This window comes from Euleptes europaea, chromosome 2, assembly GCF_029931775.1.
Source record: "Euleptes europaea isolate rEulEur1 chromosome 2, rEulEur1.hap1, whole genome shotgun sequence".
In the NCBI taxonomy this organism is placed as follows: Eukaryota; Metazoa; Chordata; class Lepidosauria; order Squamata; family Sphaerodactylidae; genus Euleptes; species Euleptes europaea.
Genome location: NC_079313.1, coordinates 115,232,040 through 115,304,128, shown reverse-complemented (window position 1 = coordinate 115,304,128; position 72,089 = coordinate 115,232,040). Strand labels below are relative to the sequence as shown.

The following is a 72,089-nucleotide window of genomic DNA, read 5'->3' as shown; positions in this document are numbered from 1 at the left end:
TGAGAGATGACTGTGCTGGCATGATTCCCCTAGGACTTTAGTTGTTAGTCTTGTAACCCAGGGCAGTGCCTGAGTAGGGTGCACCTCACGGCCTGCCTTGATAAGTGAAAGACTTGGATGGCTTCAGATGGCATTTTCAATTATGGGCACAGCAGCCCTACGTATTTACTACTGGAGCTGCAACATTGCTTATGTTCATCTCCACAAATGTAAGATAAAATCCAAATGATTTGAAAAATGCAAGCAGGCCTTATTCACACAAGATGTCCTTTTTGGCCAGGGGTAATCTTAGCTTTCCCTCTGCTCCTCTCAAGCAGGGTCCACACCAAAGAAAGGGGTCAGCTGGGGATCATTATTGACTGCTGTCTGCATGACAGACCTCCCATTATTAAAGTTAGAGACATGTTTTTTTTTTTTTTTTGTACTCGCTCTTTACAAGAGGCTAATCCGGTCTCAGTGGAAGCAGTATGAGAATAGGAGGAAATTTAAAAACAGTTTCACTTTTGTGGCTGGTAACCTGTACGAGAGCCAGCGTGGTGTAGTGGTTAAGGTGTCGGACTAGGATGTGGGAAGTCCTGGTTTGAAACCTCACTCTGCCATGGAAACTTGCTGTGTGACTAAGGTTGCTGAAGGTAATTTACCATAGGAGAAGCTCTGAAGGAGAGAACAGCTGCAGAGGCGCCCTAAGATCTTTATAAAATTATTCTTTGAAAAGCCAAGCTTGAAGTATTGGAAAAACTAAGCTTGAAGTATTGGCTGAAGAAGCCACTTTTTGTGGTGAAAGCGTGATAGTTAATCCGGACAACGTTTCCATGTCATGGAGTCCCATTGGACAGAATTTGGTGTTCCAATATGATTCAGTTGAACATATGAAGATACCTGCAAAAAAGCAAAAACAAGAAAGAATTACAGAAAGAATACACTGAATTTTTGCAGTGATTTTGTACTTTAGACTCACCTCTATACAAGGACTTCTGTGTTCTGTCTTGCTTGTCATTTTGTAATGTTGAGAATATGTTTGTGATTTGCACCATACACTTTCTGTGTTGGTTGTTGTTATGCAATATGTAAAAAGTAAACCACTGTGTTATATACTTTCACTTATAATTTTTGTATTGTGTCTCATACTATATCAGAGCCTAGTACTGTTACTTTTGCTAACCTCCAGGTACTAGCTAGAGATCTCCTGCTATTACAACTGATCTCCAGCCGATAGAGATCAGTTCCCCTGGAGAAAATGGCCACTTTGGCAATTGGACTCTATGGCATTGAAGTCCCTCCCCTCTCCAAACCTTACTCTCCTGCTGTGTCATGTGTAGCTGCAGAGTGCCGAGAAAAGTAGAAAGCCATGTACAGTGCAGTCCTACGTAGAGATAAACCCTTCTAAGTTTGACTTCAATGTACTTATAATGGTGTGTCTCCACTCAGGATAGTACTGCTATTCACTAGGAGCTGGATGGCAAACTCCAGCAGTGGTACATCTGAGTCGTCACTGCTAGAGATGAAAGGCTTATGATCCCTTGACAATTTCCAGGTATTTAATCCTTCTGTTCCCCTTAAGAAACTCCCCATCCTGCGACCCCTTGTGCATACACCTCTTTCGTTTGCTATTTTTAGCATCCTTAATCCTTCCGGAGCTGGGTCCTTCAGACCTTGCAGCCGGGGGAAAGAAAGCCTTATTCCTGCCTTATTTAGTTAGGCTTGTTTTGCTGAACTGAGCAAAACGTGCTGGATGTTTACGATATTGCACTAGACACTATGGCAAATCCTGCTCATATTTAACTTGGTGTCTGTACGCATTTATCTAATCAATGGGATCACTTTATCCAAGCCTGGATTGGGGCTGAAAACCCTTGAATTGGGTTGTTAAGGCTCTTTCTCTACCTCCCTGACCCTCTCACACTCCATTGTTTCTTTCTATCTAGCAAATGAATTATTGGCTCAGCAGGCTCCAGGCTGAAGGGAAGTACCATGGAAGAATCGTTCTATCTTTAATGGTCACACTTAGGGTTGCCAACCTCTAGGCAGGGGGCTGGAGTTCTCCTGAAATTACAATTCACGTCCACACTACATAGATCAGTTCCCCTGCAAAAAGTGGCCGCTTCAGATGACAAACTCTATGGTATACCATAGATTCTAGGTGAAATCCCACCCCAAATTCCCCCCTCCACAGCCAGCACCTACAAATCTCCAGGAATTTCCAAGGCCAGAAGCCTGTGCCATCTGCACATGGGAGCCATAGAAAGGTGCAAACCATGAATTTTCCAACCGTGGGAGTCCTTTTTCAAGCTACCTGCGATGTGGAGGGATCCCAGCTGGATGTGCTGGTTCATATAACAGGTAGGGTTGCCAACCTCCAGGTAGTAGCTGGAGATCTTCTGCTGTTATCCAGCCGATAAAGATCAGTTCACCTGGAGAAAATGGCCACTTTGGCAATTGGACTCTATGGCATTGAAGCCCCACCCCTCCACAAACCCCACCTTCCTCAGGCTCCACCCCAAAAACCTCCAGGTATTTCCCAACCCAGAGCTGGCAACCCTAATAATAGGGCATACACATAGTCTCTGCCTTCTAATGAGCATAAAGGTAGTCCTTCATATTCCCAGAGTATTAGTATAGGTGGGAAATAGTAAAAACCCACTTGTCCTAGATGGTGTAATGTTGGCTTTTCCAGAGTAAGTTAAGAGCTTGGGGATGCTCATGGACCCTGCCTTCCTGTTTGAAAAGCAGGTTGGCATGGTGGCCAGGAACTAGGTTTGCTAGGTCCCTCTTCGCCACCAGCGGGAGATTTTTGGGGCAGAGCCAGCATCTCAGGGGATTCACCTTGCATTTGGCTATGCAGGTCTGAGAGATGATGACGGGCATATTTGTTGCCTTCTCCTGCACCATAGTCCCCAGTGGTGCTGCCAGTGCCTTGGTTGCTTCAGTGCCGAGCAATATTGTCTGGTGCTAGGGTTGTCAACCTCCAGGTGGTGTCTGGAGATCTCCTGCTATTACAGCTGATCTCCAGCCGATAGAGATCAGTTCCCCTGGAGAAAATGGCCGTTTGGCAATTGGACTCTATGGCATTGAAGTCCCTCCCCTCCCCAAACCCCACCCTCCTCAGGCTCCACCCTCAAAATCTCCAGGTATTTCCCAACCTGGAGCTGGCAACCCTATCTGGTGCACCACTGTCGGCATGCATGCTGGGGGTTGCTTACCCCTATTCTAGTATCATGGGAGAGAGAGAAAAGGTGCTTTCTCTTTGTTTTCTGCACACCATGGATAGTTTTATAAACCTCTAGTAAAACTTCCTTTAGTCATCTTTTCATAAAGGGTAGTGCCACTGCAAACCCCATTACTTTACTCCTCCTCCCAAACTATCATCAGTACAAGCCCTCAGTCCCATATATACGATACTCTGCTATAGCAAAAGCAATAGATACAACAATTTTATTCTCATTGATGAAATGAGCAGGAACAGACAGGGATGGAGTTAAATATTTCCCCTTCAGCCTTCACTGGGTTTACAGTCATGATGGAATGTCCTGTCAGCTTGGGATGAAAGCCATTTTCCTTACTTATCTCTGCTCCCAATTTCAAAGCTTTCAGTGCCAGCCCATGGAATATGTCATGTCACGTAGTGTTTCCAAAAGCAGGCTTGCCAACTCTGGACTGGAAAATTCCCAGAGATTTTGGTGGTGGAACTTGGGGAGGGTGGGGTTTGGGGAAGGGAGGGACCTCAGCAGAGTGTAATGCCGTACTGTCCACTCTCCAGGGGAACTGATCTCTGTAATCTGGAGATCAGTTGTAATTCCAGGAGATCTCCAGGCCCTATCTGGAGGTTGGCAACCGTAGAGGCCACTAGTGAGCAGCCTTGCCCTTCTATTCGGTCCTGTTCAGATACTACATGCAAAGAAAAAGAAAAAAAACTCTACTTAGTTTGTGAAACTAGGATTCTGCTTGCAGATGTTCGGCAAGGAAAGTAACTGACATTTCTTACTGGTAGTGTCTCTTGGGTGGGGGGTTCAAAGCACAAGATGGACTCATTTATTTATTTACAAAATGTGTATCCCGCCTTTCTGCCCTTGAAAGGGCCGCCAGGGCTCATGGAAGCTACCACCTCTGCCATGGTCTTATCAGTTCTTTGTACTGGCCTGTTAGTTTCACCCTTGATAATCAGTGAAATCTGGCTGTGTCTTGTCAAATGCTAGTTTCATCGCCTTTGTTCTGGCCAGGCATTTCTGTCACCAGGGGGTATATGAGGGCATTGCCAGGGGAAAAGCCAGGATGTCTGCATCTATATCTCACATCAAATCATGGTTAGCACTAAGTCTGGTTAATAAACCAGCTTCAACCCCTGGTTTCAGATCCTGGCCCGTGAACGCACTAGCAACTTACCTCACAATTTAAACATTTCCAGTACTCAAGCATCCAACACGACTTAAAATTTCTGTTCCCACCACGACGCCTTCCTCCACTGTATTAGATAAAATCCATATGTTTTCCCTTTGCGGCAGCATTCACGCTCCAGCTCGAAGGAGCATTGTGATTGGCTGAGGTGCTAGCCTGCCGCGCATGCCCACTTGGTGCTTGAAACAAGGACGGCGATTGGTCCAGCGTGGGCAGTGAGGCGGGGGGAGTGGGGGGAACAAGGACAGTGATTGGTCCAGCGTGGGCAGTTAGGTGAGGGGAGTGGATGGTGGGCTGGCCGCAGGAAGTGGATTGAAGACAGATTTTATGTTCGCATTTCAGGCTACGGGTGAGGAAAACGTTTAATTTCTATTAATTCGCCGTATAAGCGAATGCTCTTAACACGGAGAAATTGTGCTCTGGAGATGTCTCTGGAATCCTTCGGAAGAGATGAAGTGCGAACATGCAAGGAAACCCCGTAGAAATCAGAGCTGCAAACGCAAAGTGCGGACATGGTCCTGGTTTGACACACCCAGACCTGCATGGTTTTGGATTATGACTGCATTGCTGTCTTTCAGGATAATTGCCCTGTAGAGTGGTTAATGCCCGAGCAGGGTTGTCAATTTGCTATCTGCAGATTAAACCACCTAGGTTGCAAAAAAAAAAAAAAAATGAAACTGGGATGTCTCCGTTATATAAGCAGCAGGTCATAATAATTAATTATTACTAGATTTTCAGTGTAATTCAGCTGATGCTGTTAAATGATAAATTGATTGACGTTTATTGAGCTTGGGTAATTGTACAATAAGTGGATCATAAAACCCACTGCTCAGTTTAAGTGGCTGTGAGCACTTTTCTACATAAATTGGTGTCTCCCAAACTAGAGATTAAAGCAGTGTCAGAAGAACTGTATGCTTGCTATTCAGGAATGTGATTCCAAAGCTAGATAATTGTATGCTCCCAATGACTTCAGCTGGATGAAAAGGCCCCCATTGATGTGTAGCTGCTTGAACTATATAGGATACTTCGATTGCTATACTTTGTCAGTGTCATGTACAGATGTAGTAATTGATAATGTGGTTAGGGTTGCCAACCTCCAGGCGGGGCCTGAAGCGCTGCTAGAATTACAGCCAATCTAGAATTACAACCAATCTCCATAAGAACATAAGAACGGCCCTGCTGGATTAGACTAGTGATCTATTTAGTGGCACAGAGTGGTAAGCTGCAGTACTGCTCATGACCTGAGTTTGATCGCAACAGAAGTTGGTTTCAGGTAGCCAGCTCAAGGTTGACTCAGCCTTCCATCCTTCTGAGGTCGGTAAAATGAGTACCCGGTTTACTGGAAGTAAAGTGTAGACGACTGGGAAAGGCAATGTCAAACCACCCCATAAACATAGTCTGCCTAGTAAACATCACCCCATGGGTCAGTAATGACTTGGTGCTTGCACAGTGGACTAGCTTTACCTTTTACCCTATTCAGTCCAGCATCCTGACTCACACAGTGGCCAACCTGTTACTCTTGAAGGCCAACAGCTGATGCTGCCTCCTAGCATCAGCATTCAGAGGTTTACTGCCTTTGAATGTGAAGGCTGTCTTGAGTAGGGCTGTCGATTCAGTTTGTCCCGAACCGAACAACAGCCGAATTTCCCCCGATTCGGCGGTATTCAGTTCGGATGGGACCGAATTTTTTAAAAAGCAGGAAAACGACAAGCCGAATTCAGCAAGTTCAGGGCGCGCCGAATAAATTTGGCAAATTCGGGGGCTCAGAATCAGCAGCATAACCGTCAGTTAGTAAGCAGCATTCTCCCGCGGCCAATGGTGGCCAAGCTGGGTCTTCTCCTGGCCAATCAGAACAGGGATTCTCACTTTTGAAATGGTCAGGAGAAGAGTCTAAAAACTCCCGTCTCTCCCCTCCTGTCCCGACTGTATTGATTGGCTTCCAATTTGGTGGCGGTGCTGCTGAGAGATCCGATTCCTGACTGGGCCGAGCTGCTGGTGCTTACTGGAATAGGATTGGATTTACATCTCCTCCGTGCTCCTGCTGGAAGACATCCACACAGTTTGATTTTTGGGTTTTTTCTCTATACCTTTTCTCCTGTGTATGTGTGTGTGGGGGGGAAGCAGAGTCTGTGTGTGGGGGGGGGAGCAGTTTCTGGGGGGGGAGCCAAAGGGGGCTTTCGCCCGTTCTGCCAAGGGGTGTGTGCCCGCTTGCCTCTGCGGGAGTGTATGTTCTGCTTTTAAAGTTTTAAAGTTCAAAGTTGAGTCTGAGCGGCAGCTAGCGAGTCTCTCTCCACTGGGCACCCGGGCCACGCCTCCTCCTCCTTGGTTTTTTTCCTTTTTGGGGTTGAGCCGAGCCGTACTGGTTTGAGGGGGGGCTTTTGCCCGTTCTGCCTGGGGGGGTGCCCGCTTGCCTCTGCGGGAGTGTTTGCTGTTCTCTGCTTTTGTTTTTGCCCCTAGCCTGGGGTTGAGTGGGACAGTGCGGCTTGCGTGAGTTTCTCCCCGGCGCCGCTCGGCACCCGTGCTTCCTCCTCCTTGGTTTTTTTCCCAATTGGGGCCGAGCAGTACTGGTTTGAGGGGGGGAACCTTTATGGCTTTATTCCAATGAGGGAATGGAATAAAGATGCACATTAAGGATGGGGGGACCCCTTCCGAGCCCCATAATTTTGGACCCCGTGACCCAATCTTCACAAAACGTGGGGGTTCTTGCAAGAAGGGTCCCCTCAAGCTACACTGAAATTTTTGGACCTCTACCTCCAAAAATGCCCCCCCAGAGCCACGGAAAGGCGCGAATGTGTTTTTAATGGCTTTAAACGGCCGAATTTTTTCCTGAACTCCGAAGCTCGTGCCGAATTCCACGGATCCGAATCAGGGGAGTTCGGACTTCGGCATTTCCCGAATCAAAACAGGCCAAATTTTGCCAAATCTGAATTTTACCGATTTTTTTTTTCAACAGCCCTAATCTTGAGTCACAGCGGCTGTCTGACCCCCTTTTAAAGCTATTTATGTTTGTGATCACTACTACATCCTCTGGCAGCGAAGTCCACATTTTAATCACTCATAGTTTAAAGAAGTATTTCTTTTTGTTCATCCTGAATCTACTGTCCATTAACATAATTGGATGCCCTTGGAGTTCTAGTATTTTGGGAGAAGGAGAAAAAGTTATCTTTCTCAACTCTCTCCATCCCCTGCATAATTTTATAAACTTCTGTCGTGTCCTCTTTTCTGCAGGGACACTTCCCGCAGTCACCCACGCTGACTGCTTTGGGGCTTCCTTTAAATTATGCATACTTTTTCCTCCCATCAGAGGCCTCTTCGCTCTCTTTTTGTATTTTGTCTGCATTTTCTAGGTTTTGGCTAAAACAGCATCTGGAAAATGTGGGCAAAACGCATGGGGAGAGCGAGGCAACCTCTGACGAGCGGAAAAGGTGTGCATAATCAAAAGGAAGCCCCAAAGCAGTCAGTGGGGGTGATCGCAGGGAAACATCCCTGCATAAAAGACTTCTGTCGTCTCTTTTCTAAACTGAAGAGTACCAGACTCTTCGCCCTTTCCTCATAGGAAAGGTGGTTGAACCCCTTAATCATCTTGGTTGCTGCCTTCTGTTCTTTTTCCACTTTTTGAAGGAAGGGGCGTGGTTCTTTTGTCTTATGTTAAATGTCATGTGATGATGGTCAAGCCAGATGGCCAAGGGTCTTGTTTATTTTCTTATCACATTTGTACCACTCAGGGTGGTAGCCATGGGATTATTAACCCATTCTATCCTCCCAACAAGCCCTATTGGTCAATTAACGTACCAGTCAAGAATGTGTGTCTGGCTAGGCTGTAGGCCAATTAAAGCCTCTTCCAATATGATGGAAATGGCATATGATTACGGTTGCTAGGTCCCTCTTCGCCATCGGTGGGAGGTTTTTGGGGTGGAGCCTGAGGAGGGCAGGGTTTGGGGAGGGGAGGGACTTCAATGCCATAGACACCAATTGCCAAAGCAGCCATTTTCTCCAGGTGAACTGATCTCTAACAGCTGGAGATCAGTTGTAATAGCAGGAGATTTCCAGCTAGTACCTGGAGGTTGGCAACCCTATGTATGATTAAATAAACGAGCTTATCTGTCTGGTTGTGAATTAGTCATCAGTCACACATAGAAATTCCATATCACTTTATACATCACCTCAAACTCACACTGTGCTTTTAAGCCAGTTCACACATTTAATCATATGATGCATTAACTGTCCCTTAGGATCAAAATGGGTAAGACCCTAGAACAGGGGTCCCCAATGTGGTACCCGTGGGCACCATGGCATCCACCAACACCTTTTCTGGTGCCCACCAAGTGTTTTTAGGGTGGGGACCAGGTAGGGTTTTTGCCCAGCAAGGCTTTTGACTGACTGTTGGAGATTTTATTTGCTTTGTGGCACAAGGATTTGCACTGGGTTACTGAATTTGTGCTGTGGCAATCATTTTGTGGCTGGCTCCATCTCCTGTGGCAGCCATTTTGGGGCAGCCATTTTGTTGCTGCTCTCATCATGCTGTGTCAAAATTCCAAATGTGCCCACAGAATCAAAAAGGTTGGGGACCCCTGCCCTAGAATATCCATGAAAGATTTCCAGTGCATTTTTATTGCTACATAGCAACTGTGGGAAGCCCCAAGTTAGATTGGGGCTGACACGCAGGGTAAGATTAATTCTCCCTGCCATGTTATTTTCCCAAACTCAAACAGCCCCTTGGAGTTTCTGGTTTTCGGACTAACAGAAATAGTCAAGCAGTATACAGGCAATGTGTGTATTTCCCCAAATGAGGGGGACTATTTAGCAATAAAAAAAATGCCCTGAAGATGCATTAATTGATCCTTTTGCATCTGATCTAGTATGATCTGGAGTCTCAGGATCAATCCTAGTCAATGAACAAGGGGTTTTTTGCATTCTAATTAAATTAATTCACCTTTTTAACTTGGGAAATGTAGAGAATCGTAATAAAAAAAGGTTGGTGACTTGTCTAAGAACATTTTGGTGATGGGATTCCTTCCCTTGTTGCTTTAGCCAACAGATTCCGGAGGCGTTCTGTCCTCTTGCCTCAGTGTGCTATTCACAAATGTACAGGAGATGGTTTAATTTCGAAATTTCACTGTTCAAAAATGTCTATGGTCGGCACACTTTGGATGGCTACTAAATCAAATGATGAAGTTTAGATTATGGTCTCACAAATATCATTATCTGGAAGTGATCTTTACATGTTCCTTACAGATACTAATTTTCTGCCCCTAAGAATTTCTCCCCTGCTCTAATCAAGCTGATTACATTCTGCACTGTACCTCTGCATCTTGACTCCTCTCTTTGTAACATCCCTCCCCCCTCCAGACTGGGATATAAGGACTCAGGGGTCTCAATTCCTACTCGTCTCTGATGAAGGGAGCTTTGGCTCTCCAAAGCTTATACCCAAAAATCTACACTGTGTCTGCCAATTGGCTCCCTATTTGTCTTGTTTGGACCTTGCCACTGTGATTAGAGTTGCCCATCTCCAGGTACTAGCTGGAGATCTCCTGCTATTACAACTCTATTGATCTCAAGCCAATAGAGATCAGTTCACCTGGAGAAAATGGCTGCTTTGGCAATTGAAGTCCTTTGCCTCCCCAAACCCCACCCTCCTCAGGCTCAGCCCCAAAAACCTCCCACCAGTGGCAAAGAGGGACCTGGCAACCCTAACTGTGATCCATATGACGGTCATCTCCATCTTAGACTACTGTAATACAGTCTACATAGGGCTACCTTTGGAGATGCTTTGAAAACGGCAGTTGGTCTAGAACGCAGCAACTAGACTTCTAACTCGGTCTTCCTGGTCGGCTCATATAACTCCAGTCTTGTGACAGCTGCACTCGCTACCAATTAGTTTCTGGTGCTAATTCAAGGTGTTGGTTTTGACCTGTAAAGCCCTAAATGGTCTGGGACCTCATACCTTTGGGACTGCCTTTCCCAATATGACCCCCCTCACCCGCTTCAGTCTTCATCATGGGGCCTACTGCAGGTACCTGGTCTACAAATAGCCAGTTTGTCATCCACTAGGGTAAGGGCCGCCTTGGTGGCTGCCCCTGCCCTCTGGAAAGAAGTTCTCCAAGGAGGTTCAGCTTCCATAGGGCATGCTAGGCTGCCTCGTTCAGCACAGGATTTAACTAAGAGAATGGGTGAGCTGGCTGGCTGTCCAGATTTGTTCCAGAGCTGATGACTGGTTGAATTTTAATTAGAATCTGTTCTATTGTTAGGGTTGCCAGGTCCCCCCTCCTGATTGGCGGGAGGTTTTAGGGGTGGGGTTGGGGCAGCCATGTGCACGCAGGGACATCACTTCCTCCGGAAGTGCCACATCACTACGGCCGATTTAACAGTGCTAAAGCAGCCGCAGCAATATGGCGCTTCCAGAAGTAAAGCCGGAAGTGACGTCATCACGGGCACGCAACTGCGCATGCACACAATCACCGTTCCGGTGCGCTTGGGTGGATTGCCCACCAAAACCACCCACCTGGCAACCCTATCGTATTTATTTGTATTTACAGGTTTTATTATCTACTTTAGTTTATGTTGTGTATCTTGTGGACCGCTTTGAGTCCTCTGTTGAGGAGAAGGTGGGGGTTATAAATTGAACAAACAAACAAACAGTTGATCTCTAAGGGGCTCCAGGACTTGAATCTATCTCTTCTACTGCATACCATCAAGGCTCCCCTCTGAAACTATCTTACACATTCATGTGTAAGAAGCATAATGTATTCCCCTGTTCACATGAAATGGCAACCACACATTTAGAGGAGATAGCACAATCTCGCTTGTTCTGTAAATGACTTGCAAAAATCGCAGTGATGTAAAAGGCTAGATCTAGTCTGGTTTTTCATGCCTGTCAAATGCTATATAGTGCCAGTGTGAGGAAATTCATAACAATCTGAGTCCCATCCAGTGGCCCACAAAAGGTGTCAATATGGGAATACACCAAGTGTACAGTTTGCCTGTTTTGCATTTGCGTGCCTGGCCCCGAGAGATCTGCTGTAAGGTAACTGGTATGGAGTGGGAGCTGTTTATAGTGAAGTTAGAGCCTATAAAAACATGGTTTTATAGGGAAGTAAAACGAAAGTTCCACATTGTTCCAGTGCACGGTGGTGTGTAAATTACACCTCCAGTTACACTGACCTTCAGCAACTACAGAGGCAACAGGGTGTGGGAGAAGAGAGAGGATCCGACAGAGTAGATTTTATGAAATGGAGACAAAGTGAGGGGGGGGGAACGGGCCGTCTGTGGTCCAGATCCAGTGGTCTGATTCTTTGCTATTGTGGCATCTGGGCGTTAGTTTCAGCAAGTCCTGAAGAGGCCCTCTGCTTGCTGGGAGAGGTTCAACCTGCTTGCCCAGTTGCAAACCTTACGCATGCACCTGTCCCAGAGCCGCAGTCGGCAATGGGCTGCCGATTCGTCCCATGATGAACAGTTAACAAAATTGCTACTGCTCTCCCAAAAGAGGAGGGGGAAGGAAGGGAGAAGAAGCCGAGCTGAGCAGCGTGCGCTAGTGGGTGAGATGATTAAAGATTAACCCCCATGGCCTCCTGCCTCCACCCCTCTAGGTAGTATAGGCCTTGAAGCTCCACAGATCTTTTCAGAGGAATATTTGAAATAAAAGCCAACAGATAGGGGGACGCCAGCAAAATCCGTTTGGAGAGGTTGCGGGGCCAATAACCTCTGGCTGCAGAATCGCTGCAATCCGGCCCCGTGTTTGCGGATGATAATGCGCCTTTCCAAAGCCCTGATAGACATGGAGATGGCAGATTACAGCGCAGCTTTAGACCCAGCTTACACTACTCTGGAGTTTGAGAACATGCAAGTCCTGGCAATAGGCAATGGTAAGTCGCAAAGCGGAGTTTTATTCTTCTCTGTTGATGTTAGAAGGGCAAAGCAGCCAGAATTCAGAGATGCGTTTGTTCAGGGGAACTGGACGGTGTGGCGGATTCATCCTTTCTCGTACTGTTTCTTTGTGACACAAGGCAAACCTGAAAGGGGCCATGTCAGAGGAGGTTCTCCAGACTAATACCTTTTACCCATTTACAGCAAGTTTTTTTGTTTGTTTGACTAGTGCTCTACTTGGCATGCACTGGCTAACATTTCCAGGGATGGGTGCGGTACAGAAATATTATAGGTCTTCTTCTCTCACGCTGCATATCTGGGCTGTGAACGCAGAGAAATAAACCTGGAACGTGGAATGGATGGTGAGTTCTAAAGGCAAAGGGAAAATATTTAGACTATGACTGCTATTGGGTCAATGGTGGGAAATGTAGAAACATCTGCAGTTCTAAGAGCTATTAGGGACTGAAATTACACATTGACAGTCTAGCAGAAATCTCTGTCATTCCTGGTGCTGCACACCATGGGAGATTGCAATTTAAATTAATCTGGTTCCGGATCGTAAGACCAACATTTTAAAGGGTGCCACTATATGGTAATTTCAGACAGACATATATATGTGCTTTTTGAAAGCACATTAGGTTAGTAACTCCTCCAACAACTCTGTAGGGAAGTCCTGTGTTATTATCCTCATATGGCTGGTAGACGGCAGAAGCTAAGAGACCATGGCTTGCCTAAGCCTACCTGGTGAATTAGAGGCTAAGGTGAAATTTGGACCAGGAACTTCTTCCCTCGCTGTTCACAGATGCAACATCATGTGCGGTTCTCCCATGGTCTTGCCACATTTGTGAGCAGCATGGTGAGGAAATTTTGGTGGTCACTTTTATAGCTTGCCTTTAGTCTGATGTGACTCAAAGCAGGAGTGGGGAATTAGCCCAAAAGGAAGCCCCCCTTCTCAATACCTTCATCTTGTTATATAGACCGGAGTGGAGAAACACAGTAGACAAGTAATTCTGGCCTCCTAACAGATCATCCTATCTGGAGCAGTATAGCGCTGTTTGATTTGAACCTTTTGGGGAATTACTTTTTCTCACAAGGTCAAAGAACATTCTTTGGCGTGTTTATTTCAGGTTCTCTAAACAGCAGATGGACACCTAATTTTAATTCTTAACCGTGCCCTTTGGTCTATTGCTTATGAACATCTTCTGGTCTTCCCTATGGGCCTTTACATCTAGAAAGCTTATCACTGATTATTTGTATACTTCAGCTGTAACTATTTAGTAAATTCTGTACCTGTTTCCCAAAGATGGTTTCCAGTGTGTCTGTATACCATATATGGAATTTTGTACCTGGTGATGATGTCTGCTTGTTACTTGTATTTGTTTCGGCTGGCACACTGTATTCTGCTTAACTTAGTTTGGGATTACTTATTTTTATCTATTTAATTATTTACTTCATTTACACCCGGCATTTCCCTCCAGTGGGGACTCAAAGTAGCTTACATTGTTGTCTTCTCCTCCATTTTATCCTTACAACAACCCTGTGAGGTAGGTTAAGCTAAGATGTCTGACTGGGCCAAGGTCTCCCAGCAAATTTCCATATCAGAGTGCATATTCGAACCAAGATCCTAGTCTACTACTCTTTTCATTATATCACACTTGCTCTTATCTGACTGCTAGCTGGTACTGAATGTTGTGAATATTTTAGTATTTGGGGAATCAGGTGTTTTGGGACAAGAAAAGCTCATGTGTTTATGACGAATGTGTATTGTAGAGAAACGTTTCAAAATATCTCATGATTGGTCATGCCACCAGACCGTATGGAAATATTAGCCGGTTTGCCCACTATCTCACCCTGGCGGTGGACACATCTACATTTGAAATGTAAAACTATTTTAAGCCTGACGTAGCTGCTAAACACAGGAGCCTGGGAATTGTAGTTTTATGGCAAAAGACATCTCAGCACTTTGAAAAAGTGTAATTCATAGAGTTCTTTGGAGAGCAGTTTGTATAGGCTTAGCAGCACGGGAAGGGCCGTGGCTCAGTGGTTGAGCCTCTGCTTGGCATGCAGAAGGTCCCAGGTTCAGTCCCCGGCATCTCCATTTAAAGGGACTAGGAGAGTAGGTGATGTGAAAGACCTCTGCCTGAGACCCTGGAGAGCCACTGCCGGTCTGAGTAGACAATACTGACTTTGATGGACCAAGGGTCTGATTCAGTATAAGGCAGCTCCATGTGTTCATATGTATATGTTCAGTTTCAAATGTGGATGTCTGCTATGAAGCCCTTGATCCCTGCATAAAGCCTATTCATTCTCTTATGCCAAATAATGGAATTTCTGTTGTTTTCTTGGAAGATTACAAGAGTGTACATCTTCCCTTTTGGAAAGATTTGGACTTGTAAAATATCAAAAGTAGATTTTTCCTATTACAACAGTTTATGGGTTCTTATACTTATTTACTTCATTTATATACTGCTTTTCTTCCCAAAGGGGACCCAAAGTGGCTTACATCATTCTCTTCCATTTTATCCTCACAACAGTCCTGTGAGGTATGTTAGGCTGAGAGCATGTGACTGCCCCAAGGTCACCCAGCAAGTTTCCATGGCAAAGTGGGGATTCGAACCTGGGTTTCCAAGATCCTAGTTTGACACTCTAAGCAATACACCACATTGGCTGTCAGGGCTTTGGGCATATTATGTTGTAATATAAAAATATAAAATATTAATAATATTAAAAAATATATAAAAAATTATATAAAAATATAAAATAGTGAGGAAGATTGGTTCTTGTAGGTTATCCGGGCTGTGTGACCGTGGTCTTGGTATTTTCTTTCCTGACGTTTCGCCAGCAGCTGTGGCAGGCATCTTCAGAGGAGTAACACTGAAGGACAGTGTCTCAACAGTGTCCTTCAGTGTTACTCCTCTGAAGATGCCTGCCACAGCTGCTGGCGAAACGTCAGGAAAGAAAATACCAAGACCACGATCACACAGCCCGGATAACCTACAAGAACCAATGAACGTGAAAGCCTTCGACAATATAATGAGGAAGATGTTTGCCATGTTTATCAAAAAGTGTTAGCTAGCCTAGTCATATCATCTATTTTCTTCGACCCCTGTAACTGTCTCTTCCCCTGTCATGGACATCCAGAGGACATGACTCATAGGTATATAAATGGTCTCATGGCACTGGACCTGTCTGTTACATGGGACCATCTTTGCCTCAGCTATTGCATGCAGTTTGATTGCTCTGAGCCATTCCAAGCCTAGACATCGAGTCTTCCAGTTTTCATTGACTGAGCCAATCCAAACACTCCTTCAGAAAACCAGCACAATCAAAGTCGCTGCATATTAAAGTCTGCAGTTTTGCCAAATACCACCTTGGGAAATTGCATTCCATCTTAAAAAGAAAAAGTTCCCCACCCTTTTATAACATTACTAACTTAGCGCTTATTATAAAGCTTCTGTAAAGATTGCAAAAGGCTTTTTTAAATATTTGTCTCACAAACTTGCGACAGCAAGGCAAAACTTCTATCCTGCATTTTCTGTATTCTCTTTTCTATATTGCCATTTTCCTGATGTTGTTTCTGATTTAATATTCTGCACCAGTAGTAGGTGATTAACAAAAGGGAGGAGTAAAAAGAAAGTGAATCAAAGTCTTGGACAGGTATTAGCATTTCAAAGAACTAGAGGCAGTATTGTGAATATTCTCTCTTCTACTTTCTGTATGTACACCGAGGTATCATCTGTACCACTGGAAGGCCTGTGTGGACATTTAGGGGTGGCTGTGGACATACCTGTTGGAAAATGCCCATGATGAGGAATAGGTTCTTCCCTTCACCCCACTCTATGGAGTTTTGGAACGATTTAAATGATTATGAGTCCAATTCTGTCAAGGTCTACTCAATGGCGTTTACTCCAAGGAAAGTGATTTTAAGATTGCACTGTAAGGCCGCAATCCTAACCATACTTACTAGAGAGTAAATCCATTGAACTCAGTGGGATTTACTTCTCAATATGCGTGTTTGTAAAGCTGTGATCATTAAAGGATTAGCAATGCAATAGGCTTAAAATGGCGTAACTGTGCACAGAGCTGTTAAATTGTTTTCAACATGAAAGTAAAGCAGGACCACCTGGCTAGAGTTGCCAGCGTCCAAGTACTAGCTGGAGATTTGCTATTACAACTGATCTCCAGCTGATAGAAATCAGTTCACCTGGAGAAAATGGCCACTTTGGCAATTGGACTCTATGGCATTGAAGTCCCTCCCCTCCCCAAACCCTGCCTCCTCAGGCTCCGCCCCAAAAACCTCCCACCGATGGTGAAGAGGGACCTGGCAACCCCAGGCCTGGCTCCTATTCCCCACCACCACTCCTGTGGCCGGTGGGAGAAAAATAGTGTGTGGGAGGGGAAACAGAGTCAGCGGGCAGAAGCAGGCTCTCTGACAGGGGGAAGCAATCCGTGTGCATAGCGCATAAGCGCAATGATGCCACTTCTGGGTTTACCCTGGAAGCATTGGCATTGTGATGGAAATGCTCTAGCATTATCCCCCCAAATCTCTATGGCTTCCATAGAGTTTATGGAGGACAGTGCTAGAATTCCCTCACGATGCCGGCGCTTCTGGGGTAAACCCAGAAGTGATGGCATCGTACCCCGCGTGAGGATCGGCCCCTGCCCCGTCTCCATGAAGCTCGCAGTGGCTAGTGGGAACCTGGCAACCCTGGGGGAAAGCCATCAGCAACAGCAGTCCTCTCTAGAAATTACTGGAAACTCAATGGTTTTACCATAGAGTTTCCTGTTATTTCTAGAGGTATATGATGTCACTTATGAGTTTCTCCTGGCAGTTACATAGCACCGTCACCAGCCGCACCCCCCATGTTCCCCCTAGTGTTTTTACTTGTCCACAAATCATCAATTATTATTTACGGCAGCATAAGCGCTCCCTACCAGACAACCAACACCTCTGAGGGAACTAGTTTACACTGAGAAAAGGGTATGAGTTGAAGGGTTACCCTTTCCCAGCATATGATTTGGATCAAAATTTACAGAAGTTTAAAGAGATAGGAAATCTGATCGCAGATCATCTAGTGGGACCCTTAAAGTGCTTAATTTTTCTTGCATTGTTCCTATAGTTAGGGTTACCAGCTCCAGGTTGGGAAATACCTGGAGATTTTGGGGGTGGAGCCTGAGGAGGGTGGGGTTGGGGGAGGGGGGGACTTCAATGGGGTATAAACCGTCCAAAGCGGCCATTTTCCCCAGGTGAACTGATCTCTGTTGCCTGGAGATGAGTTTTAATAGAGGGAAATCAACAGCCACCAAGTAGAAGTTGGCAACCCTTCCTATAGTACTGGTACAATATTTGTTTTAGTAATTTGTTATGAAAACCTGAGAATGGGTCTGCTGCATCAAAATGACAGAATTCCCTCCCCAGGGAGATTCATTTGCCCCCTCTGTCACTGTCTTCTGCCAATGGATAATAGGGTTGTCAGCTCTGGGTTGGGATAATTTCTGGAGATTTGGAAGCGGAGCCTGGGGAAGACAGGGTTTGGGAATGGAAGGAACCTCAACAGGGTATAATACCATAGAGTCCACCCTCCAAATTACCCATTTGTTCCAGGCGAACTGATTTCGGTAGTCTGGAGATCATTTGTAATTTCAGAAGATCTCCAAGACTTACCTGGAGGTTGGAAAGCATACCCGTAGGGACAACCTCCACCCCAGAGCAGCATCGGGAGAAAAATAAATTTTAAAAGTCCATCAGCCCAGTATCGGTTTTGTAATCTCACTGAGGTCAGTCCTCTCTAGGAATCACCAGAAAGGCTATGGTTTTACCATAATTAAAAAAAAATATTCTATGAATAGAAACTACCCCCATATCACCCACCCCCCATCTCCTGCTGGTTGCCAGGCAATGGAGGGGAATATTTTTCTGTTTTGTTTTCTGTTTTGTTTGGTGTTCCTTCAGTGACACTCATTGACCTCCCTTCCCATGTTTGTGATAATGTGTTTGTGGTTTGTTGAATTGCTTTGTTTTATTTGTATGTATATGTATATCTATCTATCTATCTATCTATCTATCTATCTATCTATCTATCTATCTATCTATCTATCTATCTATCTATCTATCTATCTATCATAGAGTTGGAAGGGACCACCAGTCCATCCCCCTGCACAATGCAGGAAATTCACAACTACCTCCCCCCCACCCCCAGTGACCCCCTACTCCACGCCCATAAGTTGGCGAAACCCCCCCCCCCCAAAAAAAAACCCCTCCAGGATCTCTGGCCAGTCTGGCCTGGGGGGGCGGAAATTGCTTCCTGACCCGAAATTGGTGATTGGCACTACACTGGGCATGCAAGAAAGGGCCCCAGAGCCAAACACTGTTGCAGACCTTCCTGCCCTCCCTCTCATGATCTGCCGATGGTCATAAAATCAGCATTGCTGACATATGGCCATCTAGTCTCTGCTTAAAAACCTCCAGTGGAAAATATATACATATGTATGTATGCATGTATTTTAAAATTTGTTTTAATGTTTGACTGTTTGTTGCCTTGGGAAGAGAGACTTCATGGGATGTTATTTACCAGGTGATGTCATTTACCTCCATGCCCTCGAAACAGTCAGCTGCCTATTTGCATACATAAAGCCTCTGTTAAAGACACAGGAAACTTTTTTGCCAGGTCTTTTGGCAACCCCTGGTGGATGGGGGAAGGGAGGGACCTCAGCAGGGTATAATGCCATAGTGTCCAACCTCCAAGGCAGCCATTTTCTCCAGGGAAATGGATCTCTGTGGTCTGGAGATCAGTCATAATTCTGGGATGTTTCCAGGCCCCACCTGGGGGTTGGGGAAACTTAAAATGTGGCATCATTGTGCTGCGCATACCCCTATCCTGGCCCGTATTGATTGCTGTGGTTGAGGTGGGACTAGGGTTGCCAGGTCCCTCTTCGCCACCGGCGGGAGGTTTTTGGGGTGGAGCCTGAGGAGGGCGGGGTTTGGGGAGGGGAGGGACTTCAATGCCAGAGAGTCCAATTGCCAAAGTGGTCATTTTTCACCAGGTGAGCTGATCTCTATTGGCTGGAGATCAGTTGTAATAGAGGGAGATCTCCAGCTAGCACCTGGAGATTGGCAACCCTAGGTGGGACAATGCAAAGCATGTAGTATTCAGTAAAGCATTTTGAGTGGGAAGGGGGGGGGGAGATAATGAGGTATCCATTAGTTGACCCAACCAGGTTTTCTGTTGGTAAAAGGCTATGCTGGGGATCATGGGACCCTCGTGGACAAAAGCCATGTGAGATGAAGGCTGCAGGAAGGATGGGAACTGGGCGAGACTTTGCAAACAAGCTGGCTGGATCCAGCCCCATCTCTTTTGTAACATGTATTTGGAGCCTCTCAATAATATTACACTAGCTTGTAGAGCCCCGTGGCGCAGAGTGGTAAGCTGCAGTACTGCAGTCCAAGCTCTGCTCCCAACCTGAGTTCGATCCCAACGGAAGTTGGCTTCAGGTAGCCGGCTCGAGGTTGACTCAGCCTTCCATCCTTCCAAGGTCGGTAAAATGAGTACCCTGCTTGCTGGGGGTAAAGGGAAGATAACTGGGGAAGGCACTGGCAAACCACCCCGCAAACAAAGTCTGCCTAGTCAACGTCGGGATGTGACGTCACCCCATGGGTCAGGAATGACCCGGTGCTTGCCCAGGGGATCTTTACCTTTACAGTTTTCGAGCTACTGATGCTGGTTGGGGCTAGTGCCAGGCAACACAGAGACAAATTGTGTTCCCATGGCACTTTGAAAATTATTTGATTAAAAAAATTTAGATGCCATGATTCTGCTCTAATTGTATCCTCACGATACATATAAATCAACATCAATCAATGTATATCAGACAACAATTTTTTTGTCTGGCTGGGTACAGTCTTACACATGAGATGTCAGCAAACAGCTCGTGTTTTAACTTATTTAAGGTCAAGAAAGACATCAGATTATAAATATTGTGGCATTAGTATTTAGATATCATACACTTTGTACTGTTCAGTGCATCATACATATCCCAGGAACATCAGAACTAATAATAAACTAGTAAGTAATGAAATGCCCTGACCTGGATAGCCCAGGCTAGCCTGATCTCATCAGATATCAGAAGCTAAGCAAGGTCAGCTCTGGTTAGTATTTGGATGGGAGACCAAGGAATACTAGGGTTGCTATGCAAAAGCAGGCACTGGCAAACCACCTCTAAGAACATCCAATCCAAACCATAAGAACCTAAGAAAAGCCATGCTGGATCAGACCAAGGTCCATCAAGTCCAGCAGTCTGTTCACACAGTGGCCAACCACTAGGAAGCCCACAAACAAGACAACTGCAACCGCATCCTGTCTGTGTTCCACAGTACCTAATATGATAGGCATGCCCCTCTGATACTGGAGAGAATAGGTATGCATCTTGACTTGTTTTCATCCTCCATGCACATGTCCACTCCCCTCTTAAAGCCTTCCAAATTGGCAGCCATCACCGCATCCTGGGGCAGGGAATTCCACAATTTAACTGTGTGTTGTGTGATGAAATACTTCCTTTTATCTGTTAGTCTCTTGCCTTGAAACCCCTACAGGGTTGCCATAAGTCGGCAGTAACTTGACAGCAAAAAAAAAAAAAGTTATGAAATAGTTCCAAAGCAAAAACAAACTTCCGAAAGGCTTTTAATGAGGTACGTCACCAAAGGCTCCTGAAAAGGCTTAACAGTCATAGAATAAGAGGATGGGTCCTCTTATGAAGAAAACTGGTTAAACAGCAGGAAGCAGGGAGTAAGAATATATGGACAGTTCTTTCAATGGAGGGAAATTAGTGGGTTTCCATGAGAATTGGTACTGGGGCTGAGAGCCAGCATGGTATAATGGTTAAGAGTGGCAGACTCCATCTTGAGAACCAGGTTTGTTTCCCCACTCCAACACATGAAGCCTGCTGTGTGACCCTGGGCTAGTCACAGTTCTCTCAGAACTCTCTCAGCCCCACTTACCTCACCCATGTCTGTTGTGGGGAGAGGAATGGAAGGCAATTGTAAGCCTTTTTGAGACTCCTTAAGGGTAGAGAAAAAGTGGGGTATAAAAACCAACTCTTCTTCTTCTTCTTTCTTCATAAATGATCTGGAATTGGGGGTGAGAAGTCAGGTGGCCAAGTTTGCAGATAATACTAAGTTATTCAGGATAGTGATAGCCAAACCAGACTGTGAACAGTTCTAAGCAGACCTCATCAGATTTGGGTGAGTGGACAACGTGGCAAAAATAACGTTTTTGCACCATGCAGGCAAGTGCATGGTGGTGCACATGGGGAAAAAACCACCCAACTTTAAATTTATCCTGATAGGGTCTGAACCAGCTGAGACTGAGAGGGAAAGAGATCTTGGGGTTGTAGTGGATAGTTCTATGAAAACATCAACTTAATGTATAGCAGCAACAAAAAAGGAAAACTCCATATTGAGGATTATCAGAAACGGTATTGGAAATAAAATAGCCAATATTGTCATACTGCTGAATAGATTACCTATGGTGAGGTCTTATTTGGAATGTTGTTCACGGGTCTGGTTGCCATATCTCAAAAAGATTATTGCAGAGCTGGAAAAAGTATAGAAGAGGGCAACCAAGAGGATGAAGGGGTTGGAGAACCTTTCCTGTGAGAAAAACCTGAAGTGTCAGAGCTTCTCAGTTTAGGGGGGGAAAGACAACCAGGCAGGAACATGACAGAAGTTAATAAAATTATGCACAATAGTGGACGGAGATAATGTTTTGTCCCTATCCCATAATACTAGAACTCAGAGGCACTCAATGGCCTTTTATGCCGGGATGTTGCCCCACGGTCACCCCAGGCAACTTCTTCAGGGCTTCCTTTTGATTATGCAGGCCTTTTTCGCCCGTCAGAGGTCGCCTTGCTCTCCCCACGCATTTTGCCCATGTTTTCCAGATGCTGTTTTAGCCAGAATATGGCAAATGTAGGCAAAACGTGCACGGAGAGCAAGCCGACAAGTGGAAAAGGTGTGCATAATCAAAAGGAAGCCCCGAAGCAGTTTGCGGGGGTGACCGCAGGGAAACGTCCCTGCATAAAAGGCAAATGTATATTATGGGCAATATATTCAGGATGGAAAAAGGAAGCACTTCTTCAGCCAATGAGTAATTAAATTGTGGAATTCACTGCCAGTGGCCATAATGATGGCCGTGAGTGTAGATAGCTTTAAAGGTAGGATTGCCAAGTGCCCGGTGGTGGCGGGTAAAATCCCGCCAATCCATCGGGCTGCCCGCCGACCAGCTGCGGGCCAGTGTGCAATGCGTGCATGCGCACCCGTGCGACGTGCCTACGTCACTTTCGGGTTTACCCGGAAATGACGCGGACGCTCTAGCAATCTCCGCAAAAACTCTATTGAAACCATAGAGTTTTGGCAGAGATTGCTAGTGCGTCCGCATTGCTTCCAGGTAAACCCGAAAGTGATGTAGGCGTGGGACGCGCGCGCGCATTGTGCCAGGTGTGCGTGTGTTGCGCGCCACAGCAACGCTCGTAAAAAGCTCCCGCCGATGGAGATATATGACCTGGTAAGCCTATTTAAAGGGGATTAGGTAGGTTCATGGGAAGATCCATCAATGGCTTGGCTTCTATGCCATTTGTTGAACCTCTTGGGCAACTGGTTGGCCACTGTGTGACAATGCTGGACTAACTGAACCACTGGTCTAATCCAGCAGGTCTCTTATGTCCATAACAAGCAAACCTGGAGTCGATGACAATTCGCCACATTTTGAGCATATGTTCTATTAGTGTTGTGATTGTACTTTTTACTGCTTACCAATTACTAGGTGCACAACAGCAATTCATGTGCATAAGAACAACTAGCCCTGTAAGTCTTTAAAAGATAGCATTGGAAGGTGAACTGAAGTGTTTCAACCTATCAGTCTTTGGGGCCAACAGAGCAACCAGTCTCATCAAGCCACAGCATAGTAAAGTGTTGATGTCATCAGGGAGGGACCTGATATGTTTCGCTGCAAAATAATAAAGCACGTGACTCATGATACAGACCCTTTATCTTTCCCCTTGTACCAGTATTCCAGGAGTAATTGGTGCAATTAATTCTGTAACTGCCAGATTAGAGATATAAAGGACAGTCCTCATTGAATGAAGTTAGCCATCAGCATTTCTTGTTTGCACTGCCAAGTCCTTATCAGCTTGCTTCATCCCCTCCCACCTACATTTGCAGCTTTATCCTTCTTTCTTCTTCTGTTGGAGAAGTTGGAAGCTGATGGGGAGTCCTAGATCACCCCCCCCCCCATAAACACAACTGTCCCAGATAGGGTTGCCAAACTCCAAGTGGTGGCTGGAGATCTCCTGCTATTATAACTGGTCTCAAGCAGATAGAGATCAGTTCACCTGGAGAAAATGGCCACTTCGGCAATTGGACTCTATGGCATTGAAGTCCCTCCCCTCTCCAAACCCCACCCTTCTCTGGCTCCACCCCCAAAATCTCCAGGTATTTCCCAACCTAGAGCTGGCAACCCTAGTCCCAGATCCTAGCCCAGCACTAACCACTATATCGTACTGGCTCCTCTGATATGTTAAGGTAATTCCAAAGGAGTAAACCCTAGGTTGCCAACCTCCAGGCAGGGCCTGGAGAGCTCCCAGCATTACAACTGACATCAAGACTACAGAGTTCAGTTTCCATGGTATTGTTGGTTGTGTTCCTAAGAGACTGCAGCTGATTCCACATGGAGGTTTCCTCCCTCTTGGCTTCCAAACTGCAGCATTTCTTTTTGGAGTATCCACATAAAATAATTCTCCAATTGTCTACTTTCTAAGCTTTCCCTGTCCTTGGTACATTCTTTCTCAAATCAGGTGTGGTATGATATTTCTGGAAAGAATGCAAAGTGGATTTTCAAAGGTCTAGCCCATATCCGTGCCATTTTCCTTCCTCCACCACACTAGCAGTTGCTGATTGCACTGCTATGCCACTGGAGAAATACTGAGCCCTTTTCACAAATCAGTAACTGTTGTTGTGCTATAGCACAACAATGCTAGAACCATCTCTTGACAGGCTCTGCTGCCCCTTTCACATAGTTGTTTTAAATGGGTTGTTATTCATTGCCTGCCCGATTCCTTGTAAAACGACAAGACAGCATGTTTCAGACAGCATGTTTAAATCTGTTTATGAGCTATATCTGAAGTGTTCTGCCCATTTCAAACCCCGCCCTTTTTGTAGCGTGTTATATTTTGGCCTTTTTATTTCTGAAAGTTCTAGCTGTAGCGCTAGACCAATATAGCAATCCAATGCTTTCAGCTGACATAACATTTTCATGCTGTAGCGCAATAGCAATTACTGATTTTTAAAAAGGCTTTAAAAAGCCCTCTGGTGATACCAAGTGGGGAAGAATGGAGGGGAAATGGTAACTGATAGAGGAAGGGAGGTAACATCAGGGGAAGGCCTTGGTCTTATACCTTCCAGAGTAACTGGTAACCACTGTGTGAGACAGGATGCTGGACTAGATGGACCATTTGTCTGATCCAGCAGGGCTATTCTTGCGTTCTTAAAGTGTGTACAAAACTCCCATATTGATGTACAAACGTCTCTACATTCATGGTAGAGTTCACAGGGAGATGGAGACTCCTTTCTGCCTGGATGCAGTGCAAGCTGTAGGGAGACCCACAGTTCTCACCTGGCCTTTGCCTCAAGCACTTCCTCCTTAGCCCCTCTCCCTTGCAATCTTACAGCATTTCCCAGAGAATGTAGACAAGTGCTTTGAGGGAGCTTTGAGGGAGCCAGCGTGGTGGTTAAGAGCAGTGGTTTGGATTGGTGGACTCTGAGCTGGAGAACTGGGTTTGATTCCCCACACCTCCACATGAGCGGCGGAGGCTAATCTGGTGAACTAGATTTGTTTCCCCACTCCTACACATGAAGCCAGCTGGGTGACCTTGGACTAGTCATACTCTCTCAGCCCCACCTACCTCACAGGGTGTCTGTTGTGGGGAAGGTAAGGTGATTGTAAGCCGGTTTGATTCTTCCTTAAGTGGTAGAGAAAGTCAGCATATAAAAACCAACTCTTCTTCTTCTTTGAACGGTCTGTATAAATGCTATGGATTGTTTATATCTAATGTATCCCCTGCCTTTCAGCTTAGACTCAGGCCCTCAAGGTGATTTAGAGCACAAAACTATAAAAAGCCTCCAAGATGCATTAAAATGCCAATATCAAATCCCCCCTCAAAAGAGCTGTGCAGAAAATTCACAAAGCGCTTGTAAAAATAAATGGGTCAACTGGTGTGGCTGATTATTGTCGCTCGCACGAGTGTGTTGGGGTGCCTCCTGTTTGAGTTTGTGTCCAGCTACTTCACTCTCACCCTCCATGTCTCCCTCGCTGAACAGATACCTCCCCCTCGGACGCAGCAAGCCTCAACGCCTCCAACAGCATCGGGGCCAGCGCCTTGTGTGCCATCTGTGGGGACCGGGCCACTGGGAAGCACTACGGAGCCTCCAGCTGCGATGGCTGCAAAGGCTTTTTCAGGAGAAGCGTCAGAAAGAACCACATGTACTCTTGCAGGTAAAGCAGGCGGAGGGCAACCTTAAAGTTGAGCAAGAGAACTTCGGAAACAAGGACGACAGCCAAGACTGTTCTTTCCAACCAGCGGACATGGGCTGTCTAAAGGGAATTCCATCAGAAAAACTCACTGGTGGTATCGTTTTATTCATTCTATGGGATAGGGTTGCCAACCTCCTGGTACTAGCTGGAGATCTCCTGCTATTACAACTGATCTCCAGCCGATAGAGATCTGTTCACCTGGACAAAATGGCTGCTTTGGCAATTGGACTCTATTGCATTGAAGTCCCTCCCCAAACCCTCCCCTCCTCAGGCTCCACCCTCCAAAACTCCCACTCGTGGTGAACAGGGATCTGGCAGCCCTACAATAGGATCCCTCTGGCGAAAAACAACAGATAGAAGAAATTCAAAAAAAGGATTCCTCCCAAGCTATAGTTTGCGGAGCAAGACCATTAGAGTCAACAGAGCAGTTTTGGAGCAATTTTGGCCATTTATGCATGGCTGTTTCCTCACGGTCACCCCGCTGTCTACTTCGGGGTGTTGCTTTGATTATTCTTGCGTTTTACCATCGTCAAGAGGCCGGCTCACTCTCCCCATGTGTTTCTGAACATTTTGCTGGGTTTTCTGGATTCATGTTTAGCCAGCATCCAGAAAACGCGGCGGAAATGCATGGAAATGGGCAGGGAGAGCAAGGTGACCTCTGACAGTCGGAAAATGCATGCATAATCAAAGCAAAGTCGGCGGGGTGACCCCGAGGAAACAGCCATGCATGAATGGCCTTCGTTGGCGTCTGCATCGCTCCCTAATGGTGCTCGTTTTTGCAATGGGGTCCTCATCCAGAAGGACAGAACAAGTCCCAGTTTTTGTATTTAGACCCTGCTTTTCTCCCCAGTGGGCACCCAAAGTAGTTTACAAACATTTTTCACATCTCCTTTGTTTTTATCCTCACCATAATGGTAAGGCTGAGTGGCTCAAGGCTACTCAGTCAGCTTCCTTGGCAGAGTGGGGATTGGAACCAGGGACTCCCAGAACCTAGTCCGACATGCTAGCCTAGCCTACCCTCCAGGGGCATTGCATGGCAAGCTAGGGTTGCCAACTCCAGCTTAGGTAATACCTGGAGATTTGGGGGTGGAGTCTGGGGAGGGTAGAATTTGGAGAGGAGAAGGACCTCAGTGGAGTATAATGCCATAGAGCCCACCCTCCAAAGCAGCCGTTTTCTCCAGGGGAACTGATCTCTGTCATCTGGAGATCAGTTGTAATCACAGGAGATCTCCAGGTACCACCTGGAGATTGGCAACCCAATGACCCTTTCCTCCCAGTGCTGTTTTCCTAATGCAAATCATCCTAATAAAAGCTGCTACTTTAGGGTTTCTTCAGATTGTATTTTAAAGGAGATATTGTTTTCTTTTGCAAATGCAAATGTTTCTGCCAGGGTTGCTTTATCAAGGAAGAGAAATTCATGGGGACAGAGTAGGGTTGCCAGCCACCAAGTGGTGGCTGGAGATCTCCCACTGTTACAACTGATCTCCAGGCAATAGAGATCAGTTCACTGCTTTGGCAATTGGACTCTATTGCATTGAAGTCCCTCCCCTCCCCAAACCCCACCTTCCTCAGGCTCCACCCCAAAAACCTCCCACTGGAGGCAAAGAGGGACCAGGCAACCCTAGGAGAGAGGGAAATTATAACTCTTTCTTCCCCTGCCATTTTCTTTTGGGGAAAAGCCACCCCTGAACACTTGTTTTTCTTCTGCTTGGGAAAGCTTAACATCTTTTTTTCTTCTTCCCCACCAAGGATAAAATGTTTGGGGCTGGTTTTTTCCAGTGAAAATACAAACGGAGAGAGAAGGGACCTGGCAACCCTAGGCTTAGCTCTGGCCCCTACCCTTAGTAACATTTTGCTCTCTTCTCATTGTTCTCCTCCTTGATATCGCAATCAGGCAGCTAAATCTGCAAAAGAAGAAAAAGTCCTTTTAAATAAACACAGAAGAAAAGGCAAGGTTTAGCTGAGCCCATCTGTCTGTCCCACATAGTACCATTACTATAGCGGTTTCCACATGGGGATTTTCCCCTGCTTGGAATGCAGGAAGCCCCTGGATTAAAAGGGAACACCTACTTGATATGTCCAGCATCCTGTCTCAAAAAGTGGCCGACCAGTTCTTCTGGAGGCCCAACAACAGGGCACAGAAGCTGAGGCCTACTCCTGATGTTATCTCCTGGCACTTGTAGTCAGAGGTTGACTGCCTCTGAACATGGAGGTTCCCTTTAGTCACTGTGGCTAGTAGACAATGGTAGACTAACCCTCCATGGATCTACCCATTCCCCTTTTAAACCTATCTTTGCCTGTGGCCATCACCACATCCTCGGGCAGAGAATTCCACACTTTAATCATTCGTTGTGTAGGTTGCTGCCTTCTTTCTTATTTATTTACTTCGTTTATACCCTGCCTGTCCTCCCAGTGAGGACCCAAAGCAGCTTACATTGTTCTCCTCTCCTCCATTTTGTCTTCACAACAACCCTGTGAGGTAGGTTAGGCTGAGTGGCACAAGGTCACCCAGCAAGCTTCCATGGTAGAGTGGGGATTTGAACCTGGGACTCCAAGATCCTAGTCTGACACTTTCCCTGTTGGGAAAAGCTGCACTGTCTGAAAGTCTGACATGCAGCTGTTAAAAGTATAGGTGGGGGAGAGGAAAGTGGAATCTCTGCTGCACACAACCAGCTTGGTACAAATATCTCTGCCACTTATTGAACTCACTGGTGGCATTTACATTAGTGGCAGTTGAGCAGTCGGTCCAATTTGCAGAGGCTGACAAAGAAGAAACCCCAAAGGTAATTGTGTTGCTCTCCCCTTAGTCAATTCAGCTGATTTGTGTCATTCATCAGATTTCCCTGCCCTTAAGTAATTTGTGGACTATGCCACCATCACTGGCTTCTATGGGTCTGTCATTTGGGAGATAAAACTTTTTCAAAACCTGCTTTCGGCCTTCAAGTCAGTGGATCTTCTCTAAAGCAGCTGATTCTGAACATGACGTGCATCAGCTATAGTTCCCAGGTTGATTCTGGGAAAGGGTTGCCCCGAGAAAACACCCTGTCCCTTTAATAGAGGCTGAATGTGTAGAAATGGGCAGCTGAAGTTTTCATGGCATGGAGGTAAATAACATCATCTGGTAAATATCACATTAAGCCTCTATTATAGGGACAGAACTTTTTTTTCTCTCCAGGCCGGATGGTACCCCTAGAGTTCTACTTGCTAGTGCAATAACAGGAAAATAAGACAGACAAAAAAGAAACAAAGGGCAGAAGCACGGCTGCAACACATCTTTTTTTCAGTGCTTTGAAGATAAAGATGTGTTTTCTAAGTTATAGCATGACAGATCTAGCATTGTGCTCCTTCTTTTGTGTTTATTTCCTTTCTTGTTCACCCTTCTTATCCTTTTGAGGTCGTATCCCAATCTTGGCATATCTGAAATCTACACTGCAAAAAGCAATATAGGAATAATCGCTATCTGCCTTTCTCACAATAAGCAGATAATTCCTGGTCTAATCAATTCACTCTTGAAGGAACAACACACACCCCCTCCAATCTGCTAGGGATTATCCCATCAGAATTAAAATTCACTAGACCAAGAAGCAGCAGATCTAAACAGCCACTTCAAATGGTAGACTGCAAGGGGGGTACTAACTGCATTTGGAGTTATTATCTGGCTTGTCCTTTTAAGCAACAAGCTCATTGGGGGGGGGGTGTTTATAGTGCTACATTATGCCTGACTGCACATTACATTATGGGGAGGGGGAATAATATCTTTTGAATGAGGCACTCGCTTTCCGCTGCAAAACCTGGAAGTGGGTCAGAATGCAACCTTGACTATCCCAAGTATTTCAAGCACAATAACTCTTGTTCCTAAAGTGCTGACAAAACAAAGCAACCCAGAATACAATGGAAGAGTGGTCCTGCCCACAGGCTGACAACCCAATAGGATACATCATGGCAAATATAGCTGGAAACACCCTAAAAGTAATTTTTTTTTTGTCTCATCTGAACAGGCTTCTATTTAAACGTCTTAAAATAGCCATCATTGTTTGAAGAGTTTTAATTATTCCTTCCTCAGAAAGCTGATACGAACCAGGGGGTTATTGCAGAACAGCCTCTAGTCTAGGCCACTGTTGAGGCCCTGAATTAATTCTGTTTTTAAAACTCACGAGTATCTCTCCCCTCCACCCCAGGTTTAACAGGCAGTGTGTTGTGGACAAGGACAAAAGAAACCAGTGTCGATACTGCAGGCTAAAGAAATGTTTTCGAGCAGGAATGAAGAAAGAAGGTGAGGTCACTTGTTTTCTTGCATCATTGTCTAGAGTATCTCCTTCTTTGCACAGCTTTCATTTGTCATGTTGTCAAGCAGTACTTAAGCTAAGCACGTTGTTCATAAGACTGTATCTTCCACGTCTCCTCCATTCATGAGAACATGCACCCAGGACTTATAATATATGGGCAAATTCACATGTTACAAAGACACGTCTCCCACGTGTCTCCCACGTGTTCAGTCAAAAGAGATGGTCTGGACATTCTGTGGCTGGAACTTAAGTCTGAGGGACACGCAGGCCCAGTTTGGATCAGGACCCCAGTGCATGGAGTGAGGGGGCTCAAACTCTGCTCCTCATGCTATTTTCCCAACTGGACACAGCTCAAAGAGGCATTTTTCCCCATTGGGGAAACTTATGTGTAGTTACCATTAAATGTAAATCTCCCCAGTAGCTCCCTGTGGCTGTTCCAGATCAGGAAAACAGTCCAGGGGAGAGGCTAAATGGGGCCCATACATGGCTGGGGATTAAATTCTGAGTATGTAACTCCTAGTGCTGATCGACAAGACTTTATAAGGTGTGAATTGGCCCTTACTCAAGTGTCTATGTAGACAGAAGGTATTTTTGTAGTATATGCGAGGGAAATGTTGATCAAATATGTGCATGCATAAAAACCCGGGCATGTATCCAACAATGCAGTTACTGTAATGAAATGGCACTTCAATTTGCGGAAGGGGTGACAGAGAACTCTGCTGATCACCCTCCTACTACAGACCCTGCTTTGCCCATACATTTATTCTACGGGTTCACTGACACCCAGGAACAAATAATCAGGCGGCCCAATGCATTATGGAGGAGGGGAGAAGTGGGAAAACCCTGCTCCAAGATGGTTGGATACACACCCTCTGCGTACATTTGACTGTTTGTACTCATGTAAAATATATTCACACATGCAGAGTTTGCATAACTCATAGTCTCTTGAAGCCCAAACAAAAATATATTAGTTGGTGGGGCTTTTTCCATCTTTGAATCTGGCAATCTGATTTTTTTTATAACTACTGCCTAACTTATGGTTGTTGTTTTTAATTATTGGGCTTATTCTGCTTTGGGATGGGGATCCTTGTGGTCTCCTAGCTAGGTTTCTGATCAAGTCCATGATCAAGTTAAGCTACAGCATCCAGTGCTTCCAGAACAGTTTCTGGGCTCATCTTTTGCTACATATTAAGCAAACCCGGGGTTGTTCTAGACCAGCGGTTCCCAAACTTTTTGAGTCATTGAGCACTTTTCAGGAGCGAAATTCATCACGGAGCACTAATTTTCACCTAGCACCTATATACTAAACCAAATGACAGTAGTTTTTTTCTTTCCAATCTCTTCATGGAGCAGTAGGAGATGTTTCGCGGAGCCCCAAGTGCTCCACGGAGCACAGTTTGGGAACCTCCGCTCTGGACTATCACTTTTTGGAATGAACCCTATATTAACACTACTCAGTGCTAATTATCTAGTTCTTACCCCATGGATAGCCTCAGGGAATAGTTCTTCAGCTGCTGGGATAGAAGCACCACTTGCCTCCCTTTACCTAAAAGCTGCATGTTACAATTTCTAACAAGTCGAGTCCAGGTTCAAGTTGAAATGACCACAGGAGCTGGGGCTAATAACTTCCCCTCTCCCAGACCATTTCAGTTGAACACATGAACACATGAAGCTGCCTTCTACTGAATCAGACCCTTGGTCCATCAAAGTCAGTATTGTCTCCTCAGACTGGCAGCGGCTCTCCAGGGTCTCAGGCAGGGTTCTTTCACATCACCTATTTGCCTAGTCCCTTTAACTGGAGATGCCGGGGATTGAACCTGGGACCTTCTGCATGCCAAGCAGATGCTCTACCACTGAGCCACGGCCCCTCCTGTGGGGAAACACTGTGTGGGGAGGAGCAGGGGACCCTCCTCTCCGCATGCTGTGACCTTGAGACAAATTGGGCCCTTGCAGACTTCTCTGAAGTTCCTGTGAGGCTGTGGAGAAAACGAGTCAAGTTCTTAGAACTCAGATCTGACTAGTTCATTATCTGACTAGTTCTCTATGATCCCAAGTGCACTTGGAGCCAAACTAGACGTTACAGCAGCCATGGGTCCAATCCATTGCCGCCAACACCTTTTTGGAGAAGAATTTTACCATTTCGAAATCCCACCATGGCGCAACGGGACAAGGTGATCTTGTCCCACCCCCACCCTTCACATGTACCTTTTCAAGTGCCAAAACAGCCCTGCTCTCCTCTGAACTAGAACTGTTGCCTACTGCAGCTGCTGGGGAAATTTACAGCTGCTGGAGAAATCCCCACTCTGCCAAAGTTTCCAGTGTTGCTGCAGTTCCTTTTCCATATAGGTTGGGGAAATTTGCTTCCCTCTCTCCCCACCATAAAAGCAGAGAGGGCATAGCAGGAGAGCTGAAGTCATGTCAGCTTCATTCATGTGGACCAATCCAAGGGATGAGACTTTGAGCAGACCACAATCGTGTCAAGTTTCATTCATGCTGCTTAAATTGCTATTGAAGGATCTTTTAAAAGTGTAATTTGGGACAAAGCTGGAAATTCTCTGCTAGAGATCCCGAACAGCTTTCGGGGTGGTGGGGGAAGAATGTTTCTCCCTTTGTTGTTTGACTTAAAAAAATCAGTTGCTTCTCCAAATTTCTCTTAGGGCCAGTAGGGGAAAAACAGAGGCCTCATATTATAGAGCCAGAGTGGTGTAGCGGTTTGACTGACAGACTATGATCTGGGCAGCCTGAGTTCGAATCCCCATTCTACCCTGAAGCTCTCTGGGTGATTGTGAATATCAGCGATTTAAATGCTGTTTAAAACGAGGAAGCATGCTGTGACCAGTGAGGTCTCTCCCCTAACCTTTGTCTGACAGACAAGCCCTGTAGCTTCTCGAAGCAGTAATTCCATCTGAGGCGGACAGCAGTTATCAGATTCAGCCAAGCTCTGATTCCTGAGGTGCTTCTTTGGCCTTTTTTCAACCTTAGGAATCTTGCAGCAGAAGTTTGAGCACTTTCTGGAAATTCCAATAACTCCGCCTGGTACCCCTGAAAACCAGATCCAGAGACAGCACAGTCTCCTCTTTTAAATGTTCACTGAAATTAGCCTGCTTTGTCCCAGTTGCCTGAGACATTCAGGCCATTTATGCATGGTCAATTTTGATGCTCGCTCAAAGCTTTTTTTTTAAATGCGACTTTAAAAATGCCTTTACGCAATGTCCCGACGCAAAAGGAGAAATTCCACCCCCCCACACTCGCCTGCTCTTTTGTTCCTGTTTGCACAGCCATTGGCATGTGCATAGCTAACCCGCTGCTGTTATTTTGCATGGTTCCTTCAGGGGGATTCTTCGCACAAACACCAAAGGTCGCGTTAAATGGGCTCTTTAGTAATGCGAAGCAGGTAAGCGCCGGCTTCGCAGTCACTTCCGGAATGACAGTTCAGTGTGAAAATTTTTTTTTAATATGCGGAGCAATTCAGCCTGAAACACGCTGCTCATTACCATGCAAAAAAGGCCTCAGAGTCTCCTGAGAAAGGATTTCTTCCCACCTACACTTCTGGAGAATCAGACCCTATCTGAAAACATTCACTGTTTTAGCTGCTTCCTCTCAAAGACAGGCTCTGAGACAGAATCCCTTCAGCCTCACTCTCTGATGGCTCGGACCCTATCTAAAAAAAGAGCTGACTGTGTGACAGATTTTCTCTTTCACTCCCTGTCATGTTTGGCTCCTTCAGCCATCCATGGGCCCTGGTTGGCTGTTATCCACTCTGCACACACAACAAACAGGAATAGGGGGACTGGAGACTGACAGAAAGAGGCAAGTCCTTTGCCCATCTGTCACAGTGACCTTGGGACAGTCACTCGCTGTCAGCCTTATCTACCTTTGAGGGTTATTGTGAGGATAAATGGGGAAGGGAGGACCATGTGAGCTGCCCTGAGCTGCTTGGAGGAAGGGTGGGAGAAAAATGCACGAGAAAGGTCATAGGTACCATACCTGTCTTTTCTTCTGACTGGGGTTAATAGCAGCACAAGATAGATGGTTTATCTCAGGAAAATGACACTGGTGGTGGTGGGGAGATTGAGACCCAGCGCCATGACCCCAGCCACCATATACACACTGCAGCTGCTTCTTGAGCTTAAATCACTTGGAGATCCAAGTGAATGTTTCCCGTATCATATGCTTTTGGGTCCTAAGAGCTGTGATCCAGTTCAGAATACCTCATCAGCCATGAACGTCTTGTTTGTGTGTGTGTTAAGTGCCATCAAGTCGCTTCCGACTCATGGTGACCCTATAAATGAAAGTCCTCCAAAATGTCCTATCTTTGACAGCCTTGCTCAGATCTTGCAAATTGAAGGCTGTGGCTTCCTTTATTGAGTCAATCCATCTCTTGTTGGGTTTTCCTCTTTTCCTGCTGAACTTCTTAGGTGACCTAAACCTAAACCATTGTTGCCTCAGCCCTCAAATTGGTAACATGGGTACAATAATGTTGGCCTATTGTGACTGATAGAGAGGCAGCGTGGTGTAATGCTTAAGGTGTCGGACTAGGACCTGGGAAACCCAGGTTCAAATCCCCACTCATGCCATGGAAGCTTGCTGGGTGACCTTGGGCCAGTCACACACTCTCAGCTCTGACCCTGGCTAGTATTTTGATGAAGACCTCCAAGGAATACCAGGGTCATGACACAGGCAGGCAATGGCAAACCACCTCCCACCTTCTCTTACCTTGAAAACCTTATGGGGTCACCATAAGTCAGCTGTGACTTGACGGCAAAAAAAATATGACTGATAACACAGTGAAGGTGAAGCTTAGAACACAAAACTTTTTGCATAAATACAAAGTCTTATTATTGATTCCAACCTGATCCACAGCTCAAATGCATCTGTCTAAGACTCTTTTCTGTTTGGGTTGCAACAGACAACATGGCCACACCTACGGAATTAGCCCATATTCTGCAGATTCATGCCTTGGGATTCATGTTGCTAGTTTAGATGATTATGGAATGGATTCGGCATATTCATGCGGATAGATCTATCAGCGGCTGTTATGATGGCTGAAAGGAACTGTCTTGCTGAATTCTGATCACTGAGGGGAAGGGCTGATCCCCTCATCCTGGTAGTGGGATTTGTAAGGACATGTGATTGGCCACTGTGGGAAATATGATTCCGGGCTTCATAGACTGGAGTCACCAACTTTGTTGAGCACATTTGGAATGTAAATAAGGGCCTTTAGGATAGGATTGACAACTGGCCTGGAGAAAAAAAAATCCTGTCCCTTTAATAGAGGCTTAATGTATGAAAATCAACAAGTGAAGCTGTATATGGCACGGAGGTAAATAATATAACCTGAGAAATAACATCTCATGAACCTCTATTAAAGGGACTGGACACTTTTATCCAGGCCAGTCGGCAACCCTTATTTGGCTCCACCACAAAATGACTGTTATGGGTGTTGGGACCAATCACAAAGTGTTGCTAGGTTCTAAGCAAAGGATCCTCTTATGATCAAGGCGGGTGTTTCCAAATGGTTGCTTCATGTAGACACAAAGATTATGACTCCTTGGCTCTTCTGAAGGACTTCCTGCCTCAGTGAGGTGGAGGAAGGTCAGGGTTGGATCGTTGCTTTGGGAAAGAGAGAAGTGGGCACCAGGAAACACAGTAGTGAGCACTATGGCTATTAAGGGTCCATGTGGGGGATCACTGCCATAGAACATTGGTCTGTTTCTTATGTCCCGTCCCAAATTCTCATCCTTGCCATAAGCACTGGTGTTTCTAAAGACTTAGCTTAGGTTTGTCTGAAGGATAGAGGAACCCTCTACTCTTCCTGAGCCCATTTTGTATTTGTCTGTTAATATTCAATAGAAGTTACATTAGGTCCATGACCAGCTAAATACTGAGCAAACATTTAGAAAACATCATGCCGTGACTGAGCGGAGGGAGGGGGGGAGGGATCTTGATAACAAATTGTGTAACCTTGAGCACTCCTATTAACAGCTGCTGACTACACGGCTTTAATTTCTGTACAGCCTCATTATAGCCCTTTTATCAAGCTGAATGATACGACTGGAAAATAAATCTGGAGTGCTACAGGTATAATAACAACAATCAGATATTGTTTCACATGGCTATTCTTGTGATTAGCCAAAGAGAGGGTTGGTGGGCCTCAAGTGATAGGCGAATGCATGACTTGGCAACCTGGCGTGCCTCTCGAGACCTTAGTGGCAGTCACAAACGGACCGTGTGTCCTGTCAGGAGACACCGGAATAGAACTGCTAAATCTTCCAACTGCAGCTAGTGCCATTGTTTACAATGATCTCTTCACAGGGAGAGCAAGCGTGGTGTAGTGGTTAACAGCGGTGGTTTGGAGCGGTGGACTCTGATCTGGAGAACCTGGTTTGATTCCCCACTCCTCCATATGAGTGGTGGAGGCTAATCTGGTGAACTGGATTTGTTTCCCCACTCCTACACACGAAGCCAGCTGGGTGACCTTGGGCAAGTTACAGCTCTGTTAGAGCTCTCTCAGCCCCACCTACCTCACAGGGTGTCTGCTGTGGGAAGGGGAAGGGAAGGTGATTGCAAGCTGGTTTGATTCTTCTTTAAGTGGTAGAGAAAGTCGGCATATAAAAACTAACTCTTCTTCTTCTTCTTCTGTCTATAAAGAAAAACATCTCAGTTACTAGGCTTACTGAACACAGGCTGATAACATTATTCCAAAATGCTTGCTGCCATCTCTCAGTCAGCAGTTCTGCCCTGTTTCTGATTTCATTATCCTCCAATCCTGACATTTCCCTACCTGTCCCACTAAGTCCCAACACAACCTTCATGAAGACTAGCTCATACTGCCTAAATCCCCCGAGTTCTGTGCAGAAATCTTTGCCTTAAAAAAGTCAGCAATCTAGTCTTTGTGGCTTCAAAAAACAGCATGAAAAGTTGTGGGTAGTTTCTGTCCAGAAAGCTGCGTGAAACTTTCCAGAGAATGGAACTAAAGCAGCTTATACTTTTTGTATGGCTGTTGTTTTCCATTCACAGGTAATCAAAAGCTTCGGTGAACAAGAAATAATTATTATCTAAAGAAAAACACTAGAGCAGGGTTATTGGGAAGCAGTTTCTTTATACAATGTGGCCACTATTTCATATTGTTACTGCCTTTCTATTGTGTACCTTCTTATCATTAATTTACATATATATTGCGAGGCATATGTGTACATTTCTGTGTCTTATCTCATGATTGATTATACTTGCCTTGCCAGCAATGCTTATGATTCTTGCATTGTTAATTTAATAATTTGCTTGTTTGTTTAGCAAAGGTTTTGGTTATTTTGTTCCCTTTTCCCCTTTGCTATAAATCCAAACCTAATCCCTGTTGACTAGCATACTCAAATTCTTTGATCTTAAACTCAGAATAAATTAGTTGAAATAAATCTGAGAAAATTTGCTTAATTTCCCTAATTTGGATGGGATCCAATTGGATTTTTTTACAGTCACACAATACAGTGCTAAGAACACTTTCATGGGAGTAAGACCCATTGAATTTGACCGGAGACAGATTCTGAGCAGCCCTGTTTAAGATTCCCCCCCCCCACACACACACACACACACACAAACATTGTTGTATTTGGGCTGCTACAAGCTCGCCAGAGGTGAAGCTCTTACAAAGCTTCCTGGGTTGAAATCCCACACGCATTTTAACATGCCTCAGTTATCACTCAGGAATCCTTAGTCTCTTCGGTTAATATATAAAACCACCATTCCAGAGGTTATGCCTTTTCTACTTTAAATGTCATCAGATAGCCCTGATCTTATCAGATTTCCGAAGCCAAGCAGGGTCGGCCCTGGTTAGTATTTGGATGGGAGACCACCAAAGAAGTCCAGGGTTGCTATGGAGTGGCAGGCTTCAGCAGAACTCCAGGCCCCACCTTGAGGCTGACCTCTGAACATTTCTTGCCTTGAAAACTCTGTGGGGTCACCATAAGAACATAAGAAAGGCCCTGCTAGATCAGACCAAGGCCCATCAAGTCCAGCAGTCTGTCCACACAGTGGCCAACCAGGTGCCTCTAGGAAGCCACAAACAAGATGAGTGCAGCAGCACCATCCTGCCTGTGTTCCACTGCACCCAAAATAATAGGCATGCTCCTCTGATATTAGAGAGAATGGATATGCAGCATGACTAGTATCCATTCTAACTAATAGACACGAATACCCCTTTCCTCTATGAATATGTCCACTCCCCTCTTAAAGCCCTCCAAGTTGGCTGCAACCTGATAGCACTTTCCTCCACCACCACCAGTGCAGAAGACACCCTTCCATCTGCACATGTTGGCCTTACTTCTTTCTGTCTAGACTGATGCAGTTCCACAGGTACCTTGACCTGATCTGATGCTATTTTCCATCTCATCCTCTGCTCTCTTGTGAAATAGACAAGTGCTGGGTACAACCTTGTCAGTTTCACTGCTTTCTTATTTTTAATTAGATATCATTGCCTGTACCAACAGTGCACCTATATGCCCTTTTGTAGGAAGACCTCCGCCACCCAATTTCTCCTCTTTCTCCTTGGAATAGCAGCAACAATTACAGCAGGGAAAGCACATGAACCATAGTTTTCCCCAAGTAACTTCAAAAATGTCAGGACTTTCCCCAAACCAGGGAGGGAGGAACTTGGGGCAAAAACGCATGGGGGGTTTTGCCTTGAATTTGCCACTCTCTCGATGCACATTTTCCCCATCTGAATTCTCAAAACTCTGCATGGGGGGCTTATTTTTGAGTTTTGAGAATTTGGCTGGGGAAAATGTGCATTTAGAGAGCGGCAAATCCAAGGCAAAACCTCCCATGAGTTTTCGCCCTTGGCATTCATGAAACAAGGCTTTCTTCTGGCAAACAGAGGAAGGGAATAATGAAGGAAAACTGCATTGTTGAAACAAAAGTCCCCCCACACACACTCTTCTATACCAGGAAGAGAGATTAAGATTGGTTCTTGTAGGTTATCCGGGCTGTGTAACCGTGGTCTTGGTATTTTTTTTCCTGACGTTTCGCCAGCAGATGTGGCAGGCATCTTCAGAGGAGTAACACTGAAGGACAGTGTTACTCCTCTGAAGATGCCTGCCACAGCTGCTGGTGAAATGTCAGGAAAGAAAATACCAAGACCACGGTTACACAGCCCGGATAACCTACAAGAACCAATGAACTCTGACCGTGAAAGCCTTCGACAGAGATTAAGATGTTTGCCAAGATGGGGGAGGGGGGAAATGGTAAGTGGAAGACTAAAAGTGTGCTTTTACAAGTAACAGATAAAATTCAGTGAATATGAAATGTATTTTTAGATCCATGCTTCATGCATGCCTATCGATCAATTTAAAAACTGATGTAAATTTTAAAATTGTAGTTCTTCAAATGCCAAAGACCGTTTACACCTACGAAGGCTTTTTTTTTTGTACTGAGCTTTTCCCCCCAGAGTATTTTAAAAGGATTTTGTGTTTTCATTTTGCTTTTTGTAGCCGTACAGAATGAACGTGATCGAATCAGCACCCGTCGATCCAGCTATGAAGACAGCAGCTTGCCTTCCATCAACGTTTTACTGCAAGCAGAAGTCCTTTCACAACAGGTACTTTTCCCAATCTGTGAAAAAATCAGCATCACTGCAGCTTAACGTTTTCTTTCCATCTCACCCTCTTTTCAGTTGATATTTATAAATTGCAAGCTAATTTCATAAGTCCTCTATCTATTTCTTAGTGTCTAGAAAAGCAGTGTTCAGTTTGACCAGATCTATTCCATGTCACTAAGCACAAGGAGTATCCAACTGGTCCCTAAAATACCTGGGCTATTATATGCCACCCCACAGTTGTAACCAGAAATGGAATTACCCAAAAGCTCTTATCAAAGCTCCGTTTTATATTTCCACCTAAATAATGGTAGGCCATTATCCAGTGGGCAGGCCATTCCACAGCACTGAAGCTGCTGCTGAAAAAGTCCTTGTGCAGAATGTTCTCTTATCAGTGGAATAGCCAATAATCCAGCTGCAAGGACTGGAGTATCCTTCCAGTCTCATAGTGGAAGAGAAGGTCCAGTAAGTATTTATTTTAATTTAAATAAGTATCTTATTTGGGGGCTGCCTTTCTCCCTGTGCCTCACCACGACAACGTCGTTCATGTCAGCAGGGGCTTCTGCAGGTGCCAACCTGCAAATGGGCAAAATCAACAACTGCCCGTATACGTGCCTTCTCTGTTTTGGCCCCCACTTGGTGGAATGGCCTACCCAAGGATGTCAGGAAAAGCTCCCACTCTCTTGGCCTTTTACAAACTATGCAAAACTGATCCTATGATGTAAATTTCTGTACTACTTAATGCAGGGGTGTCGAACTCATTTATTACGAGGCCTAGATAGGACATAAATGTCACTTGGTCGCCAGCCCAGATTGAGAGTGGGGGGGGGGGTGCCCACTGCCTCAGCTGGCGAGCCCATAGTGGGACTGGGGGAGGTGGCTGCCTTGCAGCAGGCTCCCCAGCCCAGATCGAGAGTGGGAGGGTGGCTGCCTCGGCTGATGAACCCACAGCGAGCTTGCCAGCCCAGATCGGTATGGGGTGGTGGCTGCCTTGCAGACCGGATAACAGCTCTCAAGGGGCCAGATCCAGTCTGGGGGGGGGGAATCCAATTAAAAAAAATAAGGGCAGATCCAGCTATGGGAATTCTTTCTCTGATCCAGGGTCACTCACCCAGAGATCAGTATTTATGTGCTAATCCTTCCGGGTTCCTCCATTAAGATACAACACAGCAAGCTGTGTGTGTGTTTTTACAATGTTATTTATACTTTAGCACTTCTAGATTTGGCAAGATTTCAGCAAATAAAATCTGTTGGCTTTGAGGGGGTGGGGAATCCATTGCAGGTAGCCACATTTCCTTGCTTAGTAAACAAGTGAGTTGGTATCTAGGGATAAAGAGCTGGGAGGACCAGCGTGAGAATGTTACAATAGAAAGAGGAAGAAAGAAGGCGAAGAGCAATGAACTGGCTAGTAGATCACGCAGAGAAGAAGACTGCCTACTGAGGAAGGCCAGGATTTCCAACACTTTCAGTGTATAGAATAGCATTAAAAAATTGGAAGGGGTCTAAAGACCATCCAGTCCAACCCCCTGCACCATGCAGGATGACCTAAAGCATCCCTGATAAATACTTTGTGTTATTTATTTATTTAAAATATCTATTCGCCATCTTTCTTCCATGCGGAGCTCAAGGCAGCTTCTATGGGTGTGTAAAGTACTGTCAAGTCACAGCCAACTTATCACTACCCAGTAGGTTTTCAAGGCAAGAGATGAACAGAGGTGGTTTGCCATTGCCTTCCTCTGCATAGCAACCCTAGTATTCCTTGGTGGTCTCCCATCCAAAGACTAGCTAGGGCCAACCTTCTGACGAGATCAGGCTAGCCTGGGTCATCTAGGTCAGGGCCAAGGCAACTTACAATATTAATAAAATACTTAAAATAGATTACTTTAAAAGCCATAAAACCAAACTTTAAATAATCATCCAACCTCTGCTTAAACATCTCCAATAGTGATGTAATGGCGATTGCAGAGCATACATATGTGTCTGAACCACTTTTGCAAAAGTAAAACCAAAGACATTCTAATAGTGATGGGGAAGAATGTTTTAAGTCAAAAGGCCAAATGATGTAATGAATGGAGGTCCTTGATGGTTTGTTTGTTTGTTTATTTATTAATTAAAATATTTATGCCCTGCTTTGCCTCGTGGGTCAAGGCCGCTTACAATACGGTCTTGTTATCTCTGTGTGCTGATTTCTGGTGAAGCATTACCCGCTGGGGCAATTTCCAGAGGCTGCCTGGTCTCTTCCAGCCACTGTGAGGCCTGTCTTTCCTCCAGCCCTTTTCTTTGTCCTCAGCAAGCCAGATGTTACTTGCATCACCTTTACCCAGGATTAACATACACCGGGTTTGAATGCAGAGATCAGAACTGAAACGGGGGATCAGGATAACAGCGGTCTCAGATTTTATGGTGCCTGGAGGTGTCCTGACTTCCCTTACCTCACCAAGCAATGTCATACGAAGTGCCTCTCACTCTTGTAGATGTCATCGTCCATTTCCGTGATCAGTGGAGATATCAGAGGGAAAAAGATTGCCAACATTGCGGATGTCTGTGAGTCTATGAAGCAGCAGTTGTTAGTGCTGGTGGAGTGGGCCAAGTATATCCCAGCCTTCTGTGAGCTTCCTCTGGACGATCAGGTGAGCTTCTTTTCCAGTTCTTTGGTTCTCTCTTCAGTTTTAATCTGAAAGTATACTGTGATTTTTCAGAGAAAATGCACGTTCCTCATTCCAGTTGTAAGAACTACTTTTCAGGCAGTTTGTGATACCCCAATTGTGCATAGTTGTCTCATTACTACTCATTTCCACTCACCCAGTTCTTTGGAAAAACCATAATGACAAGGACATGATCTTGAGCAAATAAGGCTCATATAATCACTCTTCCAGCACATGGACCTTCCAGCACATGGACCTTCCAGCACATGGGCATAGAGTGTTGTTACTCTGTGTGGGATAGGACTGCCAGAAGCAGTCCAATCCTTGGGTTAGTCACAGCTCTCTTAGAGCTCTCTCAGCCCCACCTACCTCACAGGGTGTCAGTTGTGGGGAGGGGAAGGGAAGGTGATTGTAAGCTGGTTTGATTCTTCCTTAAGTGGTAGAGAAAGTCAGCATATAAAAACCACCTATTCTTTTTTTCTTCTTCTTCTCCTCCTCCTCCTCCTCCTCTCTAAAACTAACTCCACTAAGGGTCAAAGCAGATAAGATGCCAGTAGATCCATGAATGGATTTTCCCAGTATCCTTGTAAGCTCAATTACTTCCACAGGGATTCTGATAGATCAGAGTTGCATGTGGGGGGGGGAGGGGAGCGGTTTAAGCCTTTCACTCCTTCGTGTGGTTTCACAGAACAAAACCATTACTCCCTACCCGCACACTTGAAAGAAAAAAGGACAGGCTAAATAGTGGTACCTGTAGTTTTCCATACAGTGCTAATAATGTCATGTGATATGTGTCAGGTTTTGATTTCAATAGCCATGTGAGGGCAGAAGGGTTAAGCACCCTGTACCCTCCCTTCGTGGCCCTGATACAAACCAGAGCTATAATGATTCTTTCAAAGACTAGCAGAGATCTGTGCTACGTGGCTCTTCCAGTTTGACCCTTAGCCCATGTGCATACAGTGGAATGAAGTCACAGCCGACTTATGGTGACCCCGTTTTAGGGTTCTCGAGGCAAGAGACTTACAGAGGTGTTTTGCCTCTGTGTAGTGACCCTGGACTTCCTTGTTGGTCTGCCATCCAAGTACTAACCAGGGCCAACCCTGCTTAGCTTCTGAGATCTGACAAGATCAGGTTAGTCTGGGCTGTCCAGGTCAGGGCACCTTAGGCATCATCATTAATCCCCGTATCAAACAGCCAAAGGGTGCCCACAGTGGGGACGGATAAATACAGATCAGCGCAGCCAGCCAAAGATCTGATTTAGAGTTGTACAAATCCAAAACTACCCCAAGTTCACTTCTTCTTTAAAAAACAACAACTATTTTGGGGTGGGTTAACCCTCTCCAAGGTAATAGTGATCTCTGACCATGTGTAGAAGTTATACGGAAGAATCTTAAGGAAGAATCAAAGTGGCTTACAATCACCTTCCCTTCCCCTCCCCACAACAGACACTCTGGGAGGTAGGTGGGACTGAGAGAGCTCTAAGAGAGCTGTGACTAATCCAAGGTCACCCAGCTGGCTTCATGTGTAGGAGTGGGGAAACCAACCCAGTTCACCAGGTTAGAGTCCCCCGCTCATGTGGAGAAGTGGGGAATCAAACCCAGTTCTCCAGACTAGAGTCCGCTTCTCTTAACCACTACATTAAGCTGGCTCCCCAAGAGGGACAGGCAGTTCTTGAGGACACAAACAATGGGAGAAGGCTGCTGTCTTGATGCCCTGCTTGCAGACTTCCTGAAGGGGTATGGCAGGCCATTTTGGGGAACAGGAAATGTGAACACATGAAGCTGCCTTATACTGAATCAGACCATTGGTCCATCAAGATCAGTATTGTCTTCTCAGACTGGCAAGCTGCTCTCCAGGGGTGTTAGGTAGAGGCCTCTCAAATCCCACTACTTGATCCTTTTAACTGGAGATGCTGAGGGTTGAACCAAGGACCTTTTTGATGTCAGCCATGCTCTACCACTGAACCACCACGCCCTCCTCAGTTCTACTCATTGGACTTCAGATCCAGCACAGCAGGGGATCTTACGTTGTTACATTACTTTGCTCATGGGGGATAGCCGTGCACCAGAGCTAATATTGTGCATATCCAGACAATGAACAAGGCTTGGGAAGACAATCTCTGATACATACATCATGGACTGTTTCCCCCACAATAACTTCCCTGCTACTGAGAGTGCCTCCATTTCCCACTGCATGCTCTGGTTTATTTGTAGAATGCCTTTAGAATCATAGAATCATAGAGTTGGAAGGGACCACTAGGGTCATCTAGTCCAACCCCCTGCACAATTAAGGCAACTCACAACTACCTCCCCCCACACCCCCAGTGACCCCTACTCCATGCCTAGAAGATGGCCAAGATGCCCTCCCTCCCATGAACTGCCCAAGATCATAGAATCAGCATTGCTGACAGATGGCCATCTAGCCTCTGCTTAAAAACCTCCAGGGAGGTTTTTATATGAGAGCTCTTTTTAAGACTTGGTCCCTTTCTAGACAACATCAGAACTCTGTTCTGTCAAAATTTGTCTCCCCTTCTTTGGCTTGATACAGAGAGTGAAGCTTTGAGAAACCCTTCCGTCTTTTTAGCTCTTTCTTGCGAGATATTTCTCCTTCTCTGTTTGTTCAGTACATACAAATTGGCCCATCCCCATAAAGAAATCCTTTCCCCAAATCCTTCGGTTAATGTTTAGTGGTTGTTTGCCACATAGCTCAGTCCTAGTCGGACATTAAGAAGCATCCATGTCATGCTGAATCTTTGTCTTAACCTTTGTTTCTACAGAGCTTTTCAAGAGAAGTAGGACAGGAGATTCAGAACATTCTTGCGAATTGCTGAAGGGTGTAAAGTGACACAATGCAATCATTAACAACAGGGCACAGAGAGAAATTTTAAAAAGGCAACCTTATGTTCTTTTTTGCAACAAGATGCCTACCAGAGAAATCAATGGCATGATGGCAGGGATGCTAATATTGGGGAGGCTGTCCCACTGATAGGGTTGTCAGATCTATGGCATTGACTTCAATGCCATAGAGTCAAATTGCCAAAGTAGCCATTTTCTCCAGGTGAACTGATCTCTATCGGCTGGAGATCAGTTGTAATAGCTGGAGATCTCCAGCTAGTACAGGGAGGTTGGCAACCCTATGCTAGCCAGATTGGCCATTATCTGCGACAGAAGCTGTTGAAAGACTTCTATGCATATACTTCCCCCCATCTCTCTGCCTCCTAGATACCCAACCTGCCAGTGATTTCTGCTCCAGAGACCCTAGTCTCACAATGTACCAGCACTGAGGAAAATAATAACTATTATTAGTTGGTAACAAGAACTAGGTGTTGTACAAAAGTGCAAACAGTCACATCCATTGAGCCAGTATTGGCTAGTGGTTAGAATTTTGGACTAGGACCAGGGAGAAGTGGGTTCACATCTTCACTTGCCGTACTGGCTGATCTTGGGCTAGCCTCACTCACTCAGCCTAACCTACCTCACAGAGTAGTTGTGAGGATAAAATGGGGCAGGACTATGTACATCACCTTCAAGGAAGAATGTGATAAAAATGTACTAAGTAAATGAATAAAATGTTGCAGACTCTAGAGGTATCAGCAAAAGATCAGAAAGTGCCACTGAGCAATCAGTGAGGTTCCCTTGTAACTTTCTTAAAAGATGATGTGTTAAGGCCAGTTACTGGGACAGAGGAGGTGACCTCGTACCAATTATGCTGTGCCTTGTGGCTGTCAGCCAGCTGGAGAGGGGAAGAGAACTCCAGACAGAGGATTCAGTAAAATCCCTTCCTGTGTGCAGAGCTTCAGATGCCTGAAGAATGGATTTTGCCCTAAGTAAATGTGTGTGTGTGTAAAGTGCTGTCACGTAGCAGCCAACTTATGGCGAGCCTCTTATGGGATTTTCAAGACAAGAGACTAACAGAGGTGGTTTGCCAGTGCCTTCCTCTGCATAGCAACCCTGGTATTCCTTGGTGGTCTTCCATTAAAATACTAACTGGGGTTGACCCTGCTTAGTTTCCAAGATCTGACAAGATCAGACTATACCATGCTGCCTTCCCTCCCCCTAAGCAAATAAGCAAGTAAAATTATATTTGGGGGGGGGGGTGTTCTTCCACCTTAAAGTGTTCTCAAAGAAACAGGATTGTCTTCAGGGCCAGCAGGATAGTTACTCAACTCCTAACATGCTCATTACTTTCTGGGCCCATAACCTGTTGCAGAGTGCATATCTAACACCAGCAGTTACCTCCTGTTCTTCCCAGAAGGTAGTAGGAAGAGGTGCTTTGTCTACATTCTTTTCTGTGGGTGGATCACAGCCCTTTGCCCTGCCCTTCCTGTGTCATCTGAATAATAATATGCCTTTCTTCATTCAGGTGGCTTTGCTACGGGCACACGCAGGAGAACATCTCTTACTGGGAGCGGCCAAGCGGTCGATGATCTTCAAAGACATCTTACTATTAGGTAACGTGCACCTTTGCCAATATTTCAGGAGGCTTCTGCTTCTTCTCACTAATCATGCCCCCATCTGAGATGTTTTCTTTGTAGGAATTTGGAATGAAGGGAGCACTAACATCCTGTTTCTTATTCAAATGCTGGATTGGCAAGTGATTAAATAATAAGGCTGGAAATAGAGTGTAGTTTTTACTGAAAGTAGGCTGAGAGAGGATCAATACTAATTTTTCTTTTAAAATGAGTTGTGAATTTTTGAAACAGTACAAAAATCGGCAAAGAAGGCTTGTTTCCTAGGAGTGAAAGTGGGGTGAGAATATAGAAACAGCCCTGCTGGTTCAGACCAAAGGTCTATCTAATCCAGCATCCTCTTGAGTCCAACCCAGTAAGCAGTGAAGCCCACAAGGAGGGTGTGAAGCCAACAGTTTTTCCTCTGCTGTTCCCACCTCAGTGAGTGAGGGTGGGAATCTCACTTCCAAACTATCATCTGCCACCAGTATGAGTTATGAGGTTTTGTTTTTGTTTTGCTCCAGCAGTGAGACTTGTATAATGGCAGAATTGGAAAGCCTTCATTCTGTTTACTGAAAATCAAGAGCAATCAGACTTGGTATAAAATATGACACCATCAACTAATGTATAAAAAAGGGGATGCCTGAAAGCTTCACTGATAAATTTTCTCTGGTCACTAATTTATACATGAGAAGAGGGGTCAAATATCATAGCTATCATAGAATCATAGAGTTGGAAGGGATCACCAGGGTCATCTAGTCCAACCCCCTGCACAATGCAGGAACCCCCTCCACACAGTGACCCCTACCCCATGCCCAGAAGATGGCCAAGATGCCCTCCCTCTCATGAACTGCATCTCATGAACAAGGGCAGTATGATAGCAGCAGTTTTATTCTCTATCCCTTGTCTAATTAAGGCCAGCATGGAATCTTCTGAGGAGAGGAGCAAAAGCAGATGCATATGCACAGAGCTTGTAAAGATTTCCTACTTAATTCATGCTATAGTTACTGCTGCTTGTGTTTGGACACAACACAGTTTGGACACAGCACAGTTTACTATAAACTTGAAGCATGTTCAGAAAAGTGAAGGCATTTCGGTTGGGCTTTAAAGAATAACCACTTTTGCCTGCAGGAAATGATCACATAATCCCCAGGAACTGTCCGGAATTGATGGAGGTCAGCCGTGTGGCCGTGCGGATCCTGGATGAGCTTGTGTTGCCTTTCCAGGAACTGCAGATTGATGATAACGAATATGCGTGTTTGAAAGCCATCATCTTCTTTGATCCAGGTAGAATGGATTTTTTTCACTCACTGGAAAAGAATCTAACAATTAAAAATAGGTTTAATCACTGATTGCAATTTTCTTGGTGGTTAGTTGGTTATACTATGAGGAAACATTGACAAAGGATTCTCAAAAGACATGCTGCCACATGAGATAATCATCATAATGTATACATCTAATGCATATAGCTCTTTGTGTAAAGAGCCTCAAATACACAATCTCAGTAGTCCTTACGGCAGCCCTGTAAAGTGGTGGAAAGTGCTGTCAGGTTGCAGTTGTCTTATGGCGACCCCATAGGGTTTTCAAGGCAAGAGACAAAGAGAGTTGGTTTGCCATTGCCTGCCTCTGCATAGCAACCCTGGACTTCCTTGGTGGCCTCCCTTACAGGTACTAACCAGGATGTAAGGTAAGTTCGTATGATCATATTGAACATTGGATCCCTTATACATATTTTATTACAATGTGAATTTTATCGGGAGATTAGAAATAAGCTGATTTTACCTGTGTTGACTAAAATTTTTAGAAATGTTAGCCATTTGGATGATTTTATTGTTAAAGATGCTTTTATCTCTTATCCAGTGACAAAGTAGCTAGTAAGATACAGAGGTCCTCAGTTTTAAAAATTGTAATTTTGTACTGATACTTGCTGGTCAAATGACTGTAAATAAACTGAACTGAACATTGGATCCTGAGAGAAATGAAGTGACTTTCCTAAGACCGCCTAACGAGGACATGGCAAAGAAGAAATTTGAATGAGAACTGTCTGAGTCACAGCTCAGTTCTAAGAACACATTCCCGGGACGAAGCCCCATTTAATAAAATGGGACTTTCTTCCACATAGAGCTCCTTAGTATTACTCTTCTAGCCACTACATGACACTTACTCTGTTGTGCCAGCCCCAAATGAATCATGCAAAGATTACTCTGGTAGCTTGATGCTGTGTGGCCTCATGTGGATATGTGAGGGAAGGGTGCTAGTAACCCCAAAACCGGAGCAGGGAGATAAACATTTGCTGCCACCAGAAGCAGTGGGATTTGTTGTTCCTGATTTTGTACATTCAGCCAGGAACAGGCAACAAACCACCCACCCTGTGCTTCAGAGATGTTGCAAAGTGGAAAACTCTGAAGGAAAATGTACCCTTTCCTTTCATTCCTGAGGTAGCAGTAATTGTGTGTGTGTGTGTGTGTGTGCTGTCAAGTCACAGCTGACTTATGGTGACCCTGTAGGGTTTTTAAGGCAAGAGACATTTGGAGGTGGTTTGCCATTTCCGGCCTCAGTGTGGGCTGAGAGAGTTCAGAGAGAACTGTGACTGGCCCAAAGTCACCCAGCAGGCTTCATGTGAAGGAGTGGGGAATCGAACCGGTTCTCCAGATTAGAGTCCACCGCTCTTAACCACTACACCACACTGTCAGTTGTTAACAGTTATTTGTTTGTTTATTGGCCGCCTTTCTCACTGGGACTCAAGGTGGATTGTACAGAGTGAGTCAATACAATCAACAGGATGGGATGTTCAATTAACAGTGCAATAGGGTTAGGGTGGTGGTGGAAAGTACCATCAGGTTGCAACCGACTTAAGAACATAAGAACATAAGAAAGGCCCTGCTGGATCAGACCAAGGCCCATCAAGTCCAGCAGTCTGTTCACACAGTGGCCAACCAGGTGCCTTTAGGAAGCCACAAACAAGACGAGTGCAGCAGCACCATCCTGCCTGTGTTCCACCGCACCCAAAATAATAGGCATGCTCCTCTGATACTAGAGAGAATAGGTATGCAGCATGACCAGTATCCATTCTAACTAATAGCCATGAATACCCCTCTCCTCCATGAATATGTCCACTCCCCTCTTAAAGCCCTCCAAGCTGGCAGCCATCACCACATCCTGGGTCAGGGAGTTCCACAATTTAACTATGCGTTGTGTGAAAAAATGTTTCCTTTTATCTGTTTTGAATCTCTTGCTCTCCAGCTTTAGCAGATGACCCCGTGGTCTAGTATTATGGGAGAGGGAGAAAAACTTCTCCCTGTCCACTCTCTCCAAACCATGCAAAATTTTATAGACCTCTATCATGTCTCCCCTTAGCCGCCTTCTTTCCAAGCTTAACAGCCCTAAGCGTCCTAACCGCTCCCCATAGGACAGTTGCTCTAGTCCCTTAATCATTTTGGTTGCTCTTTTCTGCACTTATGTTGACCCCATAGGGTTTTCAAGGCAAGAGATGTTCAGAGATGGTTTGCTGTTGCCTGCGTCTGCATAGCAACCCTGGAGTTCCTTGGTGGACTCCCATCTAAATACTAACCAGGGACAACTCTGCTTAGCTTCTGAGTTCTGACATGATCGGGCTAGCCTGGGTCATCCAGGTCATGTCAGAATTGTAGAACCAACCAGAGATCTAAAAATGGAATTGAAGCAAAGAATAAATATTGGCATGTCACATTAAATGATGCAAAATTACATACTAGGATCCTACTCACAATAAGCTATACAGAGTAGTATAGACCATGATCCCTAATCATCTGCCCAAGTGACTTGTCTTGTACAGTCTGAGGGGCGTGAGCTGAATGTTCAGATAAATGTAGCAACAAGATATTCCAAATAAAAGAAAGAAGGGGCATCTGAATCTGTCTGAATCCACGAGCCACCCTCAATGGACCCGCCCACCTTCAGAAACAGCATTGCCTCTAAAGTCTTGTGGTTTCCTCCAGATGCTAAAGGCCTCAGCGACCCCACCAAGATCAAAAGGATGCGGTACCAAGTCCAAGTCAGCCTGGAGGACTACATCAATGACCGGCAGTACGACTCCCGGGGACGCTTTGGAGAGCTGCTTCTCCTGCTGCCGACCCTCCAGAGCATCACCTGGCAGATGATAGAGCAGATTCAGTTTGTCAAGCTCTTCGGCATGGCCAAGATCGACAACCTGCTGCAGGAGATGCTGCTAGGGGGTGAGTCTTGGGGCTGAGAACTTTGCTGGCGGTTGGCCTTTAAGACTTTAGGTGTTGGGCTAAGAAGGAGGTGCTGGTGAAAGCACCAGCCCCGCTTCAAATGGGAGGAAACAGCTGGGGCCAGGGAGGAGCCTTTGGCCCTCATCTCTGGGCTCAGAACTCCCTGCTGAAGAAAGACGTTAGTTAGTCCTCTCAGTGTGGTTGGCATACGGTGAAGAGGTTGCTCATTGAAATCATGCTATGTACATTCTTTCACCACCAGTCTATGGAAGGAGGCAACACTTAACCCGAGACTTGTCTTTTTCTCTTTTAAATGCTACTAGCAGATTGAGGGAGCCAGTTTCCAATATCAAAATGAAGAGGGGGTCAAAGGGTTAAAACTCTTCTCTGTTTCCAGCATCGCCCTGAGGCAAACTGAGGCCACTAAAGTATGTGTATGTTCTGTGATTGCTGATACTCAAGCCCATTGCAAGCAATGTTTTTTTTAATAACATAAATACTTCCAGGGTCGTCGAGTGATACTCCTCATGCTCACCATCATGCTCTGCACCCACACCTTATCCAGGAGAATCTAGGTACAAACGTCATTGTGGCCAACACAGTGCCAGCTCAAATCCACAATGGGCAGCTGTGTGAGTATCTCTGCACAACAGGTTTGTCTTTCCAGGAATGCTTGCCTTTGCACCAAATCATGATACTTAGAGTGAGTTAGGCTGTGTACAGATAATATTCTTGTGCAAAGGATACAGACAGAGGAGGTGTTCTCCACACTGGAGGCAATGCATGGATAGCTGAAACTTTTTTCCTGCATTTGTTTACCTGACCAAGCTGCTATTTGCTGCATTTGAGGAAATATGCAGTAATATGCAGGGAACTTGTTTGTTTCTACCAGATAAGTAAACAGGAGCTCTGGAGAGACCATTTAAAGTCAGGCTTAAGGGAAAAGGGTAATGCATGTATATACTCACTAAATGCCATAGCCTCAATATGAATCTATTGGCATTTAACAATAGCTCTTTCCGATCGTTAGGTCTTTTGGCACTCCTACCTTGCCTACCAAGACAGTGGGCTATGTGCGATCCTCTAGAGACACACAATTGATGTGTGAATATAAGTGCATAGCCTTTTCAGATTTGTTGTGGGCTGAAGCCAGAAAATATCTACATCGGCCTGTTCATACAAAATTGCAACCATACGTATTGGCTGGATCTTTCCCAGTAATCACAGTAGGAGCAGGAAAAATACGATGACTGAAAGGGGGGTAACTTTAGAAAGTGCTAGAGATCTGGCTTCCAACATCCTATCTGCTTTGTCCATGACTTAAGAAGAAGAGTTGGTTTTTATGGGCCAACTTTCTCTACCTTTAAGGAGTCTCAAACCAGCTTACAATCACCTTCCCTTCCTCTCCCCACAACAGACACCTTGTGAGGCAGGTGGGGCTGAGAGAGTTTAGAGAGAACTGTGACTGGGCCAAGGTCACCCAGCAGGCTTCATGTGGAGGAGTGGGGAATCAAATCTGGTTCTCCAGATTAGAGTCCACCCCTCTTAACCACTACGTCACTCTGGCTCTTGTGCGTTAAAATGCCTTTGCTTCACTTGCACATTTTGACTGCACAACTGCTTATTTCGTAACATCGTTTTTTCTCCCGACAGCCACTCCTGAAACTCCTCAACCTTCCCCACCTTCCGGCTCAGGAGTTGAACAATACAAACTGCTTCCTGGGGCCATCGCAGCTGTAGCCAAACAGCCCAGCTCGATCTCTCAAACCACCATCACAAAGCAAGAGGTTATCTAGCATCCAACTCAATGGATCCACTCATTGTCACAAAGACCCTGCAAGGGGACTTGGAGGGAGGGACCCCTCCTGTTGACATCTCGATCACTCTGGACATGGAATATTCACTGAGAAATCCCAGGGCACCGAGGCACCGATTCCTTTGGCGGCAACTGCATGCAAACGGCATCTCCGCGCACAGCCGCAGAACATCTGTGCCTGAGCATTGCAGAATTGATGCATTGGTCTTGATGGACGCCTTATTTGTAGAGCCGAATCCCAGACTTCATACTGGATGGTGGACTGTTTCAGCAATTGCACTGACCTGCCTGTTTCTTCACTGCCACTGAGTTGTTCATTGTTTTTGGTTTTTTTTTTTTTTATTTCTCTGCCAATCTGACTGTTTGGGAGAAAATGGCTTCAGACTGGGGAGGGGGGGAGGTGGAACGGACATACCTACACTCGGGGCATCTCTAAATAGCTCCAAGCTCCTCTGAGACATCATGGAGTTATACCTTCCCTGATGAGCATGGTCCCCAAGGAGGGAAATGCAGAGTCTGAACTGGCTGCTACTGACCCAGAAGCCTACATAGCGCTTCTTCCAGTTTCACTGCCAGCCTCAGGACAAAACAAATTGAGCACCTGACTTTGATGCTTCCTGTGATCTTCAACAACAAAAACAAAATTCAGAGACATGAGCATGTTCTCCTGAAGTACAGATCATGGTGACTCTTGGTCCAGCTGGTAGTTGGCGATTGAAGTGAGGGACCTGGCAGGCTATTTGAACAAAGAACTACCTTGCTGTTTCAGACCAAGGGTCATCTATCCTTCTAACTGTGGAATGTCACATGAATGAGATGGCCTCCTTCACTTGGTTCAAACCCGAAATTTGACTCTCAGGTATACTACTTGTGGCCATGGATGTTCCACGTAGCTAACGCGATTAATGGCCTTTGATACACCTCTGCTCCTGGTGAATCTGTCTAATCCTAATATGCTTTGCTGGAGCAGGTCAGATTGTTTTGGGGTGGAGGCGGGTTCATCTATGCTGGTGTTCAGTGGTTTTTAGTGCCCGTGTCTCCTTTCTGCATCCAAAACAGAATTGTTTCGCTGAATGGAATGGAAATACGATGGAAATTTGTGTTTCAGTGAATATCCTAATCAAGGTAGACAAGTCAAGCTCCATGTAGCTTCCTTATACTGCATCAGACCATTGGTCTATCCAGGTCATTATTGTCTACCGTGATTGTCAGCAGCTCTTCAGGATTTCAGGCAGAAATCTTTCACCTCACCTATTACATGATGTTTTTAACTGGGAATTATGAACTTTTATACAAAAATTGTAACATATATCTTGAGCTAATGTACTTATGATATGAACTTTGTTTTGTATAGTAAACAGGGATAAGAATCAGTAAGACTTCTAAGGAAGCAGCTAAGATTCACCCGTGAAATTTAAAGAGACAGGCTTCTGAAGAAGTGGCACTGAAACAAGGAGAAATCACGAAACCTTGTCTTGTCTAACGTTATCGAATTATATCATTTGTACACTAGCTCTAGATTTATGTTACAATTTTTGTATAAATGTTCATAAACGAAAGAATATGCCATTAATGAACCCATACAAAAGAGCTTTATGTTTGCACAGTGGTACTTTTTCCAAGTCATATAGTCCTAGGTACCACTCCCCTCTTTATATTGTTTAACTGTCAATGGCAGGAGATGAACCTGGGACTTTGTGCATGCCAAGGAGATGCTCTTCCATAGAGCCATGGCCCACCCACTGTCCATCCACTTCTAGACTTGAATAAGAGACAGAATAACAATGTTATATTAGATATTTTCCAGGTGCTACTCTTTTGAAGATCAGGGAGGAGAAATGAGTGCAGACTAGTAGGATTGGGGAAGACGTAGGCACCAGGTTGATCTGACTGCCTGAGCCTTTTTTTTTTTTTAATGACTGCTAAGTCACGGTCAACTTTGGACGACCCTGCAGGGTTTTGAAGGCGAGAGACAATCAGAGGTGGTTTACCATTGCCAGCCTTTATGTAGCACCCCTAGACTTTCTTGGTGGTCTCCCATCCAAGAACTAACCAGGGCTGGCCTGCTTAGTTTTGAGATTTAACGAGATTGAGCTAGCGAGAGCTATCCAGGTCACGGCAAGAACATAAGAAAGGCCATGCTGGATCAGACCAAGGCCCATCAAGTCCAGCAGTCTGTTCACACAGTGGCCAACCAGGTGCCTCTAGGAAGCCCACAAACAAGACGACTGCAGCAGCACCATCCTGCCTGTGTTCCACAGCTCCTAATATAATAGGCATGCTCCTCTGATACTAGAGAGAATAGTGACTAGTATCCATTTTAACAAATAGCCATGGATACCCCTTTCCTCCATGAATATGTCCACTCCCCTCTTAAAGCCTTCCAAGTTGGCAGCCATCACCACATCCTGGGGCAGGGAGTTCCACAATTTAACTATGCGTTGTGTGAAAAAATACTTCCTTTTATCTGTTTTGAATCTGTCACCCTCCAGCTTCAGCAGATGACTTTGCGTTCTAGTATTTTGGGAGAGGGAGAAAAACTTCTCCCTGTCCACTCTCTCCAAAAGGAAGTCCATAGATAACTGTATATGTGGACCAACTACACATCTTGTCAGGATTTGCACTAATTGGAAGAACAGGCTTGCACTACAATCAGGAAGTTGGCTTCCTGATTTTGAACTCTTGTTGCCATGCCATTTGCTGAGGATGCTAGTGCAAATCCTGGCATTGCTTTCCATATACGGATAGCCATTATGGTACATCCCTAGAAACAGTGAGACTTTGAAATCATAGTTAAAGTGAGCATGCATACATCCTGCATGTGCATGCATACTTGCCAATGTGGATTCATTTTGCAATTGAAACCCAGGACCAGTCCCTGGATAAACGGGGGGGGGGGGTGTCTGTTTTAAGACATTCACCCTTACCTGCATTGAGTACAACATGACAATCACCCAACAGACGTATTTTTTAAAAAGAAAATCAAGTGCACGCTGAATATGGATTGTACATGTGTTCAGCGTAACTTACAAGCAGGGCTCTTCCCTCCTTGTTTTGAGGTCTTCAGCGCATAGTGCTATCATATTTTCAAATCTGCCTCCCCAACCATTAGGAACCTGGGAAAAATTAGTTACTCAAAATTTTAAGGCTGCACAGAACTGGTACTTCTTGTGTTGGCAGCATATCCATTAACCATTGCAGAATTAAATAGAGGTTTATAAAACAGCACTCCTGAAGGATGCCTTATTGGTCACCAAACATGCTCTTCTTGGGGCATGTTTATGTGATCTGTTATCCTTTCTTAACAAGCTGATCTCACTTCAAGCTCTTTTTTATTCAGCCTGGTGAAGGAGTACATCGAAATTTAAGGTAAAAGAAAATCAAATGCCATTAGCATGGTCTAAGACTTTGATGTGCCTTTCTTTTAATCCAAGATGTGTTTTCTCAAGTGCTGTCAAGTCGCAGCTGACTTATGGCAACCCAGTAGGATTTTCAAAGCAAGAGACTAACACAGGTGGTTTGCCATGGCCTTCCTCTGCATAGTAACCCTGTTATTCTTTGGTGGTCTCCCATACAAGTACTAACCAGGGCCAACCCTGCTTAGCTTGCAAGATCCAATGAGATCAAGCTAGCCTGGATCAGAGCTTATTCGAAGATACCACATAAAAATAGTAGATAAATGAAGTTTCTGGTTTCATAGAGAAATGCAAATCCAATTCATAAGGAAATGAAAAGTCATTATAAGATGCCTTTTGGCCCTCAGTATTTATGTGGTAAAATTATACTGTGAGAGCACAAGAAGTGAGATTACAAATTGTGTGTGTGTTAAGTGCCATCAAGTCGCTTCCAACTCATGGTGACCCTATGAATCAATGTCGTCCAAAATGCCCTGTCTTTAACTGCCTTGCTCAGATCTTGCAAATTCAGGGCCGTGGCTTCCTTTATAAAACCAATCCATCTTTTGTTGGGTCTTCCTCTTTTCCTGCTGCCCTCAACTTTTCCTAGCAAGATTACAAGTTGCCACATTTTAAAAGGATCTAACTTCTAGCATTTTCCAGGATGCAGCAAATGATGAGATCATCTTTGCAACGCAACTATTGAGGGGGAAAGTCCACTTTGGGGTGATGCCTCCTCCTCCTCGGAAATAGTTGTGCAAACTGGCCTTACAAACAAGAGGGCTGTGAATGACCCATGAGGGTCAGCATAGGCGTATGGCTGAAACACTCTGGAATTCTTTATTTACACATATGGCATCTGTTGTCAGAGGTCCATCTAATTCCAAGCTCTCTATTTTGACTGGCAACAGCCCTCCAGAGTCTCAGTGAAGAAAGGTATTTCCCAACCCTTGCCACCTGAGATACTTTGAGATCTTCTCTTTTTTTCTACCTGGGCCTGTATGTACATAAGAGCTGTCAAGTCACAGCTGGCTTAGGGTGACCCCAGCAAGGGGCTTTCAAGGCAAGTGAGAAGCAGAGGAGGTTTGCCATGGCCTTCCTCTGCTGAGTCTTCCTTGGTGGCCTCCCATCCAAGTACTGACCTCGCTTAGCTTCTGAGATCTGACAAGATCAGGCGATACCATGCCACCTTCCCTCCCACATCTGGGCCCATAAGTGATGAAAAAATAACCTTTGTTGAAATTGCTCTGAGCAGGAAAGGGAAATGGGAACAACTTTTATATACCCTGTACCTGTGACCTGGGAAAAGTACTATCTGCAAAACCTCTTCCTGCATCAACATCTGTCAAAAAACTTGCACATCTGCGAATGAGCACCTATGCATTATAGAGGATTCAGGGGGTGGAGAAGAGCTGGAGGGTGCTTACAATTCACATGGTGTACTGGCCAGACCTCCTTGTGCCTCACCAATACCCCACATTGGTTGGACCATAAAAGATACACAAACACACTTTACCCTGCAAAGGAAGTTTAACACTGATAAGCAAGTGTCTTTCAGGGAATATATTGTGCTGCTGGTAGGAAACCCCTGGGTCTGCAAACCAGGAACCAAACATGGGAATTTATTCACTCAAGGTACAACGCCCTGCTACAGAATGCTGCCCTCTTTTGCTATTTCTGACCTTTCCATTCAGAAACCCCGTACAGTTAAGAAACTTTAGACTCAGCTCCTGCCATCTCCTTGCATTTAAGAACTGGCATACATTGGGAAAATAGTAGCTCATGGTGACCACAAAACATAAATTCTGTGGCGTCATCTCTAGACTGTAAAGGGCAATTGAAATTATAACTGCCAAAAGAACTCAAGTTAGATTCTTCACTGGATAAAGACCGAACTGTTGATACGAACGGAGCTCATCTCATTTACACGTGCCCTTTTGTCTTTGTCCTTTACTTCCGATGCAGAAATATACATACCTTGCCAACAGTCGGAGGGTATCAAAGTATTGTAACATTTGCCAAACACAACTGTGTTATGCTGTGTAATTTATTACCATGCTGGACCTAATCACTCTTTTCCTGTAAATTATTTTGTAAATCACATTGATTATTTATAATTGCAAAATTGAATGTGAATAACATAAATTACAAAAACTGCTGCCTCAACTGCACCCACCTTTTCTGTATGTAGGGATAGTTTGAGGCAGAGTTCCCGCATGCCGAAAAGTCTAGTACGGTACACTAATCTTTGGCGACTACTGCCTTCCAATGGAAACAGAGCTGTATTTCTTTATTAGTTTTTTTAAAAATACAAAAAAAAATGTTTTCTAATCTTTCTCAGATGAGTGGATTTCCCCCCCCCCCAAAAGTAAAAGCAGTCAATCTGTTCATGCCGTGTTAAAGTTAGGACTGTACATGGACGTGGATCCTATGGTCCCATTCCACCAACAGCCGTTTTCCACCACTGCAGGGAGCCTTCTGCCAGTGGAACAGTAGCAGAAGTTTCCATTCACCAGAGAAGGCCCTGCCATAACTAGAATGAAATCCAGCCAGTTGTCTCCCTAAATTGGGGCTTTTTATCACTTTAAGAAGCAGGTCATTTACTCATGGTCGCTGTAGCCTCCTCTATTCCCTGTTTCAGCCAGGATCAAATTTTTCTGAACGCAAGCTATCTCATTCCTTGTCGGCTCAACCCTGTTTCAACGCAAAATGAACCCGGCTTTTCCCACTCCTCTTCTGGCCCGAATTAAACCGTTTATCCTGGCTCATTCCAGAATCACTGAGCGAGCGTACAACTTTCCGGGTTGAGCTTCGCCCCACCCTTTTCCAAACCCCTCTTCAAGGCATCATGCAGATAGCCAAACAGGGGAAGCACAGAAGATTGGCTTCTCTCACAGCCAGTCACAAAGCAGTGTGTAAAGAGGCAGGGATTCAAGTGCTTCCTGCTACCTCTGAGCAAAAGAAAGTCTTTTTAAAAATGAGGCTTGGATTCCCCGCCCCCCTTTCAGATTGCTCCGTTTTTTTGTTTTTTGTTTTTAAAATGCTTTTTTTATGCTGCAGTTGGGTCTGGGGGGAAGGAAATCTTCTCTTGCAAGATAAGCCAATGACAGAGCAGCATTTAAAGGGGTGGGACTTGATTTCAACTTGGGAGACTGCTTTTCTGTATTCATGCCTCCATTGGCACACAGTTTCGTGTCTGATCATTCCAGCCGACGCACACAGTTTCCCCCAACCCGGGTTACTTTGATCCTGGCTGAAACAGGGAATAAAGGGCCTGGGTCTGCTGCTCCACCCAGGGCACCAGTTTGCCCACCCTGGAAATGTAGTAGCCCCATCTAGTGAGGAAGGCTGGCCCCAGACTTGCAAACCCAGAGCGCTTTTCTGCTGTTGTAATCTGATCATCAAAGTGGGTGAACCCAAAGGCAGGATAGAGCTACTGGTGCACAAAAGAAAGATAAAGTGAAAGTTAATTTGTTACTGGTTGTAACAGTGAAGAAGAACATCGAAGATTAGGAAAGACTAAGCTGTTCCACCCACCCGCACACCCCGATCACAAGACCCCTGTGGCAGCCAGGCATGTCTAAACATGTGCAGCACTGAACCAAAAGGGTGCAAAGGATAGGATTAGTGGTGCATCTGCGCCAGCTAATTCTCACTCCCCCTGCTGGTCATGAACCTACTGCCATAGAGTTAGTAGAGGAGTGACTAGCAATAATGTCATTCTATATTTCTGCTGAAAGAGCCCATCAAAGGGTTTTTTTTATTATGTTTTTAGCTCACCCTCTCAGGACCTCAGGGCAGTTTACAGGGTTCTCCACTATTTTATCCTCACCACAACTCTGTGATGTAGGTCTGCCTGAAAAAGAGTGGTTGGCCACAATAGTAGGGTTGCCAGCCTCCAGGTACTAGCTGGAGATCTCCAGCCGATAGAGATCAGTTCCCCTGGAGAAAATGGCCCCTTTGCCAATTGGACTCTGTGGCATTGAAGTCCCTCCCCTCCCCAAACCCCGCCCTCCTCAGGCTCCGCCCAAAAAACCTCCTGCCGGTGGCGAAGAGGGACCTGGTAACCCTACCCAACAAGGATTTGAATCCAGGTCTCCCTGATTCTAGTCCACTACTCTAACAACTACAGCACACTGAATATAATTAACTGCTATTTTCCTGGCGATGGGTTTTGGATAGGGTTGCCAAGTCCCCCTTCGCCACTGGCAGGAGATTTTTGGGATGGAGCCTGAGGAGGGCAGGGTTTGGGGAGGGGAGGGACTTCAATACCATAGAGTCCAATGCCAAAGGGGCCATTTTCTCCAGGTGAACTGATCCCTATCGGCTGGAGATCGGTTGTAATAGCAGGAGATCTCCAGCTAGTACCTGGAGGTTGGCAACCCTAGTTTTGGACCTATGTGTCCTCCTGGACATAAATTGTTGTTCTTTCCTTTGGAAACACAATAAATACTCCTTTATTCCCAGCAGGAGAGCAAAGAATTAAACAATACATTAATCCCCAAGGAAAGGACATGTGAACAGAGGCAAAACCTAGTCAATATTAAACATTTCAAAATACTGTCAATTTCAATGAGAGATGGAAATCAGTTTTAAAAAAATGTTTTATTTTCACTGGTTTGCGCCTGTGGTGTTTTAGGAGCACACCCTGCTGTAAGACACACAGCCTTTCGTTTTCCTTATGCAAACCTTCACAAGTCAGCCAAAAAGGCTTCAGAACTTGTCCCACCTTTTTTCCCCAAGAGTGTTGATATCTCTGTGGAAAACAGTACCGTTGGGTGAGTTTTATAGCCCCGTATATTATGCTTGACAAAAGCAGCTATTACCGCTGTAAAAACACACACCTATTCCAAGGCCCGGTAGCCATAAAAGAGAGAGGCTATGGGGACCGGCTGGCGACGTGGCAGTGCTGAGACAGGAGTTTCTGCCTGCCAGCCCTATCGGTTTCCTTCAAGGTTGAATGCAAGTCCTTTTTGGAGAATTTGCCTGGAGACGCTTGCACCCGTCCTATGCAAAAGAAGGCCCCTTTCCTACTCAAGAAACCATGGTCAGGAGTCAGATGCTGCATGTAACTTTTCAAGTTCCTTCTTTTTTTATGGAAAGGTGTGACACCTTCAACAGTAAACATGCCTACTGGAAATGCAAATGGCAACTCAGGCCAATAAAATCACAAGCCAGGGTTCCCGGTTTTGACAAGGGCGGGTGTAAGTAAACTGCACTGTGCCGGCACATTCACGCTTAGTTTGGTTAACTCACAAGTAAACCTCTATCCACACATCAGACTTAAAACTGATCTAATCATCATTCCTTCTTCATGGGGAAACCTGGGAACTGTAGCTTGATGAGCGAACAGCTAGGTTTTCTAGCAGAGAATGTTTGGCATTTCACCAGTCTAAATTCTTGGGTTAGGGTTGTCAGGTCCCTCTTTGTCACCGGCAGGAGGTTTTTGGGGCAGAGCCTGAGGAGGGTGGGGTTTAGGGAGGGACTTCAATGTCATGGAGTCCTATGGCCAAAGTGGCCATTTTCTTCAGGTGAACAGATCTCTGTTGGCTGGAGATCAGTTGTAAGAGCAGGAAATCTCCAGCTAGTACCTGGAGGATGGCAACCCTATCTTGGGTAGATGCCGTGACATTATACTAGTAAGGTAGATCAGTTTATAAGGCAGATATGCTTTCAGCGCATTACCAGTTGCTCACATAGGTCCCCAAATGCTGGCCTCTGGTGACCAGAACTGCAGACATACTATTTGGGCCCCTAAAAGCAACCATGGAGGGGATGTGGATCTAGGCCATTGCTAGGGTTGCCAGGTCGCCCTTCGCCACCGGCGGGAGATTTTTAGGGCGGAGCCTGAGGAGGGCGGGGTTTGGGGAGGGAAGGGACTTCAATGCCATAGAGTTCAATTGCCAAAGCGGCCATTTTTCTCCAGGTGAACAGATCTCTATTGGCTGGAGATCAGTTGAATTAGCAGGAGATCTCCTGCTACTACCTGGCAGTTGGCAACCCTAGCCATGGCTCAGAAGGGGGAGGTAAATCTTTGTAAAAAATTGTTTGGGTGTCAGCTTCAAACCTTGTTGGTCTCTAAGGTGCTTCTGGACACGTATCTAGCTGCTGTTCTGCAGATCAACACGGCTACCCACCAAAACTACTACAAGAACAAAATCCCATGTCTCCTTGAAAAGGCACTCTATTCCTTTTCTGTCACAGCTCTCCCCAGTGGCTAAATAGTTAGTTTTCCTAGCTCATTGTTACTGCAGCAAAACACAAGAGGCCAGTGGCACTTTACAGACGAATGTAATGTATTCCAGCATAAGTTTTTGTGAGTCAGAGCTCTCTTCATTGGATGCACTGAACTGTACATCCATTAGGTTAATCCTATGAGAACAGTGACTTTTAGATCAGCTACAGAATCCCCAGGAAGATTAAAACGTTCACAGACTGGTATCGGAATGTTGTGGTTTTAATGTCAGATTTGTGTCCATTTCTTCTTTTGCGTAGGGACTGACTTGTCTGTGTAGCGTAGAAAACAGAAGGGCATTGTTGACACAGGACAGCATATCTTACATTGGAGGATCAACCGGCAATAGTGTGGCCCATATGAGATCCAGTGACGGTGTAGCTTCATTCGTTCGTTCATTCATTTGTTCATTCATTCATTCAAATCCTGCCTTTCTCTCCAATGGTAGCCCAAAGCTTCTTACATTGTTCTCCTCCATTTTAGCCTCACAACAACCCTGTGAGTGACTCTCCCAAGGTCACCAAGCAAACTTCCTTGGCAGAGTGGGACATAGAAACTGCGTCTCTCAGCTCCCAGTTGGACACTCCAACCACTGCACAACTCTGTCATTAGCAAATCACATTCATCAGTGGAGCACAACTTGATTGGATCATCTAGCCCAGGGGTGTCAAACATAAGGCCTGAGGGCTGGATGCAGCCCCTTGAGAGATCTTATCTGGCCCGCGAGTCAGCTGAGGTAGCCCACCTTTGTGGAGAATGTTGGTATACAAAGACTCATTATCCATATCGGCCAAAATAGTATTGCGGGTCCAACTGTCAATGGTTTGTACACATGAATCTGCCTTATACAGACCATTGATCTATCAAGGTCAGGCTTGTCTACACAGACTGGCCATGGTTCTCCATAGTTTCAGGCAGAGGTCTTCCACGTCACCTTCTACCTGCTCCCTTTAACTGAAGATGCCGGGAATTGTAGCTGGAACTTTCTGCATGAGAAGAAGATGATGATGATGATGATGAAGAGTTGGTTTTTATATGCTAATTTTCTCTACCTTTCAAGGAGAATCAAACCAGCTTACAATCACCTTCCCCTCCTCTCCCCAAAACAGACAATAGAGATCATTTCACCTGGAGAAAATGGCCGCTTTGGTAATTGGACTCTATGGCACTGAAGTCCCTCCCCTCCCCAAACCCCACCCTCCCCAGGCTCTGCCCCAAAAACCTCCCACTGGTGGTGAAGAGGGACCTGGCAACCCTAGTAAAAAAATGAGTTTGACACCCCTGCTTTGGAGGGTGTACTCTATGGCATTGTACCCCACTGAGGTCCCTGTCCTCCCCAGGCTCCATCCCCAAATCTCCAGGAGTTTCCCAACCCTAGATCTGGCAACCCTTCCTTCGCTCCTCTGCCGGTGGCCTGGCAAGACCTGGCAACTCTAGATCTGAACCTTACCTGGGCCCCTGCACTCTCTACAATATGTGCCAATTATCTTTATGGCTTGACTGTTCTGTTTGTTCAGCGTAATGATCAAATATCTTCTCCAAGATTTTGCCACTCCTTGAACTGTAAAGTTGTGCCCCATTTTCTGCACTATTCAAACACTTTTCCTGGGATTGTAAAAAGTTTTATTGCTAATGAGAGATTTTAATAATTTTTTTAAAAAAACACATATTCCCAGGCAGAGAAAGTGAGAGAAGTAAAGAAGTTGGAGACCATTAAAAGGATGCTATTAAGTATTAACTGACTCCAACCGTCTTTCATTTATAACACACTTTGTCCATAAGTGCCAGAGCCAAAAACAGAATTTTTGTATACTGGCCGAATAGAAGAACCGGAATGGGGAAGCTTTAGAATGTACATTCTTCAGAGTAAAATCTACTGTAGAGTATTAACAATTCTTTCAACCCAAGAGAATGACTTTTGCCCAACTGAAAAGATGAGTTTGAAGAAATCTGTTAGCTGCTGTCTTTAGCCATTGCCTTGCATGCAAATGGTGAGGGCAGCTACTCAGAAGGCTAGCCTACACATGAAGCCGAATAAGATGGCAATGTGTTGGTAGAGTCCTGAATTGTTTGAGCGGACTGTACCATTCCAGACTGTAGATGGGGAGATCTGCAGTTTAAATGGTCTTGTTCATAAACAAAGTAGAGAACTGTAAGCAGAAATTGTGCGTGTGTGTGTTAAGTGCCGTCAAGTCGCTTCCGACTCATGGCGACCCTATGAATCCATGTCCTCCAAAATGTCCTATCTTTGACAGCCTTGCTCAGGTCTTGAAAATTGAGGGCCGTGGCTTCCTTTATTGAGTCAATCCATCTCTTATTGGGTCTTCCTCTTTTCCTGCTGCCTTCAGAAATTAGCACAGTTAAGGTGGCAACAGAAAATGGAAGAATTCGCGGTGATGGCCAAGTTGACTAGCCTGATAAAAGAGAAGACAACGGATGAATTTCTACGAAAATGGGAAGGCTATTTTGATTATGTTCAACAGGGGGGCTAGACTTGTAGGAATAATATTTAGATTATATATAAAATGCAATAATTAGAATAGAAGGAAATTATTTTGTAAATTGTAAGGATAATATAAAAGATTCTTGGGATGTAAGATGAATAGACTCTCCGAAGGAGTATAAACTGTGCATGAATGTATGTGTGACTATATGTTTGTTTGAAAAACTTTAATAAAATATTCATAAAAAGAAATTAGCACAGTTGAAACCTTTTGCTGTGAAGTCCTATTTTTAAAAAACCTGAAAATATGTTTTTTAAGGGTGCATTTAAATTACCTCCCTAATCTGTGGTCTGAAGTGGTACAGTCAATTCCGCAGCCTCTAGATTATACCACTTTATTCAGCTGCATGTGTTGATCAGGTGATAGTAGGGTGTGTGCAGTAAACTGAAGCTGGAATTACAGTAGTGGCCCCTCCCTTGAAGACTGATGTTTTTGACCAGTGACCGTAAACAAACCCCATCCAGAAGCAGTTTGGCAAGAAAGGCCTGGTTTATGTATCAGATATTGTATGGCCTACGGCTGTAGTATCACAGGCCAAAATGCAGAGAGTGCAAATATCCAGCTAAGCAATCCACAATCACAGACAGTGCTAAAACCCTCTGCAGCCTGAATAGCTGCAAAGACAAACATCTTAAATGCTTGTCATTTTTTTTTTTTTTTACAATGAGATACTTGCATTATTGTTTGCCTTCTTCTCCAAGAAGTCACATTTTTTTCATTTGTTTGTTTTCTGCAAAAGCTGCGGCCAGGCCTGTGGAAAGATATCTATGGAGGGCATTTAATTGTGGCATATGATGGCTTTATTGATTTTTACCAATGGCTTCTTCACGTTTGTAAATCAGCAGCACTAGAAAGACGGTACAGAAGGTTTCTTTTTAACAGAATACATAAATAAAACAGTATGGAACAAATGGCTATTTCCCCAGTGATTCATAGCGAGCGTTAGCTTATAAGTGTGTAACATTTTGTAGGTAACATATTGTGAAGACGAGGATTTTAAACTGTAATAAGTCATACAAAATGGATGTGTTTTTGGCACTTCATGGGAGCAATAACGTATGTGTGTGTGGGGTGTGTGTGTGTGTGTCATGATGTAATTTTCCAGAAACAACTTGCTGAAGTTTAGAAGTTCATTTTGACAAATACCGCTTGGCTTCAAATATTTAGTGTCAAATAAATAACATTTCTGAGGACACAAATCTTTCTTCACAAAGTACGTCATCTTTAAATGAGGCATCAGATTCAGCACCTCCTTCATAAGGACTAACAAATTTCTCCGATGGAACTGAAAAGTATCAAAAGATCCTTAGGAACAACACTCTTACTTCTCATAGATGGGATCATAATATGGCAATATTCATTGCGTTGGATCCAGCCAGCTTTTTTTTATAAGCCTGACCAAATTCCCCTCCTTACTACAGCCCCCATCCCATATGGCTTTTGTCTATGCAGGACCACCAGCATAGCCCTTTTGGTAGTCCAAAGGGACCCCTCTTCCCTTTTTCTCCAATGGAAAACCTAGTTGGATTCAACCCATAGGGTTGGGTCCTGCCAATTTGTTCTGCTAATGGAAGTACTTTTCTCCAGTACTTTTGCTGAGTCAACAGGCTTTTCCACTGCGGGTGCCTACTCACCGAGAATGCACCACCACAAGTGGAATAGATCTGCAGGATCCAGCCCAGCATTCAACGGTTTCAGAGCCAAGTTCCATTGCTTGTTTTCAAACTAGTCTTAGTGGCAGAAAACGGGGTGCGGGGAAGGGGGATGGCAGACACGGCAACATCACTTCTGCATACTGTATCCATGACACTTAAGGACTTTCTCCAACCCCTATGGTCTTTACCATAGAGATTGGGGAAATTCCTAGAGCAGCAGGAGGTGTTGATGTAACTTCTAGGTGATTGTGTTGCTGCAATAACAACCTTCCCCCATTCCATGCTCTGCCCCCCAAAAGCCCTAAACCTGTGGCTGTGCGTTACACAGGACCTGCATGTCCTTATGTAAAGGTTTGTAGGTGTGTTCATGACACATAAGAAGTATCCACCCACTCTGAGATTTAACATCTACAGCTGCAAACATAGAGGTGAGTCCTATAACTACTCTCCAATAGTGGCAATGGTTTCCATTGATGCAAAGGTCATTACTCAGGCACACAAGCCTCTTGTACCAGAGGAAGTCTCCTTATGCTAGAAGAAAACACCACTGCTAGCTGAAGGGATCTGTGAGATCCAGCCTTTAGGGAACATCCCTATAATCCTGATTTGGTTTAAGGGTACCAGGCATGCTAATCTGCAACCTGGACAATCCCCTCCTCCTCAAGTAAGTGCACAAGTTTCCAAACCCCAATGATTTTAGTGGGATTCAAGCCTCCTTGAACACATGCACATATGAAGCTGTCTTGTATTGAACCAGACCATTTGACTACCAAGGTCAGTATTGTCTACTCAGACTGGCAGCGGCCCTCAGCTGGAGATGCCAAGGATTGAACTTCTGCATGCCAAGCAGAAGCTCTACCACGAGCCACTGGCCCCTCCCCCTCCTTATCCTCTTTAGGCTTGTGTCCTGCTTCTCAGATTTATTTGGATGACAAACTCGAAAATTCACAAATTCAAAAAACTGGACCTCCCAGGGCTGAATAGGGACATAGGATTCTTATCTCACTACAGATGCTAATTTTCTGCCCCCATGCATACCCCCTGTGCTCTAATCAAGCTAATTACTGTGTGCATTATACCTCTGCATCCTGAGTTCGTTCTTTGCAACACCACAGCCATCTTTTGATTGAGATATAAAGACTCAGAGATCTCAACCCTACTCGTATCTGATGAAGGGAGCTTTAACCCTTGAAAGCTTATACCCCGAAAATCTTGTTGGTCTCTAAGGTGACACTGGACTTGAATCTAACTGTTCTACTGCAGCCCAACACAGCTACCCTCTGAAACAAAAAAATTACTCGTATTACTTTCAAAAGTGTTATGGGCGTTTTGAAGGCCATCTTTACAGATGGTATAAAATGCAATTGCTACATGAACCACCGAAAAGTGTTTGAATGTATTAACAAAGATATTTTGGGAAATTATAAAAAGCGGAGCTTGGCTATGAAATGGGCCATTTTACTTTCACCCTCTGAAGATGTCCAAAGCATCTGTCTGAGTTTGAAGATGGTTAGCGATAGCTCAGCCAAACCCCATTCTCGCTTCTGTTTATTTAAAAGGCGGTGGCAAGGCTGCTGCAAAGTCAGCTCCTGACTCTACCCTGGCGCTTCTGCCTACTTTCTGTGGTCAGTAGATGAGTCTGAAAGTGGAAAATGCTGCTGTCATGTTCTGGAAAAGTTTGGAATCCTGTCTGGTTTCCAGGGCAACGTCACAGGATCATAAGGACACCGCGCCCTGCACCAAACGAAACAAAGTCATGACTGAGAAGACTAGAAAGTCAATAGATGATTAACAAGAGGCCATTGTTCACATGGGAAGTTGCAGGAACTCTTCCCCCAAAACATTTTTTAATCCCTTACTGTTCTCTTGTCACAACGTCGATGTGAAAAAATGACAGGGTTGGAGGAAGGCGTACCGAGGAGGGGGCAATGCCTCCTGCATTGTCTAAGTGGAAGTGCCCTTTTGCTTATTCAAGGGATGGTTTAGATCCACGCAATGCAGGATGTACCCAAAATCTAGGGTTGCAAACTCTGGCTTGGGAAATTCCTGAAGATTTAAAGGGATCTCATCAGAGATGAGATGTCACTCTAGGTCTTCTGTTTCCCCTGGACTCTACTGTATACTATAGAGTTCACACTTGTCCCCCAGGGGAACTGGTCTCTGTAGCCTGGAGACAAGTTGTCATTCTGGGAGAATTCCCGGTCACACCATGAGGTTAGTAACCCTGCCCAAATCACTTTTCTGTGTTCTGCATTTTGTTTTTACAATCACTAATGTGGATTGAATCTCCGTTCCCAGGGGTCCATCATATTTACATGGAGCTGCCCTTGACAGCAGTTTGGAAGTTACAGCTAAGGCAAAATGCTGCCTTTTGGTGTATGTAGCTAGGCGGTTTAGAGGCTGGCGGCTGGCTTCAGTTTGCCAGCGTGCATTTGGCTCCCTCTGCTGACCAATAGTTTGAAGTGCACTTCTTACAACAGCATACTTTGGGGACTATGAAAATACCACCCCTTTTTAAAAGCAGTTTACCTAGTGGGATTTTTAAGCCGTTATCTCAAACAAACAAACAAACAAAAATAATTATTTGACCATTGGAATTAGACCAGAAACAGAATTTTCTCAGCCTACCTGCATGTCTCAAGAAATGTCAGTGTTTGACTCCAGGTAGGAAACAAGGGAGTCTGCACAATTTATTGGTAAAGGTAAAGGTCCCCTGTGCAAGCGCAGGGTCATTCCTGACCCATGGGGTGACGTCACATCCCAACGTTTACTAGGCAGACTTTGTTTGCGGGGTGGTTTGCCAGTGCTTTCCCAAGTCATCTTCCCTTTACCCCCAGCAAGCTGGGTACTCATTTGACCGACCTCGGAAGGATGGAAGGCTGAGTCAACCTCTAGCCGGCGACTGTATTAATTTTTTTTTTTATTTAGAACATTTATTAGCTGCTTTTCTACCTTGCAGAACTCAAGGCATCTTAGAATGTAGGTAAAACAACAATTATAAAAAACACATAAAAGACCACTATTTAAGAAATTATTAATTGTAACTGCAGATCACCTGACTGTTAGCAGTACTTACCGTATATATGTAGATTTTGGATTTGGAGGCAGGTGCCTGCTCTTCCCCACATGGACACACATGGTAGGAAAGGTCCATTTATCTGCTTGTTCACTGGATATATATGCTCAGCATTTCAGGCAATGATTCCCACTGGGAAACAAATGGGTTTTCCAGCCCAGTGTTGGGAACCAGTCAGACACTGGGGGAGGGTGGGGGAGACCTGGCGAAATGGCATTGCACAATGCTGCAACACCACTTCCAGCCGCACCATCAGATGTGAGATGTCATTGCATTACACGACGCTCTAGGGTTTTCCCAAAACTCTGTGGTAAAAACCATCGAGATAAGGGAAATTCCTAGAACATCAGGCAATGTGGCAACATCCCTTACGGGTTCTGAAACAGAAGTGATGTCATGTCGTCCTCCCCGCCCCACCTGCCCCCCCCCCCCGCCTTTCCTCCTGCTGCTCCATTGAGTACCGGCAGAGGGACAAGGAGCGCAGGTGGTAGTTTCCCCACCGGGCATCTGGCAACCCTAGAGACAAGCTCTTAGTAGGTAAGTCAACTAGACTAGAACACTATTGCTGGCTCTCAGTTGCAGTCCATACAACACTTCATATGTGTTGTTCACTTCATATGTGTTCTTCTGCTCCCTCATTGGCTGTTGGAACAGAACTTTGGATTTGTTTTTCTAAAAAAAAAACCCATAGCAGGACAGTTGGAAGGAAGACCACAGCATAAAGGTTTAGACAAGAGGTATTTGTTTAGAGTTCGGTTTGCTTTGTTTAAAATACAGTTTTTAAAAAAGAAAAATTAAAATGGGATACAGTACAATCTTGTGCAAAACTGATTGATTTTTTTTTTAAAGGTTAGATTGGAGTAACTTCATAGGATTAGATTACTTGTGGTTTCAAGGCCTAAATGTCATGTAGAAATTCAACAGGTGGAGCCTGGCATGAAAGTTTAAAAAGCTGTAAGTTTCGCCCTCCTTGCCCAGAGTCTATGTTTATTTATTTGGTTAGAGGACATTATACTTCAAAGTATTGCAATGAATAGCAGCCTCTTATTTGGTCTGATTGTATTTGAGTTTTGAATTTTATTCTGCATAATTCCAGATGGTAACTATGTTAATCTGTAGCAGGAGAATAATTCTGCTGGCATTATCTTAATTTTCAAGGTGCCAAAGGGCACCTGTTTTGGTATTCTGAGTGGCCACTCAGCCTCAGTTTCCCTTCTACAATATAGGGATTAAAAAAAAAATTCTCACTGAGACTCAAGGCAAATTACATACTGCAAATCAATGCGTCAATAGGATGTGACATCTAATAAGCAATGTAATCAGACTAGGAATACAGAATTCTACCCTACACTTGTTTTAGCCTCAAACATCGTTGTGGCCGCCATGAGGGTACCGTTGCCATTTTATAGTGGTTTTTAAAATGCAGCAAGCATGACTGGTTTAAGGGCTGTCCCTTCCCACCCGCAGGCCTTAGAAAGAGCCCAAATGCCCCCCTCTCAACGACTCTTTTGGCACTTGGTTAAGTGGCAGGGGTGAGAAATAACTGCTGTGATGAATAGGGTTGCCAACCTCCAGGTAGTAGCTGGAGATTTCCTGCTATTACAACTGATCTCCAGCCGACAGAGATCAGTTCCCCTGGAGTAGCTGGAGATCTCCTACTATTACAACTGATCTCCAGCTGATAGAGATCAGTTCACCTGGAGAAAATGGCCACTTTGGCAATTGGACTCTATGGCATTGAAGTCCCTCCCTTCCCCAAACCCCGCCCTCCTCAGGCTCCGCCCCAAAAACCTCCCAGTTGCAAAGAGAGACCTGGCAACCCTAGTGATGAAGCCCTCACAACACTTTTAAATGACAACAACATCTTCATGGTGTGATGAGGAGCCTGAAATGACAGTTTTGAAGGGTGGACTCTGTGGCATCACATTCCCACTATGAACTTTCCCTTCCCAGGTACCAACTGCAAATTTCTCAAGTCAGAGTTGACCACCTGACTGCAGCCTTTCTCACCTACCTTATTTGGCTCCTGCAGTGATAATGGGTGTGAAATACTTTCGAATAATAAAAGTGCCACTCAGTGCCAGATTAAGATGAAGAGAGGCCCTGGGGCAATTCCACTTGTGAAGCCCCTCTCAATCCCCCACCCTCATGGCTAGAGGAAGATGGAAGAGGGTTTTAAACAAAATTCAGTGAAACTGAGGATGATGACGGGTGTTTAAAATTCCACAATTCACAATTCCTCCTCTAAAGGACATAAGATGTTATTGTTAAATACTGTAGTGATTGCAGGGGGAAGCATGCTGGAGAGCCAGCGTGGTGTAGTGGTTAAGAGCAGTGGTTTGGAGTGGTGGACTCTGATCTGGGGAACCGGGTTTGATTCCCCACTCCTCCA

At 45.1% G+C, this 72,089-nt stretch overlaps 1 protein-coding gene across 1 annotated transcript; it reads left to right on the top strand.

The window, feature by feature from the left end:
- Positions 1 to 12,077: 12,077 nt before the first annotated feature.
- On the top strand, positions 12,078 to 52,832 carry HNF4A (hepatocyte nuclear factor 4 alpha). Its single transcript, XM_056844371.1, has 10 exons — positions 12,078 to 12,254; positions 25,625 to 25,799; positions 30,017 to 30,111; positions 39,607 to 39,713; positions 42,185 to 42,340; positions 46,718 to 46,805; positions 47,934 to 48,089; positions 50,780 to 51,016; positions 51,523 to 51,648; positions 52,670 to 52,832. The coding sequence occupies exons 1-10, from the start codon at positions 12,134 to 12,136 to the stop codon at positions 52,810 to 52,812; spliced, it is 1,404 nt and encodes a 467-aa protein (XP_056700349.1). The 5' UTR covers positions 12,078 to 12,133; the 3' UTR covers positions 52,813 to 52,832.
- Positions 52,833 to 72,089: the final 19,257 nt, after the last annotated feature.

Bases quoted from the DNA above. Each gene is read 5' to 3' on its own strand.
- HNF4A (XM_056844371.1), top strand. From the start codon at position 12,134: ATGATAATGCGCCTTTCCAAAGCCCTGATAGACATGGAGATGGCAGAT. The intron at 25,800-30,016 runs GTAAAGCAGGCG...CCTCCACCCCAG, and splicing joins AACCACATGTACTCTTGCAG to GTTTAACAGGCAGTGTGTTG. The intron at 51,017-51,522 runs GTGAGTCTTGGG...AAATACTTCCAG, and splicing joins GCAGGAGATGCTGCTAGGGG to GGTCGTCGAGTGATACTCCT.